Source organism: Capsicum annuum, chromosome 8 (genome assembly GCF_002878395.1).
Source record: "Capsicum annuum cultivar UCD-10X-F1 chromosome 8, UCD10Xv1.1, whole genome shotgun sequence".
In the NCBI taxonomy this organism is placed as follows: domain Eukaryota; kingdom Viridiplantae; phylum Streptophyta; class Magnoliopsida; order Solanales; family Solanaceae; genus Capsicum; species Capsicum annuum.
In genome coordinates this window covers 87,681,843-87,739,387 of record NC_061118.1, presented here as the reverse complement: position 1 = coordinate 87,739,387, position 57,545 = coordinate 87,681,843, and the positions used below count along the sequence as shown (strand labels likewise).

The 57,545-nt window shown below is 35.0% G+C and overlaps 1 pseudogene; it reads right to left on the bottom strand.

Moving 5' to 3' along the window:
• Window positions 1-10,002: 10,002 nt before the first annotated feature.
• Window positions 10,003-50,434, bottom strand: LOC107879090 (annotated as a pseudogene).
• Between the last annotated feature and the right edge of the window lie 7,111 nt (window positions 50,435-57,545).

Here is a 57,545-nt window from a genome sequence, read left to right as displayed (position 1 = left end):
TGATCATCATAATTTTCAGCATCTTATGACCTAAAGAGAGCATAATTCTAGGCAATAGAGATGGATGGGATTTCTTAAGGATTATGAAAGCTCTATCTTATATAATCTAGGCAAGGCAAATGTGAAAATGAATACCATAAGCCAGAAGGCAGTGAGTATGGGTAGCTAGACTTCTATCTTAGTTTCTCAGAGGTCATTAGCATAGGACATCCATTCCTTAGCCAACTTGATAGTGTGACTTGATATTTAATAACCGAGAAGGATTCTTGCTAGTGTTGAGAAGAGGTCTACATTATTTGAATAGATTCGAAATCATCAATTCGAGGATATAAGACTTTGCGTCATTTGAGATTAGGTGTTGAGTCTTGAGTCCTAGAGGGATATCCTATATTCTGAGTGTGTTTTAAGTTTTGATGGTTGCATTTATGTTTTGTAGGTTGGTGACATAATTTATTCGATATTGTGTGAGGCTCACAGCTTCAAATATTCAATTTACCCTAGTACAACAAAGATTTATAGAGATTTGAGGCATAATTATTGGTGGAGTGGCATGAAGAGAGATTTGACGAACTTTATGGCTCATTGACTACATTGTTAGTAGGTTAATTATTGAGCATTAACGATCAGGGTGCTTGATTTAGGGATTTTCCATTCTTGAGTGGAAATAGGAGTGATTACCATAGACTTCAGTAGTTGTTTGCCTCATCCCACCCATTGTATTAAAGGTATTTAGGTCATTATAAATCGGTTGACTAAATTGGCACATTTTATTCCTATTCAAATGTACTTCAGCGCCAAGAGGATAGCCTATATCTATGTTCGTGAGATACTCCACTTGCATAGAGCGTCTATAACTATCATTTTAGATCGAGGCTCAGTTTTCACTTTTACCTTCTAGAGAGATTTTTAGGAGAATTTGGGTACTCAGGTGTATCTTAGCATAGGTTTTCACCCTTTGCCTAATGGGGACTATTTAGGTCTTGAGAAAATACTCTAAGCCTTTGTTATGGATTTTGGAGATTAGTGGGAGCAGTACTTATATTTAGTGGAGTTTGGGTATAATAATAGTTGTCATTCAAGTATTGAGATGACACTATTTGAGAAATTATATGGTAGGCATTGTTATTCTCTGATTGGATGTTTCAAGACCTCTGAGATTAGTCCTTGTGGTACTGACTTATTTCAGGAGTCATTGGATAAGGTCATGGTGATTTAGGATAGGAAGAGGAAAGCTCAAAGTTGGCAGAAGGCTTATACAGATCATAGACTTTGTGCCTTTAGATTTAGAGTTAGAGGCTGGGTATTCCTCATCACCTATGAAGGGTGTGATAAGATTCAGGAGGAAGGGAAAGCTCAGTCCCATATATATTACACCTTTTGAGATCTTTCATACAGTTAGAGAAGTGGCTAATGAGTTAGACTTACCCTCAAATGTTGTTGTTCTTCATCCTATTTTTTATGTTTTTGTGTTGTCGAGGTACATTCCTAATGAGTCTTGTATGCTTTAGTGGGACTCAATTCAGGTAGATAAGAGATTGACATTCATGGAGGAGACGATGTTCATATTATCCATGGATGTCAGGCAGTGGCGCACTAGAGAGATTATAGTGGTTCAGGTTTAGTGAGACACTGCCTAGTAGATAAGGCTACTTAGAAGATTGAGTGCGAGATACGGGCTCAATATCCTCACTTATGTGGGGCTTCAGGTACATCCTAAATCTTTACTTTTAATGATGAAAGTTCTTTTAGTAGTGGATATTGGAATGACCCTCTAGGTCATTTTCTGCATTTCAACATATTTTTTCCATTTAGAGCTTTTATATAGATGCCCCTAGTCATTTATGACATGTTGGAGTTGAAATTTAAGTTACCGATAGTTCGCTTGTTTTTTACAGCTAATTCCCTATTTTGAAGTCTTCATTGTTAAGATTGGATACTGGGAGAGTTCTTCAATAAAAGATCCTTATATGCCAATTCTAACAGTTCCATTAGCTCCAGAACATTTATTTTAGGCTAGGGAGACCTTTTGTTCTTGTCCCAAGGTTTCTAGACTCATTTCGGTCTATCGATCGAAAATTGAGAAAAATAGCACTTGGGTATGGGGCCCATTATTTATCAAAACAACCTCGAATAGAAATTTCAACTGTACAGTTGAGTCTGGAACGTCAAATTATATAAAGAAGCATAGTTTGTCTACATTAATAGAATTCCTGATGAATTTTGAGGGGTCAGCGGAGACATGAAATTTTCCAAGTCCTCAACTAGTGTACCACTCTGCTGGTGCATCTGCTTAAGCAGCGAGCTGATCGCTTAAGCAACCTAGCTTGACCAGCTAAGTGTCACATAAGCAAGGCCCTCTCTGCTTAAGCTAATGCCACTTAAGAAACTATTGGCCGCTTTAGTGATATGTCCAGACATAGGTAGGTACCGCTTAAGTGGTACATGGTCACTTAAGCAGTGACCTCTTTGTGGTTTAGTTTCCACTTAAGAGGCTATTGGATGACACTAAATTCCCCATTTGCCTAATATTTTAACCCATTTACGCATATTTTCAAGAGTTAAAATCCTTAGAGAGTGTGGAAACTATGGAGAAACATTATTATAGTGAACCTATTTTAGCTTTGCTCCTCCTTGGACATTCTGAACCTCAACTTAGGCAAATCACCTAAGTTGAGGGTAGCTATCATAGGTTTGTGTAGTGTAAAGAGGGTATGTAGAAGGATGATATAAGAGAAAATTTTAGTATGGCTGGATGAGGTAGTAAATGAAAACCAAAATTGTGTAAATTATGAAAAAAGAAAGAATAAGAAAGCCACACCCAACTTGAAGTGCTTTAAAATAAAAAGGAAGAAATAAGGGTAAAAAGGAAGTGAAGAATATTTAATAAGTGAGACCCCAATATAAGTTTAATACAAAAGAGGCTTAGTCACTTTAAATGTCCATATGTATCATACCAGACCCAAGCCTACACTACAAGCATAGAAAAGTCCTATAGATATCCTAACATGACTGTCTGAAATCTAAGGTAAAGAAAATAAGGGCAAGCCTATGGTATTTGACATGCATTAAATGGAACTCATTTTGTGAGTGTGAGTGACTCTTGACCATCCCTACATTGACATGTATCATTTAATATGAGTGATAGGGACTTCTTTGTTTGTGAGAGCACATGAGTTATATTTCTAGCTGCTTACTTGTTTGGGTAATGTAACTTGTATATATGCATGGTTGTTTGTTGCTAATGTAATGCTATAGCTTGGTTACTTTGTGTCACATTATTGTTCTTCATTAATACACACAACTAGGTTTTAAAGTAGTAAACTTGAAGAGGATAAGGATTTTGGGCTAAAACTGATGATTATCTGCCATAGGTATCACAGGTTTCTCGTGATTAAGCATCTTCATATTGTTCTATTATGTTTTGTTGCCTAGGGACATACAACGTTCTAAGTTGAGGGTGTTGATGTGCTATGAATTTATAGCATTTTAGACGATTAAAACTATGAGAATATGCATGCACTGAAGGCTATTTTGTTGGATTGATGTATTTTGGGAGTGTTTTGTAGGAAATTAGGTTTCAAATACTAAATTCAAGAAAAAAATGAAAAATAATGTTTTTGGGTACTTATTCAACCAATCTTGGGTATTCGGGATACTTTTTGGCTTAGTTGTAATCAAAACCTATTCTAGAATTGAAGAAGAGCTGAAAAGATGACTCTCGGTACTTACTATGTCAATATGTGGACCGCAAGTAGGAGCTACAGACCGCAAGTAGGCAAAGAAAGTGCCAGAGTAGGAGATCCCGAGAGTTGATAGCCCTTAATTACTTTGGTCATAACTTTTCACCCTGATATCAGATTGAGGAAAAATTGGTATCGTACCATAAGTAGCACATAGGGTGTACATGTAGGAAAAGTAGGTGCAAAATGCCAAAATCTCGAGAGCTAGGCTGCAAGACTTATACTTATGGTCTGTACATATTCCTAGGGTCAGGACCATAGGTAGTACTTGTGCCCTATGTCAAATAGTGGGTACGGAGAGTAGGTATCCATCGATAATGATTGTCCCAGGCTATCTAGAAATCATTTCATAGGGTTTCTATGTATCTCAGTTACACTCCTATAATGTTTATAAGTCCTATTATGTATGGGTAATTAGGTTTTCCTAGTTTAGTTGGGATTTGACTTTTAGAGTTTTTTGTAATCTATAAATACCCTTTTAGGCTTTGTTTGTTTAATTTCACACTTTTATTCAGAAATACACATTCGCATATTGATTGGTTGAGAAGGAGGTCCCATAGGGGCCAAGCTCTCAAACATCTTGTTGTTCTTGATTTGTTATTAAATTTAAGTCTTCGTGATTTCTTCTTTCATTATTATGAGATTGATTTTGTAATTTTGTCTGTGGATTCCATGACTGATGTCACGACTATAAGCGGCTAATTCCCTTAACTAGGGTTGTGGGAACCCCAACTTCTTGCTAGTAAAGACTTCATATTCTGTAGAGGATTATGCCAAGATCTTCCTCCACTATTTCGTCAAATTGCATGGTGTGTTTATCTTTATTATATCTGATTGTGGTATGAAGTTTTTGTCTTATTTTTTGCTTTCTTTTTAGAGAGGTTTGGGGACTAAGGTGAACCTTAGCACTGCATTTCCTCCTCAAATGGATGAATGATTCATACTTTGAAATATATGCTAAGGTCTCGTGTGTTTGATTTTGATGGTAGCTGGGTTGATCATTTGCTTTCATGGAGTTTGCATATAATAATATTTTTCACTCTAGTATTGGAATGGATCCTTTTGAGGTCCTTTATGGGAGGAGGTGTAGGTCCTCTATTGGGTTATTTGAGGTGGTAAGAAAAGGTTATTTCATCCTAACTTGGTTCACTAAGCAATGGAAAAGGTAAAGGTTATTTGGATAGACTTAAGACCACCCAAAGTCATCAAAAGTTTTATACAAATGTAAGGCAAAGAGACTTGGATTTTGATGTGGATGATTTGGTGTTTTTGAAGGTATATCCCATGAAGGGCGTGATGTGGTTTAGAAAGAAGGGGAATCTCTATCCCAGATATGTTGGTCCATTTTGGTTTTTGAGGCAAGTGGGCTATGTTGCTTATGAACTGGATTTTCCTTTTGATTTGGGCTCCATTCATCCGATCTTCTATGTCTTGATGTTGAAAAAGTATTGGGTGATCCTTCTTTGGTTGTTCCTTTGGAGAGTATTGGCGTTTCGGATTCCTTGTCTTATGGGAAAGTCCCGACTAAGATTTTTCATAAGCAAGTACATTGTCTGAGGACTAAGGATGTGGCTTAAGTAAAAGTTATATGGAGGAACCATAAGGTCAAAGAAGCTAATGGGGCAGCTGGAGAGGACATGAAGTCCAAATATCCATTCGTGTTTCCCACTTTGGATTATCATGCTTGAGGTATGTGTAATCCATAGCATCTTTGTTTTCTGTCTTTGTTAAAGGTAAGTGTAGTTGTACTCTGTGTTTAATTGTGCTAATGGACATTTTGACACATCATTCGAGGATTAATGATCCTGGGGGGAGGTAGAGAATGAAACACCCCATACTTTTGTCCTTTAAATTTTCTTAACCTATAAGCATACTGCCCAGACTGCGACTCTCTCTACGAGTATTAAGGTGTCAGCATGGGTCGTAGCACCCTAAATCCAAGTTTTTGTTATGATTATGATTTGCTACTAACTAGTCATAAAGACTCTATACGAGTCTTATAGTCCCATTTGTAGCCAAACTAGTGTGATGCCTAAATGTTCCGTCTTGCCAACGATTTGACCAAACTAGTCATAATGTCTGAGTACGAGTCATATGGTATGACTCGTAGCAAGATGAGTGTGGGTACCTATGAATTCTTTCTAGACTACAACTTGAGGCCACGAGTCGTAAGGTGACCCTATGAGTACTAAGGTTGTCATATTGACTGGGCGGCAATTTTTCAGTATTTTACTATGGGCACTTTGGATATTTATCTTTTTACCTACTTAGACCCCACGCACAGAAAATACCTTGTGGCCATTATTTCTAACTTTTATCAATCATATACACCCTTTCTAAGTCTCTCAAATCCCTAAGATAAGAACAAGCTAGGGTTTCTTAAAGTTGGTGATCTAAGGGATCAAGGGTTGATTTCTCCCTAATTCTCTGTACTTTCAAGCATCTTACTCTTTCCCAAATCTTATTTTTTGAAAATCATGTGTCTTAAGTGGTTTAATTGTATAGATTTGAATGTGGGTTTTGACATGGGTTGAGGGTTTTTGAATGGATGATTCTTGAATCATTTTTCCATGGTTTTCATGCGTTGTTTATGCTTTCAATTGAATGTTATTATACTAATAGGGTGTATGGGTATGGGAATTGGAATGGGGGTTAAGGTAATCCCCCAAATTGATGTTTCAAACTTATAAATTGGTTTTGAATAATTGTATTCCCTCAAATCACTCGTGTAAATGGTTTTGAATTGCGGAATTGTCACTTTGTTTGATTTACTCACATAAACTATTGCATTGCATAAATGATTAAACAATGAACATGGATTTCTAAGGCCTTGTTGGCTACGTTTTGATTTAATGAACAAAGGGGGTAGAGGCATTCACCCAATTTGATTTCTTATACTAAAAGAGGTCGAGGCATTCCTTCAATTTGATTTAATGAATAAAGGAGGTCTAGGTGTTCCTCCAAGTTAATGGATTTGTGATGGCATAATTATTATCTTGCAAGCCAAATGGTATGATGATACCGTGGTGTGACTTAATGTATGATTTCTTGTTAATGAATAGGTTATGTGAAAATTGTTTTTTAATTGGAATTAATGGAGATTATGTAGCTAAGCCGTGAAGGTATGGGTCTTGAATGACTTATACTGGAAAACTCATGTTTGCTGACGTAAGGATTGGTATTGATGTCTATGTGCATGATTCACACTATTGATATATTTTGTATGTAGAATTGATGTGGGCTGCCCTTTAAGCATGGGGAGCTGAACTCATATGGCCCATGGGTGCCTGTTTATGATGGTTGAGTTACATATTCTAGGATAAAGTTTTACTGTCATGCTAAACATTGTTTCCTACCCCAGCATCTAATATATATATATATATATATATATATATATCACTACGCAAATTACACCGATGGTAATGCTTCAAAAAACATTGATATAGATACAAAAAGCATTGCCATAGATCTACCGCAATGTTTGGAAGGCGTTGCAAAGATGAGCGTTGCGATAGATGTATCGCAATGAATTTTGCGATGGTTACAACAACTATTGGAATAGATAATTCTGTTGCAGCGTTCTTTTAAACCTTCTATTGCAATACTTTATATTGGCTATAGCAACGGTTAAGAACCGTTGCAATAGACTATATTGCAATGATAGAAAAGCATTGCAATAACCCTATTGCAACAATTTTTAGAAATCTATTGCAGCAGTTATTGATCTTTTGCAACGGCTTTCACTACCTATGGCAACGGTTTTTGACATCTATTGCAACGGTTTTTGGATCTTTTACAATATTTTTTGCTACCTATTGCAATTATTTTAATTAGCTATTACAATGATTCTTGCCACCTATTGCAACTACTTAAAATACCAATTGACAGTTTAGATGAAATAGTCAATCCTCTCTTGTTAACACACAAGTATATATACACATCACAACAAAATCTTCATTAATAATAATCCAAATTCAAATATGCAACAAACTAGTAGTCAAAACCCAAAAGCAAAATGTGGGCTCTCACAAGAGCGAAGACAAAGTTAGCTTTTGATAAATGATGTCTCTTAAATAAGATAAAGTAAGGAGTTTATAGTATAGTATGTGACCACTACTGCACATGTATAAGCTAATAACCTTCTGCTCCATGACTTTAACAACTTCTTCATGGACTGCACCAGTGTCTAAGCCCTCGTCAATCTGCAAGATGCAGTATGATTTTCCACCAGAAGCTCCATTTTCAGCCATTTCTGAGGCAGCTTTAACTTCTTTTCGAATATTCTTTGTAGCTATATTCATTTTTTCCTTAATAAGTTGATTCTGCTGAAACTATCAGCATGTTACGTTGCTTTCCTAAGCAATGTTATTTATCTTCTATCACAACAGAAACAATACATACATAGAGAATAGAGAGTTTGGCCATGAGATTAGTTTTCATGACAGTGGGAAGTCGTTCCCTTTCCACATCAGCATTCAAAGAAGTTACTTTATGAAATTAAGAGCTAAATGGATTAATTCATCAGATAAGGAACAATAGTAGCAGTAGAAATAAGAATCAGACAAAAATTGAAAGAGACTTGGACCAACTTGAATCGACCAAAGGTTAATAATCAAAAAGATAATTGAATAGATTAGCCAGAAACTATCTAGTTCCACAACATCCCTAAGGTGGAAGATACAGTGTAGGGGAGAAATTATAAGAAATATATGACTGGAATAAAGTATATCTTACTAACAGCTCTACCATATTTTGGTTTATACTTCATTAGTGTATAAAACAAAGAAAACAAGTAGTTCTAAAACTAAGATTGAGTAGTTAATTTAAGACTATTAACTATGTAGCAGGACTCCTGAATGAATAAATCATTAAATAGGGAGCATCATTAGAAGTGTGAACAATACGTCATCAAATTCCATGAAAGCCCAGGGAAGATATAACAAGGGATCAAATTTAAGAGAAAAATGACTGAATAAAAGTTACATGGCTATTAGAAGCTCTAGTACATTTTCCAGTAGTTCAATATTATAAAATAAAAGAGAATAGGAAATGGTCCAATGTCTCATTCCCTCTCCACCAAGAAACAAAAACGGTCAGAATACACGCCTACAGAATATAACAATTAAGGGTAAGAAAGGCTATACAATATGTAAGTATAATTTGGAAGTTAACAAATATGATTATCATCGGTCAACTAAAGTTGTGAATTATGGAACTTTAATGAAATTATGACAAACATCCAGTCTCATGCATCTACTAATATATGTAATACATCAAAATAACAAAAAATTTAAATGCAAAGGATCCTAGATATAAAGTGTCTACTTTTATATGCCCTCTTTAAATAGTTGAGCATATCTATTCTATGTACAGTTTCTCCCTTAATCTGTTTAATTATTTTAGAAACCTGCATGGTTTTTTATTGGAAAATATTATAGTTTATAACCCTCCATGTGGGTATATTATACCACTACATATAGTAGATATGACCCCCTTTACTCTGTATGAAGCCTCTTCTTCACTTCTAACTATGTTAGGATTCTATTTTGAGGTTGTGCTACCATTGTCCATATTAAGTTTGCAACCTCCATTTTGTTGTGCTCTCCTAGTAACACTTTGAAAAACAATTACAATAGCATTTAAATTTATCTCTCTTTCTCTTTCCTTTGACTTTGAAAATTGCAATGACAATACTGGTTTGGGTTTTTGGAGATTTCGAGAAGTTGGTCTCTCTCACATTAACCATATTATATAATTAGTAGAATATCTTCGTGGGTTACTGGGATACTTTCTCTTGCAATAAGGGAATCTATGGATCAAGTGAAGTGGGAATATAGAGAGCAAAGTAGATCACTGCTCTTGGTTAGTGAACTGGGCACCAAAGGTGGTGCCATGATATTGATGCTTATGCATCACCTAACATATCCTAAATTATGATAGGATATTTCTAGAACAGCTGAGACTAGCCATTTAGTTTAGGAGGAAAAAGTTAGAAAAACATGTCAGACTACACGTCGAAAAGATATATAGGTAGGAAATATAAACAGAAAGAACTACTTTTAATAGGGATGAAAACATGGATAATGAAAATGGTAAGAGTGATTAGTTTTCTAAATTAGGGAAATAAATTAATGGGGAATGGAAAGACATTTTTTTCCTTATTTATAGAAGTTACAAATATTAACATTCAAGGTAGATGAAACCCAGACAATACCAGAAAAATCACTAAAGCAAGCAATGAAATTCAAGAAGCCATAGTTTTTCACAAGGAAGAAAAATTATCAACCTGAAACCAAGTAAACTTGAAAATATAATTTGTTGCAGCGACCCCTTTCTTGTGCAATGCATCAGTAGCATCAACATCCATGGTACTAGCACCACCAACATTCTATCAAGTATAGGTTCAGAAACAAAAGCATGTATTTCTTAACTTATAAAGGTAGAATTCCTAAGATAATTTCTTGATTGAGTACCACTACCGATACAACCTGGAAACATGAGTATAATTTAGTACCTCACTTCATAAGTCACTTTTCAGTTGTAACCTATTTACTTACACAATCATTCTACAAAACATTTCCATAACTACTTCTTAGTGTACAAAGAATAGGCAACGTTCATGGAAATGCACATTTTTTGTTTTTAGATACTGGTCACTTGTCGTTACACAATAAATGAGTAATGTTACTCTATATGGTAGTGAAAAGTAAATCCATTATAATTATATTTTTTCTATAATAATCCTTCGTTAAAAAACTCTCAAATCAACATCAACAGCATAGCCAGAGTAATGTTGTCTGAATGAATCACTGAGAATTAAACAAAGCTAACATTAAGATACTACTGTGATGATACCTAACTGAAGCACTATAAAGACATTCAAGATTTCACAGTACAATTTCAAGAAAATTATAAGAGGTGTCTAGTGAGCTAAAGTTGTAAGTATTTGACTAAATAGGTGTTGAGATCTGGATACTTAAACAACAACTACTCCTCAGTCGTAAAGAAATAGGGATCGGTTATATAAACCCCCAGCCCTTAGCTCCACAAAAAGAGGTCGGTTATATGAATCCCCAATACACACAAGCAATAACAATAGCAACAGTTGTTTTGCTATTTTTTATAAAACAATAGGCAATATTATAAAATAAAGGCCACCAGAAGCATACAACATTCCAGAATGACAATTAAGTAAATTATACTAACAAATGTTCCAGTAAAAGAGCACATTTTTAATTATCACGAATGACTAACACAGATCAAACAAATATTCAAATTATTTCTAACAACAAAACATTTGAGACTACTATGAACTACGAAAGACTCAAGCTAGACAAAGTCATTAAGAAACAAACCCGATCAAGCACGATTTCACTGATCATATCCCCTACCACCTCTTTTAACTCAGCAACAACAACTAAATCATCAGCAATTCACTTCTTCCCAGTTGGGGGACTCACTATTGATGCAAGTCTCTAGAGATCCATAATCTCTTTTTGCATTATCTCGGTCAATTACTTCTTAGCCACATCAACAACCACATGATCCATTACATCATTATTTATATACATCTCAAAAGTTATCTCATCTTTACAAGGCACCACCATATTATAGAACCTCAATATTAAATCTTGCTGACTTTTTAGCTACATTGCAGCCAACAAACCCTATCAAAATATCCTCCCACTATCATAAAATTTGAACATATTTAGTCTTTGTTTTAACAATAATGGTGAATCTTTCATTACCCCCATACCCAATAAACTAAAATTCTTATCAAATATCTAATCCCTCATTGCAAATTAATTCTCCCAAGCTAACGCTAAGTTCTCATTCTCCTTCTTCCCAGTAAATTAATTTATTACAAACATAATCAGGAAAGAAAAACAAACTATATCAACAATATAATCCAATATCAATCTCGGTCTTTTAATGTCAAGCTCCAGTTTAGGTTTTAAATCAGGATCTGATTCATTAGAATTGGAAGTCTTAGTGGAAGATTTCCTAATTAAAGTTGAATTAGAGTGCAGAGATTAAGAAATACCTTCTAACTCATCTTTGTCCTATTCCATAAAGGACATTGATGCAGGCTTTGGGTTAAAAGGGGAGATATAACTCTAGTGGCAGGATCAGAAGGAGAAGAAGGAGGTAGACCATAATGAGATTCAATAGGGTCATAGACGAAGAGAGTAGTGGTAGGTAGAAGAGGGGGAGTTTTTGTATGGTAGAGATGGTTCATCGAGGTCAAAAAAGCCATTGATATTAGCGGCATCACAACCCTCCAACTGGTGATACTAGCAGAGATAGGAAAGAGGTGGTGGAGAAGTAAAAAGGGGAAAGGGAAAAAGAGTGTTTCACTATTATAGAAAGAAAAAGTATTTGGATTTGATTTCTCTCTTTATGCTTCTGATAAAACAAATAGTATAAGTGAAATAATCTTCAAAGTGGGAAGGGAAAATAATGATACAATAGCTTTTTTCCCAATGAAGTGTTTCCATCATTGACTTTATGGCAATGGTTCATGTAACCGTTGCTATAATACACCCTATTGCAACGGTTCTCCATCAATAGCAATGGTTATAGCACCAACTAGTTCTAGTACAACAATATTTTTTGCAACAGTTCTAAACGTTGTAATAGACCTTATATAGCATCACTTTTTGAACCATTGCCAAAAGGTCTGTTACAATAGGGGTAATTTCTAGTAGTGATATATATATATATATATATATATATATATGTATGTATGTATGTATGTATGTATGTATGTATGTATGCATGAATGTGAAATGGATAGTAAGTTTGAAATTAAACTTTTGATAGACATTATTTTACCCTTATCCTGAGTTACATGCTAGTGCTCACCCCACTAATCGTATTCAGAAACTGTATCCCCATGTGATATAGGGTTCAAAGACACTTCTACTTTTACTTTGCAGTGATAGGAGATCTCAGAGTAAGTCATTTATGGTGAAGTGGTGAGCTTCCGTTCTCCGAAAGACTTGATCATTCCATTGGTTTTCCTCCCATAAGTTAGAACTAAAGACTTTACATTTACATTACCATTGTCTTTGTTAAGATCGAGACATGTCCCAACTTATATTATTTTTTGACTAGCAGAGGCTTTGTGGATATTACCATGGAGTGGGTATTGATATTGACAATCTTAAATGTCTTTGAACTTATTAATTTCTATATTTTTGGATGTTTGGAATTCAGCCATTGTTACGTGTGTTATATTCTATTTGTCTAGGCTAAGGGGGTGGTCTCTGGTCCTCGACAGGCTGGAGATACCCATCAAGGAAAGGCCCTGATTCGTGTCATGACAAAGTACTTATATTCTTTTTGTCTAGTGGCTTTTGTACCGACACTATCAGGTCAGGGGATGTTAGTATTGTCTTATATATCTTCTGTCTCTTATTATTCTATAATTTATTGTTGTAAGATTTTACTAACATGGTTCAGCCATTTACACCATTTTTCCACAAAATTAGGCCATTGTGGATAGCTTCATAATACAGTTTGGCTTACCTACTAATGGGATAAAGTAGGTTCCAGCATGACTCAAAAAATGGGTTATGGTATAAGTTGTTTTGAAGATGAAATCAATAGGAAATGATGAAAATAGTAGTTTAGGGACTACCCAAGCAGGATTGATGAATAATCCCTTTGAAACCATCTAAATTCGAGTTTCCAAAGTTTAATAGTGGTGAAAATGGGAGTTTTAATGAGTAAAGGGAATAAATTCTACCGAGGTCTTATTTTCTTTTTGCAATCGCGGTCAGTTATGCCGCAATCGTGACTATACTCAAATATTCATGATCACGGGTGATCCATCAAGATCGCGATGAATTACCAAAACAAACCCGAACTGTTAACCCTTTGTGAACGCGGTTCCCCCTCACATTTATGATGGCCAAGACCCTCTATCCTTTGTAATCTCGAGCCCTCCACCACGATATCAGTGGACAGTGAAATATTTCTCCGCGAACACGAAGAATAAATATTAGCTTCAATAGATATGCAATGTTAAAAAGTTTCCGAATGAATCCTCGAGATTCATTCAAGATTCGACAGAAATTAACTAATAATGCTACTAGGCTAATTTCTATGTTCCTGACTTAGTGGATCCATCCATTTTCGAAAAGAGATTGTTTACAACAAATTACCCCCTGAAACTCATTTAAGTTTAATTTTCTTATTTTTGTCTAAATGGCCGAATGCAATTTAAAGGCTTCAGGCCCAAATTAACTATGCTACTAATCCAAACTCGACATTCTAAATCTAATAAAACTAACCAAAGCACCATCCGATGCTTGGATCACAAAATACTTATGGAACTCAAATCAACTTCTTTAAAATGCCTCTAAGGGTCTCAACTCATTCAAATCACTCCTGAATGCGTCGGCAACCGTGTCAATAATTTCCATAGTTCAAAATAGCATATAGCAATTACATGAAAATAAAACATGATCAAAACATAGTAAAAGCTATAAGTCACAACTGCAGTTATTATAATATCACGTATCCTAATTCAATGAAAAAGATGTTTAATTGAGAGTTAGACATTACTTGTCAAAGTAATTTTCTTTTAGTTGACTCTAATTCTTCCTCTTAAAGAATTTGATTTATTTCATTCATTTGTTATCCCAATGTTAGACTTAGACCTAATTACAGGTTGTGATCATCTTTTTTTAATAACTTTTTGCACATATTACGAATATCAGTGAAGTAATGGTATTATGAAATAATTATATGATCTAATCAAAGATGCATTGGCCGATTAAACACTTATGTATAGATTAAGTATTTCGAATAACTAAATCAAATAATAGTAATTTAGAACTTTAAATTTATTTGGTTCCTAATTGTCAACTATCAGGAATTGACCTTGTTGATTGCACTGGAGTGACTTTGCATAAATTTCCAGTTTATAATAATAAATCACTATACAATAAGTTGAGAAACATTAGAGATCAAGGGAGATCAATGAAGTCAAAAAAAGATGAAGTCCAAAATGTAACTATTTCACGATATGCCAGTTTCATTGGTCAATTCCTTTTTCTTGGTACTTATTTCCATCATGCACGAACCTATCCCATCAAAAAAAATATTTATGATAATTGACAAATCTAGTTCATTGCTCTTGGATGAACCAAACCAAAATCTTAATTAGATAAAAGATACATGACATAGATTAAAATCAATGGTTAAATTTAATTAATTAAAATAAAATGCTAATCATGATTTGAATAAGCAATACATCCTTATAAATTTAAGAACTTTCCTATTATCTCTCCGTTTGCCAAATTTCTCAACCTCTACAATTTCATTTCTTTCTTCTTTTCATTTTAAAATAATATTTGGTGTTAAAAAGGGAAAAAGGCACCAAAATTCATGGATGCATTGAAATTTGATCCCAGCAAGGTACTATAATAACATAATTCAACATTATCAATATTGTTATAGAAATAGTTAATCAGCATAATTAAAAAGAATCTAGTTGAAACATAATATTAAAGTGCTTCATCTCTGCTCATGGTTAATTTTACAAAGAAAGTTCCTAAGGATTAAAATAAAAACAAAGACAAAACTAAAATATAGATTATGAAAAAGCTTGATAGTTAGAAAATGGAGAATGACATGGTAAAAGGTAGGAATATAGAGAATTTTTGTTAATACTTTCTCCGTTTCAAAAATACCTAGATTGACTTGGCACAAAGTTTAAGAAAATAAAAAACTTTAAAATCATGTAGTCCTAAATCAAAATTATATCAAATGTACAAAAATTATCTTTAATCTTTTGGTCATAAACATATCACGTGAAAAGTTAAAATTAAAGTACTAAAAAAAAGAGAAAATAAGGCATTCTTTTTGAAATGCATGAAAAAGGAAAGTAAGTCACTTTTTTAAAACAAAGAGAGCATATTTATGCATAAAATTATATATTTAGCTATAATTATGAAAATTATCAATATATTTGGAAGCAAATATGTTTAATATTTATTATCTAAACAATGCTTAGGATTCTATTTTGGATAACTAAACCTCAATCATTGATTTTAACCCATTTCATGTGTCTTTTATCTAACTAAGACTTTGGAAAAAATAAAGGTAATGGAAATGGAGAGCAGTCGAATCCATCACTATAATGACCTTATTTTTTGATGTTTTATGTGAACTATATGATTCTATGTGATTTAATTATTTTACCCCTCCTTATGGTTGCATTGTGGAATTTTTAGGGTGTAGAAATATTTCGCGCAGTTTTCAATTCATTTCATTGCGAATAGAGATTTTTGATGGCTTGAAAATCCTTATAGTTCACTTGAAACAATATTTATTTATCTATACATTAAATGGCATAACAGATAGCGCCAGTAGGTCCAGAACATCGATTTTAGGTTGATAACATGGCTGATTTAGTTTTATGACTTCTATATCTCATTTTAATCATTTATTTAAAAAGGTATAAAATTAGATTTCAGGGATCAACTTTGTGAAAATGATGTTTTTTTAAAAATTTGATATAGCCATTGAGTTCAGAGCGTCTAATTTGATAGCGTAGCATAGTCCATTTGTGTGCTCGAGATTTCAAATTAATTCTATGGATCCATAGAGACTTGAATTATTCAAGTCTCTAGCTGGTGCCCAACTTTTGGTGTGACCACTAAACTAGCCCTTTGGACACTTCAGAGGAGGGTACTTTAGCAGCCCTTTGATGCTAAAGTAGCCTTTTAATGCTAAAGGATCCCTGGTTTCCTAGAAGGTACTGCTAAAGTGGTAACTTGGGAGCTTTAGCACCTCCATTTAAAGTGGCCCAAGATACACTTTAGTGGACTATCACCTAGTGTGGGTACCGGTTAAGCGTACCTAGGTGCTTTGGCACCGACCACTAAAGCGGTTAATGGTCCACTTTAGCAGCACCTGTTATATTTAAATACCTCTTTTTGCTACTCATTCATCACTTTTGAGACTTAGAGCTTGGTGTTCGAGTTTTTGAGCTATTTCTTCCATTTTTAAGCTTGGGAAAGCTGCAAATAACTATTTTAATTAGTTTTCTTTAATTTTTATCTTCTAAACTTCATGAAAACTTCGATTTCTAAAGGTGAATTTGTGAATTTTACCCCAAGAGGCCTGAAATAGTATTTCTCCAATTTAAACCCTATTTTCAAATTGTTTTCTCTTGGATTCTTTTCTATGAGTTCCTTTAATCATGAAAAATATATTTTGACAAAAATTTTGATTTAACCCCCTTTTTTCAAAAATTCATTTCCGAGCTTTATTTTGATTCCTATTTGGAAGTGGTCAATATGGGTATCAACTATTTTTTTGGACATATAAATTCTATTCGTATATTTTAATTTATTTTGGATCTATACGTGAGAAAAAGGCTTGATTCATTAATTTTTGAAATTTGAGGTAGGTTATGACTTATCTTTCTTCATAGTATCTTGGTTAGTTAATAATAATATAAAAACGTGTTATCGGTATGAGATTTTATTTGAAAAATGTGTTAAGTGAATTATGTGCCAGTGTAGGGGCCTATGTGTATAATATTTGATGGTTTTGAAATATTATTTTCTATGTGTCACCGTGTGGGATTTTATATGATACTTTTGGGCTGGTAATGACATATGTATGTTTGGTTACACTCTTTTGGTGTAAAAATCCTAGATTTTGGGATTTATATGGTATCAATGATATTTTCTTGCATGTTTCACCAGATGGTTTTCTAGACTGTATAGGATTATAGATGGTTGGTTGATTTGAGTGGAATTTTGGCATATGTAGTTGGTATAATTGTTGAATTTTTGATACTCTCATTTGTGTTGGTTGTAAGTATTACATCCTCATATCATATTTATTCATGAAATGTTGGTACAACCGTGAAAATATTGCAAATACTGCCTTTTTCTGATAGAAAATTTGACATCTTAAAAACCCACTACCAATTTATATGGTGGAGAGGAGATATAAATATTAGCATTGGATAATAGTTGTATATGGATTGACAAAACCTCCATGGGTCCAACGTCAGGAAGCTTTAGCTTTATAGGTGTATAAAGAGGTTGTGCAATAACCTTATGAATCACATTATTATCATTATTTCTCTTTATAAATTGTGTTTATGCTGTGATTGTATTTTTATATTTGACTTGATATTATCAATCTGTTCTGTCTTTCTATAATTGTATTTGATGTATGTTTATATTTGTCCTTTCCTCTACTTGTATTTGTTATATGTGTATATCAGAAAGTGGAGATGGTGTGGGTTACCATTTAGGAATTCTTTGATTGTAGGTGACATGCTCATAGTTTATATTTATATGCTTTATTTTTTATTTTACTCAGTATGCTTATGATACCTACTGAGTACAAGTGGACCGTACTCATCCCGATCGTGCTTTTTTGGTGTAGATCCAGGTACGATTGTGCCACATGAATAGTGGATTTGGGCGACATTTGTATCCCATTTAAAGTAGCTATTGGTCTACGCATTCGAAGTTGATTTCTACATTTTCTTATCAATTCTATGTTTCACTTGTATTCAGAGGAAAAGTGTTGCTCCTATTTGGACATCTTATTTATTTTTTACCTCGAATTGCACTAGTTAGGCCTTACACTGTGACACCAGGTTTTGGGATTTATTTGGTATCTTTATTATATTTCCCCTTTCACTATATATATATATGGTTTAACTCTATTTTAGGGGTTTTGCCTTGGATTTAGTATTGATTTCTCATTTTATATATCAGTCTAGTTGATAGGCTTATTTTTCAAGGCTTGTTGCGATAAGTGCCGTCGTAATCCTTGCCCTTAGTTTTTGTGGTCATGACAAATTAGAATTAGATCAACCAGGTTTTATTGGTCTCAACGGTGTAAGAACTAGGTGTCTAATAGAGTCTTGCAGATTGGTATATAGATGTGCTTATTTATCTTCAAGAGACTATAAGATAACATTAGGAAAACTTTCCTTATTTTATCCTATATCATGCATATCTTTTATACCTTGTATTCTAAATCAAATTTCACTCTTTTTTACGCAGATGGTGAGGACTAGATGTAGTGAAGCTAAATATTTGGATTCATTATCTGATGTGAGAGCCCGTTTAGGTGATGATTTATTAGTTGTGGTTGATCTCAACATAGAAGATCTGAAAGAGGAATTGCCCCATCTAGAGATAGAACAATGGGACTCTCTACTGAGCCTTGAGATGAGCATGTTAGAGATATGGGTCAAACTTTGGCTCAACCAAGTTCCTCTACCGCTGTCTTGAAGGGGTTACTGGTTTGTTGGCTATCTAGTTTAGAGGGTGCTCTTTTAAGTGCACCTAGTATTTCTCCAGCTCCGAGCGGTATACCTTCATCTATGCTAGAGTCTGCTTAAGATATCTCTTTGATTCTGATTATGGATCCTCCTATTGTATCGATATCTACTTATGGTACTCCACAAACTCCAAGGGTAGTTTCTCCTTCTGTACCTATATCTGAGTATGGTGTTTTAAGATCTGGAGTTCATCCATTTTCTAGTATGCCTCCTAAGATGGGTTCTAAGCCATCCAGATCTTCTATTACTTGTATATGAGTACAACTATTTCTTTTGGCGATAATAAATAGTTTAAGATATTTACTTATTCGGGTTCTCCTAGGTTCAGAGGTGTTATAAGCGAGGATGCCATGAGTTCATGATGGATTATTGGGAGAAGTTGAATAAACTTATTTTGTTCGAGTCGCATGGGGTTGCGTATACTACTTACCAGTTAAGAGATACAACTACATATTGGTAGAGGTTACTTATTTCTTGTCGACTTCTTGGTTCACCAGAGATGACTTGGGATTATTTTACAGAGGCCTTTTTAGACAAATTTGTGCCTTTCAATTTGAGATATCAGATAGAAGATGAGTTTGATTATTTAAAGTAGGGATCCAATACTGTTGTAGAGTTTGAGGCATCATTACATGTATTGTCTAGATATTCTTATGCCAATATTCCCAACGAGTCTAAGAAGATTTAAATTTTTTTAAAGGGGCTAAATATTTCTCTTCAGCTTTCTATGATCTAGATGGTAGTGTATGGAGCATCATTTATTATGGATCATTCTAAGATGACTGAGTCTATTTTTAGAGCATCTCATGGAGGCGACAACAAGGTGCGCCATTTTGGTGAGTTTGGAGGTCACATCTCTCGAGTTAGGAGTGTAGAGGCTTTTGTAGATATCATGGTAGACCAGTATAGGTAGCCTTACAGAGTTCAGGAAGTGGGTCATTTGGTTCAGAAACTTTAGGTGGTCGTCCTAGTTCAACCTTACTTTTTTCCATTGAGCTATGCCCCAGGGTTTGCTATATGTATGATGATATGGGCTATATAGCCAAGGATTGTCCCTGATGTGTTTTCAGAGCTACCCTTATATCAGTTATGAAAGGTAGAGGTTTTACTGGAGGTATGAGAGAAAAAAGTAATGGTACCTGTGGTGATGGTCGTTGGGCTACTCATCTAGTTGGTGAACATTGTTAATGTTATGCTATACCCACGAGGCAAGAGGTAGATGCCTCTGATGTCATCATCACAAGTATCATCCATGTTTAATTTAGATCTTTATCTCTGCTATTTGATCAAGGGTCAACTTTCTCCTATATGTCTACAGATTTTTCTTTGGGTTTTGATTCTTCTTATGAGCCTCTTAATGTTCATATTCATATATCTACCCCTATATGAAACTCTTTAGAGGTTGATTGGGTATACTGATCTTGTGTTATGACTTTTTTTAGGCATGAGACCTGGGTAGATATGATTGTGTTAGATATGGTAGATTTTGATGTCATCTTGGGTATGGGCTAGCCCCTTATCATGTTGTCCTAGATTGTTATCCTAAAACCATGATGTTAGCGTAACCGAGTGTGCCAAAGATAGCTTGGAAGAGTGTGTTTCATTTGGGACCCAAGAAAGTTATATCTTTTCTACAGTCTCATCATTTGGTTGAGAGGGGATATTTGTCCTATTTGGCTCAATTCGTGATACTAGTGTTGCTTCTTCTCCTTTCTTGGATTCAGATCATGTGGTTCGTGAGTTCATGGATACTTTCCCTATGGATTTGCCTGGTATTCCTTTGAATCATGATATTGACTTTGCTATTGATGTTGAGCCGGCACCAAGCCCATTTCCTTTCTTCCTTAAAGGATGGCCCCAGCATAGTTAAATAAATTGATGGTCGATTATAGGTGTTACTGGATAAGGGATTTATCCAACCTAGTATATCAACTTGGGGTGCACATGTCTTATTTCTGAAGAAAAATGAAGGTTCTATGCATATGTGTATTGATTATCGACAGTTGAACAAAATGATAATTTAGAACAAGTATCTTCTTCCTCGTATTGATGATTTATTTCTTCGGCTTCAAGGTTCTTTAGTGTTTTCAAAGATTGATTTAAGGTTCGTGTATCACCAGTTAAGGATTAGAGTTTCAAATATTTTAAAGACAGTTTTTCAAACTTGGTATGGTCATTATGAGTTCTTGTTCATATCTTTTGGGTTGACCAATGTCCCAGCTACATTCATGGTGTTGATGAACTTGGTATTTTAATCGTATCTCGACTCCTTTTTTATTGTATTTATAAATGATGTCTTGGTTTATTCTAAGAGTAAGTCCTATCATGAGGAGCATTTGTGGATTGTACTATAGAGATTGAGAGATGAGAAGTTTTATGCTAAGTTCTATAAGTGTTAGTCTTGGTTAGAGTCTATCTCTTTCTTGGGTTATGTGGTCACCAAGGATGGTATTATGGTCAATCCGACAAAGATTGTAGTAGTTCGTGATTAGGCTACGCATACTTCTCCTATTCAGATTTTGAGTTTTGTTTGTTTAGTAGGTTACTATCGGCGTTTTGTTAAGGGGTTTTCATCTATCGCAACTCCGTTGACCAATTCGACCTAGAAGAGGATTTCCTTTTCAGTGGTTAGATGCTTGAGAGGTGAGATTTCAAAAGCTTAAGGGTTTATTGACTTTAGCTCTTATATTTACTTTGTCCAAGGAGGGCATAGGTTTTACCATCTTTTTTTATACTCTAAGCAATGCCTAGGTTCTATGTTTACGTGGGAGGGTAAGTTAATTGATTAATCTTCTTGTCAGTTAACTCACTATGAAAGGAATTACCCTACCTATGATTTGGAGTTGCACGCAGTTGTTTTTGCTTTGAAGTTGTCAAAGCATTACTTGTATGGAGTCCTTTGTGAGATTTTTTCAAATCATTGTATCCTTTAGTATTTCTTCACCCAACGAGATCTTAATATAAGGCAGAGTCGTTGGCTTGAATTGCTTAAGGACTATGACTTAACTATTCTTTGTCATCCTAGCAAGGATAATCTAGTTGTAGATACCTTGAGCAAGAAGTTGACTAGCATGGGTAACTTGGTGCATCTTTTGGCCCAAGAGGGGTCATTCGCCTTAGAGGTTTAGTCTTTAGCTAACAAGATGGTTAGGTTTGATGTTTGACACCTGAATATTTTTTAGCATTCGTAGAGGCTAGGTCTTCATTGATGGCACAAATTAGAGCTCATCAATTTAATGATGTTAGGTTGAGACTGATTTAGGACAAGGTACTGAGTGGTGAGGCTAGGGAAGCTTTCTTGATCTAGATAGTGTCTTGAGGATTGGTGGCCGAGTTTGTGTGCTGAGAGTGGATGATTAGATTAGATTTATTTTTTATGAGGCTCATTATTCCAGATATTCAATCCATACGAGAGTGACTAAGATGTATCAAGATTTGAGATAACATTACCAGCAGTCTTGTATCAGGAAGGATGTAGTGGATTTTGTAGCTCATTCCCTATGTTTGTAATGCCCAAGAGAACATCCTAGGTGTCACATGGTGCTTACAACTCTAAAGGACCTTAGGCTAACCCATGACTGGTACCTGCTGTGAGCACTAAATATAATACTGGAATATATATGCGGAAGAAATCTGAAAATGCCATAAGGTTCTCAAAATACTGAAATAAAAACTAAGTATAACTGATACTAACATATGAAAACTGGATAATTGACTATGCTAGTCTGAAAGCCTTTGATTATCAGAATATGGAGTTGATAGACAAACCCCCAACTAAATCTGACTAAAATAACTACTGAATTGCTGAAATGCTGAAATATACAAACTCTGTCCTCAAAAAATGAGGACTCACCACAATAACTGTTGCTAATATCCTGAGCGTCTAAGTACCATAAGGAACCTGAGCGTCCCAACCTATGATATGAGACATCATAGTGCAAAAAAGAGTGTGCAATCAGTACGTGGAATGTATTGGTATGCTAAGTGAGATAAGGTTAATATACATGGGTTCATATGCATGAGATGATAACTGACTGAATGAACATCATAAGGTAACTGGATGAGAGTACAAAAAAAACTGTATCTACTGAACATACTGAAAATGCAATGTTGTGTATATAGGTATACATCTTGTATCTGAGATTATACTAAAACTGAGTGTTGAATTCTAATGGCTAAGTAACTGATAAATGGTAGCCATGGTTCTATAGAACTGACTGAGTTATTTACTGAATTCTGAGACTGAAACTATAACTGTGGAAGTGTTCATCTAACTGATATACCCCGATATAGACTGATTTGGGGTCCAAACTATGAACCCAGTTGGAAGGGTGTTAGCACCTTGCCGCGAGATACTAATAATGTTGTGTCAACCCTAATATGGTAGGAAGACTCATGAAATATATAAATAATTGCATGAACCCTAGTCTGGCAGGAGGACGACTTACCCTACGCTGGCTACATAGTTCTATAACATAAGGACTACTACTAAGGGTCAAACCCTCTGCTGGCAGGAATGCCCCCATCCCTGGGTTCGCTCGGTGCTGAATCCTACTCATAACTGAATCAACACTAAACTGATCATTAGACTATACTAGTCTTGACTGAACTAACACTGATCATGTTGACTGACTAAACTTGATAGAGTTCACTGAGTTCTGTTACTAACTGAGTACTCTATTCTTGACCTTTACTGGGACTATTCTATAACTACTGTGCATAAGTAAACAACTAAACTTTGGGTAATAAATACTCCCAATACTCAATAGCATAATAGATAAACTCATATCATAACTTTAACAACACAACCCTAGGTTACCATGCATAATTTACTCATATGGACATTTTATCAAACACTTGGGGAGCATGATTGTTATACATGAGAAATAAACACATAGGGAATCATAACTATAACATGCAACTTACAAATTCAAGGGGTGACCTGAGAGATTTATAATTCAACGCACATGCTAACTTTATTTCATTGAAATCATAAAAGATCTTAACTTGAAACCCATACAACAGCACAAATATGAACATAATTTAATTCATAACATGAGAATCATAATTCAAGTTTTGAAAAGGGTTCTTCAACTTCAAGGGTGGAAAGAAACCCAACGATGAACTCCTAACATACCTTGATTGTTGAATTTGTGGGAATTGTTGATGAATTCTTGAGACTTGGACTTAAATTTGGTGAAATTAGGGCTTTGTTCTTGAGAGTATTTGTGATATAATGAGTGTTTTCCCTTTAGGAGGTTTAATTTTGTGTTATGGCTGAGTATTGTAAGGGAAAAATGACCCAATTACCCCAACAAACCCATAACTTAATACACAAAACTTGCCTAGTAACACAATAGGCGATATGCCGCATCAATAGTATCGATATAATTGCCGATGCGCTGCGTCAATGTTGTCGATGTGATAGCCAACACGACACATTGAGATCGCATTGACTTGCTATTTTGGTTATCTAAACATGACTCAAATGATGTCTAAAAATTTTGAAGCTTACCCAAGATGACCTATTGACAAACTTGATTATTAATCAACTTACAAATCGATAATCTTACGCCAAAAAGATCATAAATAATGCCATTGAACATCAAGGCCAAAAATGAGACTAAGTGTCAAAACTTAGCTAAAATTTTCTAAGTTTGGGACCTCATTTGGCATGCTATAAAAGATTGAAATGACTAGGACTTTGTGGGGTCTTACAATGTTCCTGTAGGTGAAGTCCGAGCATTTACGGCTTGGTGGTCTGCTTTAGAGGTTACACATTCTCGAGTGAAAATGGGAATGGATTACTATGCACTTTATAACTGGGTTACCCATACTTTAAGTGGTTCTGATAGTGTTTGAATCTTTATGGATTCATTGACCAAATCTACCCATTTTATTCTGGTAGAGATTTTCTTCAGTGCTGAGAGGTTGGACCATATCTATATTCGTGAGATAGTTTATCTGCATGGGGTCATAGTGTCTATCATCTCGAATCAAGGTTTAGTGTTCATATCTTACTTTTTGAATACTTTTTAGGATGAGTTGGGTACTCAGGTTGATCTTAACATAACATTTCACCCCCAAATTAATGGTCAGTTGTAGTAGACTATTTAGGTTTTGGAGGATATGCTCCAAACTTGTGTGATTGACTTTGGAGACAATGGGAGCAACATCTCACCTTGGTGGACTTTGCATATAATAATAACTATCATTCAAATATTTAGATGGCTCCCTTCAAAGCTTTTTATGGAAAGCATTATCGCTCTCCAATTAGTTGGTTTAATGCTTTTGAGATCAAACCTCGAGGTATGGACTTACTTTGTGAGTCTTTGGATAGGATGTGGATCATTTAGGATAGACTTTATATGACTCAAAGTAGGCAGAAGTGCTACATGGATCGTAGGCTTCAGGCCTTGAGGTTCAGTGTTGGTGAATATGTCTTCCGTCTTGTGTCGCCTATGAAGGGTGTGTTGAGGTTTGGGAAGAGGGGTAAGCTTAGCCCTAGGTAATTAGACCTTTTTAGATTTTTTGTGCTATTGGTGACGTGACTTATGAGTTGGCTTTACCTCTAGATTTATCAGTTGTTCATCTAGATTTTCATGTTTCCATGCTTTAATGTTACATTGCAAATGAGTCTCATGTTATTTGTTGGGATTCATTCCAGTTAGAAGAGTGGTTGTCTTCCTTTGAGGAGCCTGTGTTCATTTTAGCTAGGGATGTCAGATGGTTTCGTTCTTAGGTTATTCCTGTGATTAAGTCCCAATGTAGGCATCAACCTATAAATGAGTCTACTTGGGACATTAATTCTTATATACGTAGTAGTTATCCCTAGCTTTTTAGCTGATTTAGGTATTTTTATTGCCCTTTGTTTGTGGGCGAATGAGATTCTTAATGGTAGATGATGGAATGACCTAATTTTTTTTGGTGTTTTATGTGAAGTAAGTGATTTTATGTGATTTGATTATCTTACCCTATCTCCTAGTTGCATTGTGGTATTTCTAGAGTGTGGCAATGTTTGGTGCAATTATCAATACATTTAGGTGCAAAATATTTAAAATGGTGGTTTTTGATGGCTTGAAAAGCCTTATAGTTGACTTCGACCAACATTTATTGATATATTTGTCGAATGGCAAAACAAACTGCACCAGTAAGTCTAGAACATTGATTTTAGGTTATAACGTGGTTGGTCTGGTTTTTTGGCATTTATATCTCATTTCGATCTTTGGTTTGGAAAGTTGTGAAATTGGGTTTTAGGGATCAACTTTGTGAAAATGACATCTTTTCAAAATTCTGATATCGCCATTGAGTCTAGAGAATCGAATTTGATAGGGTAGCATAGTCCGTTTGTGTTCTCAAGATTCTGGATGAATTTTGAGGGGTTTGCAGAGACTTAAAATTCTCCACATCTCCTGCTGGTGCACAACTTTTGGTGTGAATGCTAAAGCACCAGAAACAGGAGGACTTTAGCGATCCTTTGGTGTTAAAATGGCCCTGGCTGCCTACCAGGTACTACTAAAGTGGTAATGTGGGAACTTTAGCGCCTAACACTAAAGTAAACCCTGTGCTGCTTTAGTGGACTTTCACAAGGCTTAGGTTCTACTTTAACTCTGACTGCTAAGGCAGCCCATGGCTCGCTTTAGTGGTACCGAATATATTTAAATGCCTCATTTCGCAATTCCTTAACATTTTCACGACTTAGAAATTGGGGTTTGAGTTTTTGAGCTATTTTTTCCATTATTAAGTTTGGGTAATCTCCAAATCCCTATTTCAATTACATTTCTTTGATTTTAATCATGCAAACTTCTCTAAAACTTAGGTTTTTAAAGGTAAAATTTGGGGATTTTGTCATCGGGAGTTCTAAAATAGTATTTCTCCTATTTAAAGCCTATTTACAAACCATTTTCACTTGGGGTTTCTTTTATGAGATCCTTTAATCATGGGAAATATCTTTATGGACAATAAATTTAGTTTTACCATCTTTTTCAAAAACCTATTTCAGGGGTCCATTTTGACACTGATTTAAAAGTTTTAAATATTGGTATCAATGGCTTCATTTTGATGAGTGGATTCTATATTTGTACGATATAGATAATTTCGAGTCCGTACCTAAGGTGAAAGCTTAATGATAAAGTCTTAATCATTTCAGTTTCAGCATTCGTGGTAGGTTATGGCTTAACTTTCTTAAGATTGGGCTTGATAGTTAATAATATTGAAAAATTATTCTATGGGTATGGGGTTGTATTATGGGAAATGTGTTTTATGTACCCATGTGGGGACCTATGTGGATAATAATTGGTGGTTTTGAAAGATTATTTGTTATGTGTGATCATGTGGGGTCTTATATGATATTGTTGACCTGGTAATAATATATGTATGTTTACACTCTTTTGGTAGAAAAATCCTAGATTTTCAGATTTATGTGGTATCAATGACATTTTCTTGTATATTTCACCAGATGGTTTTCTGGACTATATCATGAATGCTTGGTTGATTTGAGTGGATTTTTGGTTCACGTGGTTAGTATATTGGTTGGATTTACAATACTCTCATTTTTGTAGGTTGTGATCTTTACTTCCTCATACCATATTCATTGTTGAAACATTAGTACAATCATGAAAATACTTAAAATATTGGCTTTTTCTAAATGAAAATGTGACATCTTGAAAACCCTCTACGAAAGTATATGCCAGATAGGAGATATAGCTATTGTTATTCGATATTTCTTATATACGGGTTGACAAACCCTCCATAGGTCCTACGTAAGGAAGCTTTAGTGCCATAGTGTATACAGAGTTTGTGCGACAACCTCATGCATCACCTCATCATCTTTATCTTCATTTTTTTCATATATTGTGCTTGTCCTGTGATTGTATTTCTATCTTTGACTTGATATTATACATCTGTTCTGTCTTTCTATACTTGAGTTTGATGTAAATGTATATTTGTTCTTCTTTTCTCGACATGTATTTGTTATATGTATATATTAGAACTATTAGTGGTGAAGGTGTGGCTACTGTTTGGGGACATTTTCTGATTACAGGTGACATGCACATAGTTTGTGTTTATATGCTTTTTTTACATTACTTAGTCGGCCTATGATACCTACTGAGTACAAGTTGATCATACTCATCCCTACCGCACTCGTTGTGTGCAGATCCAAGAACGAGTGCGTCGCACAGATAGTGGATTTAGGTGACATTTGGAGCCTATTCGAGGTAGCAGTTGATCTATGAATCCAGAGTTGACTTCTACCTTCTCTTATCTATACTATGTCTCACTTGTATTCAGAGATAGATTTTTGCTGATGTTTGGATATCGTATACTCATCCCTAGGTTTTGGGATTTTGTTTGTATGGTTATTATATTTTTACTTTTACTATATACATATATGTGTGGTTTTACTCTGTTATAAAGGTTTTGCATTGGTTTTGGCGTTGATTTATCATTTTATATCAGTTTGGGTGATAGACTTACTTGTCAAGTCTTTTTACAACAAGTGCAATCATAACCCTGCATTTTCAGGATCGTGAAAAAGTTATATCAGAGCATCCAGGTTTTTATTGCTCTCAATAGTGTAACAATGAGGTGTCTAATTGATTCTTGTGGATCAGTACATAGATTTCTATTTCTATCTTTGAGAGGCTATAAGATATCTTTAGGAAAACTTTCCTTATTTTTTCATTTATGATACGGTTCGTAGTCTAAGTCATGTTTCACTCTTTTCTACGTATGGTGAGGATTAGATCTAGTAAAACTAGATATTCAGATCCCTTATCTAAGAAAAGAGCCTAGTCTAGAGGATGTGTTTCCAGTTGTGGTCGGGATCGACGTGGAGGACAGGCACGAGGATATGCCTCATCTATAACTCTCCCCTAAGCCTCTAGATAAGCATGTTGGAGATGTGGGTCCAACAATAGCCCCACTGAGTTCTTCTACTCCAGTCTTTAAGGGGTTGTTGGTTCATTTGCTGGCCCATTTTAAGTGCACCTAGTGTTTCTCCAGCTCATCCAACCAAATTTACTATGCCTCCTATTATTATGAGTACATCTATGTCTTCTGAGGATCAGTAGAGTTTTAAGAGATTTACTTATTTGGGTCTTCCTAGGTTCAATAGTGCTATAGGTGAGGATGCCTTTGAATTCTTAATGGATTATTGAGAAAAGTGGCATAACCTTAGTTCTCTTGAGTAGCATTGGGTTGCTTATACTACTTAGCAATTGAGAGATGCAACCAAAGATTAGTGGAGGTCACTTATTTCTTGCCGACCTCTTGGTTTACAAGAGATGACTTAAGATTAGTTTATATAGGCCTTTTTAGAGAGATTTATTCCTTTCATTTTGAGAGATTAGCAAAGAGACGAGTTTGATAGTTTTAAGTACGACTCCATGACTGTTACGGTGTATGAGGCACAATTCCATTCCTTGTTTAGATATTCTTATGCTAGTATTTCCACCAAGCCGGGGAAGATTCAAAAGTTCGTGAAGGGTTGGATATTTCTCTTCAGCTTGCTATAACTCAGATGGTAATGTACGGAGCATTGTTTCAGAGTATTGTTAATCATGCTTATAAGACTGAGTCATTTCTTTGAGCATATTAGGGAGGTGCCAGGAAAGTGTGCCATCTGGGTAAGTTTAGAGGTTATATCTCTCGATGTAGAGATTCTAGAGGCTTTTGCAGGTATCATGGTAGACCTGTGTAGGCATCCTTGCATAGTTTAGGTAGTGGGTTTCTTGGTTCGGAAGTTTCATCTGATCGTCCTAGTTCAGTTGTATCTCCTTCAATTTTGCAGGGCCGCAGGGCTCTATGTGTGTGATGAGATTATCCATGTGACCAAGGACTATCCCAACATGTTTTCAGAGCTACCCTTATATCAGCAGCGAGAGGTAGAGGTTCTACTAGAGGTGCGAGAGGTAGAGGCAGTGGTACCAGTGGTGGTGTCGCGGGGCTACTCAACCTGGTGATTGACGTGGTCAATGTTATGCTATACCCGCTAGGTCTGAGGTAGATGCCTCAGATGCTAAGATCACAAGTATTATCGCTCTAAATAAATTGCTTAAAATCACTCCAAAGATGTCATATGATAGAGCAAGTGGTCTCAAAATTTTGTAGCCGCATAAATTGCTTAAAAATAATTCCACAAGTATTAAATGGTAAAAAAAATCATCACTTTTAACTTTTCACTTAAATTTCAACCCACCTTAACTGTTTTGGTAACTTTTCCTATGCGTATATAAATTTTCATATATTAAACACACCCCAAGTTTGAACTAAAAGTTTTTTACCATCTTATATAATTGTTAAATTTCATATTTATTTGATGACTATACTTTATAAATGTGGATTCCAACAACGTTGAAAATTTTATGGTAGGATGTCACTCTCAAAATGAGATTTAATTAGAACCAACATTAAATCACAAATCAAAATGAAGGAAAATTTTTACGGATGCATTTATCAAAGATTTTTAGGATAAAACCCTTTGATTTTCATGAAAATGGAAATCAAACGGTTATGTTTGGAAATTTTGAGAGAATTATGAGGGAGAGAGGAATAGTTCTAGCGAGTGAGAGAGTTTGTAGAGTGATATCATCGAATAAGATGATTTTACTGGGTTTATTTTTTGAATATCCTCTTCTTTCGTTTGAGCTTTAAATATCAATGGTTTCCATATAAATTAAAGTACCACCAGATAAGTCCAGCTAGATCACGAGTGAACACATATAAGCTAGATATGGAATAATAGGGTTGGTTTTAAATTCATTTACTAAAGTCTAAGGGTGTTTTTAGTATTAGGCATAGTTTGTAGACTAAAGATATAATTTTTACCAAGTGTGGGAGTGTTTTATAAACTTATTTAATTATTCTTATTTTTATCTTTATTTTTTTTACTCTTTTCTTATTTTCTTACCTCTTAACTTTTAATTAATTTGAAAAATATGATCTATTTTCATTAAAAAAATATTTATAATTTTTTAAATGTGTACTTAATTTTTACAGTTTTATTTTATTCATTTTAATTTAAGGTCCTTCACTCTTTTAGGTATCTGTTCGAAATTACTTATTTTAAATACAAGGAATTTGAAATTACATTAGAAATCAAATCAAAAGGAAAGACAAAGAAAATAAAAAGTATAAATAAAAGAAATAGAGAAAAAAAAGAAAAGAATGAAAGAAGTTAAAAATGAAAAATAAAGAAAAAAATATTGTATTTGAGAAATTTAAACACAAGGCAAACAAAAATAAAAAGTTATGTATATTTGAAAAACTTTGAAACACAATGAAAAGATTTTTTTAAAAAAAGACACATTAAAACATATTTTATATACAAGGAAAAGAAAAAGAGAAAAATTTATTTTAAGAAAATAAAAAAGGATATTTATACACTTGGCAGAGTATGTATATCACTACAACTAACTGAATTGGGTTGTGGCTCCACATAGCATATAAGGTGCAAGAAATACAAAAAAAATATTGTAATGACCATCTAGGTTATTTTCTCCATTTTTGTATTATTGATTTTTGTACCTTGCCGCAACAACTACAGATCATGTATGACTTGTTGGAACTATAGATTTGATTAGCCTGCAACAACTGCTACAAATCATGTGTGACTTAATGGAACTGTCAATTTAAATTTTCTGGAAGTTCATTTGAGTTTTAAGCCAGTTTTCCAATTTGGACTTTTGAAGTTATCAAAGTTATCTCAAACCAAAATTTCTAGAAAATGGATTCAGATGAGAATTATGACAGTGTTGTTAGCTCTGGAATGGGGATTTTAGGCTTGGAAGACCCTTGGTCATGGTCTCGTGGCTTCTAAACTCGTTTTAGGCTATTTATTGAAAAACTGTAAAAATGGCTCATTGTATATGTGTAATACCCCACAAAATCCTAGACAAGTTACCAACTAGTCGTTACGTGTTAAAAGGTCCCCAAACCAATTGTTCCACAATAAGTAAAAGTGTCATGAGCACTTTGATACCCTCAATACTTCAAACATTTTGTTTTTTCCTTCTTGTGTTTGAAGCATTTATTTTTGACTTGAAATATTTCTATGAATGTTAAAAGGGTTATTCGAGAGAGTTTTGGAATTTTTGGAGGAGGTTCAGGGTGATTTTGAATCACGGAGGCAGTGTGCCTCCACGATTTTAACGTATCAAGGAGGCAATCCCTCCATGATACGTAACATGACATGGAGTCAAGCCCTTTGTGATAGACAGTGTGACACATGGGTTGGCCTCCGCAATAATCTTCGTGCCATGCTTCACTTTAAATAGTTGTGCAGTAACTTATGACTTAAGGGCTTTTTGTTTTTTTTTCTTCCCTTTAAACAACTAGTTCACGACCTATAACCCCAAATAAGCGTAATTTTTCTTTTTTCATAATTAGTTATCAATATTCATCCCTCTTCCACTTTCAAGAGAAATAAAGCTAGGGTTTCTTCCACAAATTCATCTCCCAAGTCCCAAAGTCCAAGTTCCCTTTAGGAAGCTGATAATCAAGGTGGGTGGGGTTTGAGCAAGGATAACCTTTCATCCTTGTTTCGAAAAACTTAATTTTAAAGTTAAATCGATGTTATTTAAATTAGGATTCATGCCTAAATTTCCATGTTCTTGAATTTATGATATCAGAATGTGATTTAAAGTCCGATTTACACAAGAAACTATCTTTATTTATGTTTTTACTTAAATGATTGTTATTATGACATGATTTTCATTATCTTGACTTGAAGTTTGATCAAGTGATGAGCGAGTCAAAAATTAAGTCTTGAGCATGGCGTTTTGATAGAAAGTTTCTATGACATGATCCATAAATTTCAAGAACTAAGCATACATTGTCGAGTACAAGAAGTTTAAGCTTATAAGCTCATTTTACAAGTATTGAAACTTGATTAAACCTTAGTTTTTATCTTATGATCTCAGTTAACATTCAATATCCACAATTTCAACCCATGGGTATGATTTAAGTAAAGAGAAGCATTATTGGCTTTTAGTTTATAGACCTTTATGCTATTATAAGGTGGATTTTCTAAGTATGAGCATATAACTACATGTTTTGGGAGTAGTATTTAGCACCGAGAGAGGAATGTGGTTTAGCGCTTTCTATTCTCTAGAAACTACCTACCCAATAGGTTTAAGGGCCTCTCAGGAGAGTTTTCCCTCATTTTATCAATATGAATGAAGTTTAGTGATAACTCTAAGTTATGGATCTAATATGATTGGAAGGGTAGAATAACTCTCCTCAACGTGGGTAAGATGTTGGACTCCATGGTATCTCACATGGTTTATGTCGGTTATAAGAATCTCCCACCAAAATAAAGATTTTAGAAACTAAGTGTAATGCCTCACTAAGATTATCAGATTATGCTTTGTTATTCATGTTTTATGATGTTTCAGCTTTCAGTTTTATTCATGAACAGGGGGAGACCTTTTACACTTATCATGCATGATTTGAAAGTATTATCAATTTAAGTTTTACTTATTTCATTCACTCCTACATACTCAGCACATTCCAGAAGTACTGAACCACGTATATGTATATGTGCTACATTATTTCATATTGTAGGTTCTGGTGTTCATCCTTAGCAGCATAATTAATCGTGGGCACCATTTCTTATATTCAGATAGTTGGTGAGTCCTCAGAGTTCGAGGGATAAATTTATGATGATTCCAGATGTTAAAAGCAGTTATTCTAGTTACTTAGCTTTTATTTTGGGTCAACTGGGGTCGGTTGACAGCGCCCAAGCGCACACGCAAGTGTACGTTGTCTTATCAAGTAGTAAAGTGGCTTCAAGGAAGCCCAAGTATCGATCTCACAGAGACTTGCGTTCGCCGCCAATCTAGTCTAACTAATTGAGAAAAAATATACAACAAGAGTTTTGAATAATTGTAAACTAAATTTAAAATAAACAATGCGTAAAATAAAAGTCTTGGGATAATCAATGGAGAAAATTCCAAGGTTAAAGAACTTCGAACAATCATACTATATTATTGAAATTAATTCGTTAATTTGTGTATCTTAGTTGTTGATTCGTAGGGTTAATTGCATAATCATGGTTTCCCAACCTATAATATTTTACCTAATATAAATATTACAACTACATTTGAATCAAGTAAGGCATCTAAGTAAATCCCTGTCCTAGACGCTAAGTTTAATTCTTTATTTTATAAGAGAATAAAAATCTAAACTTTATTTATTCCCATGTTCTATCTCCCTATTTCCTCTTCCGAGATCAAAAAGTCGACAATATATGTATTTTATGGGTGATCAATCCATTAAATAATTAAAACAAGAATAAACAAACAACCAATAATAATAACCGAATTAATCGAAATTAATCCAAAAAAATAATAATCATGTTCTTGGCATTAACCCCGGAAAGAGGGTTTAACCTTGAATGGAAATATTCATCATCCAATCCCTTGGAAATATGATACAAACCATAAAAAAAACTAAATTAAAGAATAATAAAACCTAAAAAGAAGTTGTGGTAGTCTCCAATGATGTTCCAAGTTGATATAGGGTTTCCAAGAGGTCCCAAGATGTTTAAAACGTTTTTTAGGACGTTATATTTATAGTAGACAAGTTATAAACCAAGTTAGATTAGGTTTACATGTTGTTTTCCTTCAGCTTGCCAAAATTTTCCCGATTTTGGTGCTCCACGCGTCCCGCCATAGTTCCAGGTCATAATTGTCAAAAAATCTGTCAAATTCCAGTAGCTAGTCGCGATTTCAATGCATCACGGGGCCTACTTAAACCCTATTATAACCTACACGCATCTATGGGTCACAAACTTGGGACTCTTATGAATCCAGTGATGTTTTGAAATTGTCCATTGGCTACCTTTACAGTCAACACGTGCCCCATACTTTTCAGGGGTCCAAATTGCATTTAGCTTGCATCTGGTACTTCCGTGGTCATTTCTGAGCCTTTTTTAGTTTTTTACACTTGATTTGAAGCTTGTATATCATTTATATATCATAATAATCCATCCACCAAGCCTCCCATAGCATTAAACATAACAATTTAGAGCTCAAAACAACACAACATCCTCAACGATGAACTAGAAACTCGAGCTAAGCATAGGCTAATTTCACATTGAGCTTTAACTTATTGTTTTGACTCTTTTCTTGATCCAATTAACCCTTGAACATTATAACTAAGTTTGTTTTACATATAAATACATAATAAAAACCTTAAGAACTCATTAAAACACATTTGAAACCAACACAAGAGACTAGACAAACACCTAGCTCAAGCTAGTTACACTAGTTTTCTCGGTTAATTTCTAAATGCTCAAATTGAATCAAAACTCATGTGAAACCACCATTAAACATCATAAACACATACTTGGGCACATAAATGCTCAGTTATATCATTATCAACATATATAGCAAAAAACTTATCCTCAATACAAGGATAAAAAGGCTAGAACAGTAACGCTAGAATGCATAAATTCACCCAACATCATCTGTCCTAGTGGCTCTTTATTCATTAAATTAGAGGCTTGTCAAGATTGGTCAGACTAAGTTTCATTTTGATTCCCACTGATTTTAAAATTATTAATTTACATAGTTTTAGTTGGGATTATTCTTTTGATTGCATTCTATTTTAAAATTTTCTTCAGTATCCATTCATGATTTAAGTTTACTTTTATGAGAGTACAGAGATGAGTTGATATCATGGGTTATCTTGGACTATTCATATTGCCAAGCACTGTGTGATGTCAAGGGGCTTACCTTCAGGGAGTTACAAACTTGGTATCAGAGCCTAAGGTTCAAAAGGGTCCTACGGAGTCTGACAATTCACGTTGTGTAGAGTTTTGATCAAAAGTGTGAAGTGCGTCGTACTTATGAGCAAGAGGTTATAGGACATATTAGGAACTATCCCATATTTCATAATCTCTATCATTTCTTGAGGTTATTTTTATCTGCTCTAATTCATGATTTCACATGATAGAGAATGCCTCCTCACAAATCTGACGCACGCAGAAATGTGGATCAGCTAGCCCCACCACCTACTGTAGACCCTCAGAATGAAAATATCTCCCATGCTAAATTTCGGGCTGCATTCCAAGTGTTAGCTCAAGTTGTGAATGGAAATGTTAAGGGACAACAGCCAGCAGCAGTCCCAATTTAGCAGAATGGCAACTCAGCTACAACCATAATTAGGAACTTTATACATATGAACCCACCTGAGTTCTTTGGTTAAATGGTGAATGAGGATCCTCAATTCTTCATCGATGAAGTGAAAAAGATTACTTAAATTATTCTTGTTATTGAGGAGGAAAGTATGGAACAGGATTCTTATCAACTAAAGGATGTTTCTTATGATTGGGTTACCATATGGAAGGATGGTAGAGGTGAAAATGCAGTTCCTATGAGTTGGGAGGTATTTTTAAATGCATTTTTGGACAGGTTCTTTCCTTATGAGATGAGGGAGGCCAAGGTAGATGAGTTCATGAACCTAAGGCAGGGCTCTATATCAGTGAAGGAATATTTTGTTAAGTTTAACCAACTAGCTAAGTACGCCCCGAAGCTATTGCTAGATTCCAGAGCTCGAAGAGTAAGTTTGTAACTTGTGTGTCTAATTTGGTGGTTAAAGAGTTTAGGACTATCATGTTGATTAGGAATATTGATATTGCTCATTTGATAGCCCATGCTCAGCAGATTGAGGCAAAAAAGTTAGTGGAATGGGAGTAGAGGAATAAGAGGAACAGGACTGGATGGTTTGAGTTTAGTCAGAAGAAGTTAGGAGAGTGAAGTCTTTTTGAGTTTCAGGGCCACTCATCTTCACCTGCCGTCATGACCTGATTTTCGAGTCATGATGGCACCTACCACACCCCACTAGTATATAATCCGATAGCGTAACTCAGAGCTAATGCATGGGTTACCTTGGTAGAAATGTCCAACATAGACCCTATAATAGAACACAATATAAACAATGCCATTCCCCAACTAAAGATAATCGATATTCAAATACCAATCCCATAACCTGGTAATATTACTACAAAAGCGTCTAAACTTAAAAATAGAAATTTTACAACTCCAAATCTTAAAATGTCTTAAAAAATATCATACATTTGTCTCGAAAACAAAAAACAAATAAAGATAGAAGGGGAAAAGGGCAACTCAAACCTCAAGAGCTCACCCTATCTCCGAATGGTCAACGCAGTATGAACCTGAGTCAACGAAGGCAACTAGAACCAGGTCTGCACCAAAAAGGTACAGAAGTGTAATATGAGTACCAAAACAGGGATACTCAATAGGTATCATGGGCTGACTGAGCTAAATTATAATATAAAGACGCTATAAGGCAAGACAATAACTTAAAGTCAAGGTATAGGATTGAACCCGAATCTTCTTCGATACCACAAAATAAAATAACTAAACTACTAGGGAAATAGCATAACGTACCATATCAATTACATACCATTTCATCCTACAAATAAGTAGTCATTTGGAAGCGTAAATAAACATATATAAGATAACAACCATGAAGTTACCAAAATCAACACCAACCTTCATTAGAGTAATAAGCACAAGAACTTACCACGACATCCCATACTGCCGGGAAGTACACGCAAAAGAGGGAAGTACACGTAAAAGAACACAATAAGTAACTCATCACGGCATCCCATACTACCAGAGAGTACACCAAAAGAATCAAACCACAATACATCAAATTAATACTACACAATAATTAACCGAAACCGTGGGTAACACAACCCCGCCATGGCTCATTTTCGAGCTCCATAATCTTCATCATTACCGCAAATTAATCAAAACGAAACCAACATCAACATAACATAGTTATATAGCTACTTATTCTCTAACGCATTAGTAAAATCCATGATTAGTCTAAACTAATTAACCTTTGTTTCCATAAGCCACTAGATAACAAGTCTTATAGTTACTAGCCATCACTTAAGGGAAAGGCTACAAATTACCAATGCTATTATTCATTCACCCATTACAAGGCCATTATATAGTTAGAATTCTAATTATATAAACCCTCAACTAAGCCACCACGACATCACATACTCGAAAACAACTTAACTATCCATTGAACAATACCAAGTCTATTATTATTGAGCATGTTACAACCTTAAGATATAATTTCCATATTTTAACCAAGTAACATCCACCAACTATTTCCCTAGGATTCTAGCCTACAAATCATAATCATTTATTAGAAATAACTAGTTATCACATAATCCACTTTTCTAGGCAAATTTCCATAACTTAACCATTAATTCAAGTCAAGTAGATTTACTAGGTGAGACTTTGGTTCAACACAGGATCACACATACCAATTAGCCTTAACCCACTGATAGGAAAAAATTACCTCTAGTTACAAATTAGATTCAACAAGTGCCACACCTCTTATTTAGTGAAAAGGGAAAGGAATGAATAAGAATCTGCCAAGGACAACATCATGTCCCACGTACATAAGTGGTTAGGCGCCACACGGCCTAACCTCACAATGTATTCAAGCATTTAAGTAAATTTGCCCCACACGGTATCATTACATCCTTACCTCTTCCGGATTTATCGGGCATCATCATAACATCAACATATCCTACGAATTCACTGGGAACCATCATAACATCAACATATCCTCCGAATTTCACAAGGAATCATCATAATATCAACATATCCTCCGAATTCTCCAACCATCATCATAACATCAACATATCCTTCTGATTTCATCGGTCATCATCATGATATCAACATATACTCTAAATTTTATCGGGCATCATCATAATATCAACATATCCTTCGGATTCACCGGGCATCATCATAACACCATTACCTCTTGTGGTTCACCGGATATCATTACAACAGCAACATATTCCCTGAAATCACCGGGCGTCATCATACCCATAGACAACACCCAAGACAACAACATACATACACATACATAGCCAAATCAATAAATATATACAAATCCACAATAGTAGAGTAATAGGGATGTACGATGACATATATCATTCTACTTTTCTATTAAGCATCACCACACAATATGAGAATAAGAATGAGCATGATCATTCATATGATATACACATTCTTCCTCTTTTTAAGGCTATCAATATCAGGAATAAGAGATAATTAATCAACTATACACATTATTCAACCATCGACTATATACATAATTTGACCACCGAGTTTAACCATTATAATCTTAACGACATAACTTAGATATTCATCAAGTATCTAGGCTTCTAAGGAATTTCGTAGTTCAAGCTTAAGGTGGGTCAAGTCCCACTCCTAAATCCCAAAGATGACAAATTTGATTTCACAAAACTAGTGTCTACTAGGATTTTGGGCTAAGTTATCTAAATCACATCATAAGGGCCTATCTATCCTTACTAAGCCTATAGGGGAAATCTTCTTCTAGTATTCCACCTAAGACAACCCAACATAAAGGTTATTTCCTAACTTATAAATAGATAGGTCAACATACTCTTAAGGCTCGTGAGCAACATCATTCTTATCTATTAGAGCAACTAGAGTATTCTTATACTATTCATGATACTACAAGTAGGCTATCCAAGGTTCTAGGCTAAGGGTAAAGCATCACACCTTCCATGTTCAATAACTTATAAGAATCCACTAATCCCCAATATCACCATTCAACTATTCATTATCTAAGCCCTGCTCAATCTCACAAGATATCAACAATTATACTACAATCAAGCTCAATCTAACTACAAGTAAGCTAAACCTACTTTGAGTTCAAGCAACTCACGAACCAACAAGATTTTACTTTTCTTTCCTCGAAGCTTCTTCTTAGCCAAGCTATCAGCAATATAATCTAAGCATTAAAACAAGAAAAACAATGCCCATTATGGCACCATTATGACATGGGTCCAAAATGACATCAAACCCCAGAGTAGGTTCCATCTTCGGAAAATGAGTTTCCAAGACTAACCCATTACTCACATATCATTAGGGAGTTATAACCCTCAATAAACTTGAGTAAATTTATTAAATTTTGGGCTATAGCTGAGCCTCAAGGATTTAGTTGTTTTGGGTTTGGAAATCTACATCTTAACACCAACTAGATGAATTCTTACCTTAGATTTGTAGCAAGATTCGATTACACAAGTTGTTTAAGCTCCAAATCGATCCACAAGACCTAGAATATTTCACACTCTATTAGGGTTTTAGAGTTTAAGAAGGAGGTATAAATGGGCAAAATTTTTGGAATAGGTTCCACCCAGCCTTGGGTAGTGTGGTCGCGCACTTCGCCTAGCTGCAGTCGCACCCTAGCCTCCGTAGTCGCGGCATCTCAGTCTATGCAAGGCATAACTAAAGCTTGGAACTTGGTTCTGAGCTTTGTCCAATGCCTCGAGATACATCCGAGGCCCATTTCAAACAAATAAGATTTGTAATCACTTAGTTTTCTATGTTTCAAATGCACTGGCGAAGTCCGATTTTACAATTAAGGTCGATTTCTAAGGTTTGCGCATAGTGGTCTATTAGGACCAATAGAGACTTCAAATTGAGAAAGTGGTTCAAGGAACCAAATGAACCGCTAGGTAACTGATCTATAGGTTCCAGCAAGTCACTAATGACTTGGAAGGCTATGGAGAAGCTCTACCAGCGAAATAATAAAGAATACGGACAATGACCTAAAGGGTCATTACAACATCCACTACGAAGGAACTTTCTTCCCCGAAAGTTAAAAACAAGAGAATACCTGAAGCCTCAAACAGGTAAGGATACTGGGCCCGCATCTCACTCTCGATTTCCCAAGTTGCCTCCTCTACTAGGCGATGCCTCTACTGATCCTTGACTACTAGAATCTTCCTAGTACGCAGTCGCCTCACCTTCCTAGACAAAACAAGCATGAGCTCCTACACAAAGGTCTACTGATCATCCAACTGGACCAAGTCCCATCTAAGCATCTGTTAAGGATAAGGAATATACTTCTAAAACATGGAGTCATGGAAAATTGAATGAACAACGGTAAAGTCTGGAGGTAAACCCAACTCATAAGACACATCGCCAACTACTCAGAGAATCTCAAAAGGACCAATATAGAGAGGGATAAGCTTAATCTTCTTCCCAAATCTCATCATACCTTTCATAGGTAAAATACAAAGGAACACACAATCACCAACTCCAAATCTTAAGGCATGGAGTCTATGATTGGAATAGGCTTTTTGCCTACTCTAGGCTACTCTCTGCCTATCTTGAATAACCCTACTCGATACAATGAGTTCTGAAGAAAATCTGTACCACATGGTATAACCTAAAAAGTCTCAAATCATCCTATAAGAGAACAACACCTCCTACCATACAAAGCCTTATAAGGCGCCATCTCAATACTCAAATGATAAGTCTTGTTATAGATAAACTATGTCATTGCTAAGTGTTGATCCCACTGACCTCCAAAATCCATAACGCAGGCTCGAAGCATATGCTCAAGCACCTAAATAGTCCACTCGGACTGATCCATCTGTGGATGAAAAGCTATACTCAAATCCATTTGAGTACCCAAATCCTCCTAAAATGCCCTCCAAAACCTCAAAGTAAACACAAAACCACCATCTGATATGACAGACACGAGGACCCCCTGCAACCAAACTATCTTCCAAACATAAATTTAGGATAATCTCTCAGAATCGAAGGTCATCTAAATAGGAATGAAATAGGCTGACTTTGTTAGACAATCCTAAACAACCCAAATACCATCATGACCACTGAAAGTATGAGGAAAGACACTAATGAAGTCCATGGTGATCTTTTCCTATTTCCACTCAAAAATGGGCAGTCTTTGAGTCAATTCACCTGGACACTGATGCTCACATCCTTCTTAATACCGTCCCAACAGTATAACTGCCTCAAATCACTATATATCTTGGTTGTACCATGTTGAATAGAATATCTAGAACTGTAAGCCTGTTGCAGAATCGACTAAATTAAGTCATCAAGTTGGGGAAAACAAATACAACCTTAAAATATCATGATACCCTCAGACCATGGTGTATCTCTTAGGCTCACCACTCACTACCCGATCATGGAGAAGGGACAACTTACTACCCTCGAATTGATGATCACGAATCTGCTCAAACAAGGAGGACCTCGCCTCCACACAAACCAAAATCATCACAGGATCAAAAATATCCAGCCAAACCATCAAATTGGCTAAGGATTGGATGTCCCGTGCCAAGGGACGCTAAGAAATTGAAATACAGGCAAAACTACCCATACTCATTGCCTTGCGACTCAAGAGATCTGCTACAATATTGCCTTACTTGGATGATATAAGGTAGAAATAGTCCTTTAGTAACTTCATCCACCTGTGCTAGCGAGCATTAAGCTCTCACTGGGTTATAAGATGCTAAATCCTACGATGATCGGTGAAAATCTCACAACACACACCATAAAAGTAACGCTTTCAAATCTTGAGCGCAAAAACTACCGCTGCCAACTCTAAATTATAAGTGGGGTAGTTGCGCTCATACATCTTAAGGTAACTAGAAGCATAGGCAATGACACGACCCTACTGCATCAAAATACAACCAAGACCAACACCAAAAGCATAAAAAAACAGTGAATCACTCTTTCTCAACTAAAAGAGATAACACCGAGGCTCAAGTGAGATAATTCTTGAGCTTTTCAAAGCTCAACTCACACTCCTCAGACTATAGGAAGGGAACGTCCTTCTAGTTTAATCTATTCATAGGGGCTAATAAGGTGCCGAAAATATCAACAAAGCATATATAATAACCATCCATCCCAATAAAACAATGAACCTCAGTCGGAGACATAGGCCTAGCCCAATCACAAGTCAACAAAATCTTAGGTGGGTCTACCATAATACTCATCTTAAATACTACGTGTCCAAGAAAAAGCACTAACTCAAGCCAAAACTCACACTTAGAGAACTTGGAAAATAGTACATGCTCTCACAAAACCTGGAGCACAACTCTCAAATATTGCACATGCTCCTCACTAGTCCTCGAATACATAAGAATATCATCAATGAACACAATAACAAAAGAATCTAGATAAGGTCTGAACACACGGTTCATCAAGTCCATTAACACAGTTGGGGCATTAGTCAGTCCAAAAGACATCACCAAAAACTCATAGTGACCATAACGGGTCCTAAAGGCTATTTTTGGGATATCCTCAACCCGAATCCTCAACTGATGATAACTGGACCTTAAATATATCTTAGAAAATATATCTGCACCCTGACGTTGGTTAAACAAATCATCAATACAAGGAATACAACAACGATTGTTCACCATCACCTAGTTAAGTTTCCTATAATCGATACACATCAGCATCAAACTATCTTTCTTCTTTAAACAAAATAGTGGCTCCCCACAGGGAGACACTCGGTCTGATGAACCTCTTGGAAAAAGATCCTAGAGCTGAAAGTTTAGCTCCTTAAGCTCTACGAGAGCCATATGATAAGGTACCACAGAAATAGGTTGGGTGCTAGGCTCAAGTACAATAGCAAACTCAATATCAAGATCAGGAGAGATACTAGGCATATGGTTAGGAAACTCACATACAATAGGAACATAGTCAAGTGTTGAACTCTCCACATGGGTATCACATACATAGGTGAGATAAGACTCACAACCCCTCTATATAAGGCATCTGGAACAAACATAAGAAATAATCCCTATTGGATCATAGTTAATCGCTTTCTTTTACATGATTGGGGGTATACCAGGCATGGCTAAGGTAGCGGTCTTGGCAAAAAAATCCATGACCGCATGGTAGTGGGATAACCAGTCCATGCCCAGAATCACATCAAAATCCAATATATCCAGAATAATAAGTATCAACATCACTAACAGTCATAACACAAGATCTAAATACCTGATCCACTACTAAAAAATCATCTACGAGAGTAGATACACACAATGACAGATAATAAATCACTAGACAACTCCAACTGTGGTGCATAATAAGTAGATTTATAAGAATAAGTAGATCCAAGATCAAATAAAGCAAGAGTTGACTTGCAGTATACCAAAATTGCACCTATGACTATAGCACCTGAAGCCTCAGCCTTGGCCTAGTAGCTACTGCATACAACTAACCACACTTGCCACCTATCTGGGCACCTGAATGACCACCTGCCCTGCCTACCTGATTACCACCTCGAGCACCCTGGTAACCACCTCTACAACCTTGCAAACCACCTCTACCTAAGGGATGAACTGCCTTTATGGGATTAGCTTCCTAGGATGAAATAACCATAGACCCATGACTAGGGCACTCACTAGAAAAATGACAAGCAAGTCTACAAGTAAAACAAGACTCATGAGATGAACTAGAAGTTACAAATCTGGTTGATCCAGCGTATTCACCACGCCTAGCATGGCCCATAAATGAACCCATCACATATAGATCACCGCCCTTACTAGGGTGCCCACTAGAAATAAGTTAATCCCCATCAGCTGTCTGAAGAGCTGCCTGTACTGGTCGACTGATCTGACCCCAAGGTTTAAAAGAGGGACGTGGATGATATCCAACATAAGGAGTACCACCTCAAAATCAGGAACTACTATGGCTCCCACCAAATCTTCCCTGATACTTGGGACTCTTATCCCGACCCTCATGCTACATGTCCTCTATCACTCTAGCATGATCAGCAACCTTAGCAAAGGTCTTACCCACAATAATAAAACTCTGAGTAGCCATTCGAATAGGAAGACTCAATTCTCTCACAAAGCAATAAATTGTCCCATACTCAGTATCTAAGATAGAAGTCTCATATTGAGTTAACTCATAAAAACAATCCTTATACTTGGCGACTGTCATAAAAACCTGCTCCAAACTAGATAACTAATCTCTCAGATGATCTCTAAGGCTACTCAGCATAAACTTCTCCAAGAATATCTTAAATAATTGAGCCTAAGAGAGAGAAGAAGATCCAACTATTCTAGAACTCATAAAACCCTACCACTAGTGTCTACTAGACAAGTCCAATTAGAATATAGTATAGTCCACACCACGAGTCTCCATAAGACCTAACCCACAAAGTCTATCCTCACAAGCAGTCAGAAACTCAAATGCATCCTTTCCAGGAGCACCAACAAATCTAAGTGGAGCCAACCTCAAGAATCTACCAACGACTTTTGTTCATCAGCAGACATAGCAGGCTGGGTCATAACTGGCTGAACAATCGTCGGCTGAAGAACAGCCAGAATAGAAGGAACCTCAACTCTAGGAGTTGCAGTTGTCAGCTGCACTTCAGTTCCAATTGGCTACAAACTATCAACAATACCCAACATCTGAACCAAAGCATCCCTAAGCAAAGAAGAGGGGATGAATCCCAATGGAACCTAGGCTGGTCCCTAGCCTACCACTAGCTGAGGTGGAGGAATCTCTGGCTGGATGCAAGAATAGGATCTTGGAGAGGTACACCTTGATCCCTGACTGGGGATACATCACGAATATGGGTCATGGGACTCTCCTTAAGTATCACTGAAGCACGTGTCCTGGGCATCTGCAAAAGAGTAAAGCTAACAGAATATCCTTCTAACCAACATATACTCTTAGCATGATATAAGTGAAAAAATTAAAGAACTCTTAAGATTTTCCTATAGCCTCTCGAAGATAGGAAACAATCAATGTTCTAATCTGCAAGGCTCTATTAGACACTTACTCTTGTATCGATAATATCGGCAAAACCTAGGCTCTGATAACAATTTGTCATGACCTAATTTTTGATTCATGATGGCACCTACCACATCTCACTGGTAGATAAGTCGATAACATAACCCGAAGCTAATGTAATGGGTCACCTTGGTAGAAATGTCAAACATGGACCCTATAATAGAACAAAATATAAATAATGACATTCCAAAACCAAAGACAACTGATATTCAAATTCCAATCACATGACCTGGTAATATTAGTATAAGAGCGTATAGACTTAACAATAGAATTTTTACAACTCCAAATCTAAAAATGTCTTAGATAATCTCATACATTTGTCTTAGAAACAAAAGACAAATAAATATAGAAGAGCAAAAGGGAAACTCAAACTCCAAGAGCTCACCCTGTCTTTAAATAGTCAATGCGACATGAACCCAACTCAATGGCGGCAACTAGAACTTTGCTCAGCACCCAAAAGGTACAGAAGTGTAGTATAAGTATAAAAACATGGGTACTCAGTAGACATCATCTCCCAACTAAGCTAAATAATAATATAAAGGCAATGAAAGGCAAGACAATAACTTAAAGTTAAGATATAGGATCGAACCGAATCTTCTTCGATACCACCAAATAAAATACATAAACTACTAGGAAAATAGCATAACATATCATATCCATTACATAACATATTCATTCTACAAATAAGTTATCATTTATAAGCGTAAAGCCACATATATAGAATAACAACCATGAATTTACAAAAATTAACACCAACCTTCATTAGAATAATAAGCACAAGAACATACCACGATGTTCCATAATGTAGGGAAGTACACACAAAAGAACACACCAAATAACACATCATGGAATTCCATACAATCGGAGAGTACATCAATAGAATTAAACTGCAATACATCAAGTCAATACTAAACCACAATTAACCAAAACAGCAGGTAACACAACCCCATCATGGCTCATTTTTGAGGTCTACAATCATCATCATTACCATAATTTAATCATAATTAAACCAACATCAACATAACATAGTTATATAGCTACTAATTTTTCTAACTCATTAGTAAACTTCAAGATTAGTCTAAACTAGTTAACCTCCATTTACATAAGCCACTAGATTACGAGTCTTATACTTACTAGCTATCACTTAAGGGAAAGGCTACAAACTACCAATGCTATTATTTCTTCACCCATTAAAAGGACATTATCGATTTAGCATTCTCATTATATAAACCCTCAATTAAGCCACCACGATATCACATACTAAATGACAACTTAACTATCCATCGAACAATATCAAGTCTATTATTATTAATCATGTTACAAACCTAAGATCTAGTTTTCATATTTTAACTAAGTAACATCCACCAACTAGTTCCCTAGAGAGATGATAGAGGACAGAATCAAGACTGGACAGATTGTGAGTTTTACCGCATTAAAGGCCACTACCCAAGCAATTCAAGGTGGCTCTGGAACTTTTGGAGGTAAAAAGAAGAAAGAGGATGTGGTGACTGTTCTAGCCTACAAGTCATAAACATTTATTAGAAATAACTAGTTATCACATAATCGACTTTTCTAGATGAATTTCTATAATATAACCATTAATTCAAGTCAAGTAGATTTACTAGGTGAACCTTTCGTTTAACACAAGATTACACATACCAATTAGCCTTATCCCGATGATAGGAAAAAATTACCTCTAGTTACTAATTAGAGTCAACAAGTGCCACACCTCTTATTTAGTGAAAAGGGAAAAAGAATGAACAACAATAGGCCAAGGAAACCATCATGTCCCATGTACCTACATGGTTAGGCCCCATATGGCCTAACCTCACGATGTATTCAAGCATTTAAGTAAATTTTCCCCACACATCATCATAATATCTTTACCTCATCCAAATTTATCAGGCATCATCCTAACATCAACATATCCTACGGATTCACTGGGAACCATCATAACATCAACATATCCTTCGAATTTCACAAGGAATCATTATAATATCAACATATCCTCTGAATTCACCAAGCATCATCATAACATCAACACATCCACCTGATTTCATCAGTCATTATCATGATATCAACATATTCTCCGAATTTTACTAGGCATCATCATAATATCAATATATCCTCCAGATTTAGTGGGCATCATCATAACACCATTACCTCTTTTGGATTCATCGGGTATCATTACAACATCATCATATTCTCTGAAATTGCCAAGGATCATCATACTATTACACATCACTCAAGACAACAACATATATACACATACACAGCCAAATCAATAATTATATACAAATCCACAATAGTAGTATAATATGGATGTATGATAATATGTATCATCCTACTTTGCTATTAAGCATCACCACACAATATGAGAATAAGCATAAGCATTTATATAATATACACATTCTTCCTCTTTTTAAAGCTATCCATAACAGGATCAAGAGATAATTAATCAAGTATACACATTATCCAACCATGGACTATATGGATAATTTGACCACCGAGTTTAACCATTATAATCTCAATGAAATAACTAAGACATTTATCAAGTATCTAGATTATACTAACAAATATTCCAATAAAAGAGCACATTTTTAATTAGCACGAATGACTAACACTGATCAAACAAATATTCATATTATTTCTAACAACAAAATATTTGAGACTACTATGAACTATGAAAGATAACCTGATCAAGTACGTTTTCACTGATCATATCCCCTACTACCTCTTTTGACTCAGTAACAACAGCTAACTCATCAATAATTCACTTTTTCCCACTTGGTGGACTCATCACTGATGCAAGTCTCTAGAGATTTATTATCTTTTTTTGCATTGCCTCAGATAATTTCTTCTTAGCCTAATCAACAACCACATGATCCATTACATCATCATTTATATACATCTCAAACGTTATCTCATCTTTAAAAGGAACCACTAAATTATAGAACCTCAATATTAAATCTTGCTAACTTTTTAGCTACATTGTAGCCAACAAACCCTGATAAAATCTCCTCCTACTAGCATAAAATTTGAACATATTTAGTCTTTCTTTTAAAAATAATGGAAAATCTTCCATTTCCCTAATACCTAATAAACTTAAATTCTCATCAAATATCTAATCCCTCATTGCAAATTGATTTGCTAAGCTAACACTAAGTTCTCGCTCTCCTTCTTCCCAGTAAATTAATTTATTACAAACATAATCAAGAAAGAAAAACAAACTATCTCAATAGTATAATCCGATATCAATCTCAGTCTTTGTCAAGCTCCAATTCAGGTTTTAAATTGGCATTTGATTCATTAGAAGTGGAAGTCTTAGTGGGAGATTTTGTAATTAAAGTTGAATTAGAGGGCAGAGATTAAGAAATACCTTCTAACTCATCTTTTTTCTATTCCATAAAGGATATCGACGTAGGCTTTAGGTCAAATAGTGATATGTAACTCTAGTGGCAGGATTAGAAGGAGAAGAATGAGGTAGACCATGATGAGATTCAATAAGGTCGTAGACGGAGAAAGTAGTGATAGTTGGGAAAGAGGGAGGTGTTATGCAGTAGAGATGGGTTCATCGAGGTCAACAAAGTCATTGATATTATTGGCATCGAAACCCTTCAACTGGCGGTATTGGCAGAGATAGGAGAGAGGTGGTGGGGAAGTAAAGAAGGGAAAGGGAAAAGGAGTGTTTCGCTACTATAAAAAGAAAAAGTGTTTGGATTTGATTTCTCTCTTTAATCTTCTGGTAAAACAAATAGTATAAGAGAAATAATCTTCAAAGTGGGGAGGAAAAATAAAATTGATCCAATAGTTTTTTTTCTAATGAAGTGTTTCCATAGGTGACTCTATGGCAATAGTTCATGTAACCATTGCTATAAAATACCCTATTGAAATGGTTATCCATCAATAAAAATGGTTATAGAACCAACTAGTTCTACTACAATAATTTTTTTGCAACGGTTCTAACCATTACAATAGAATTTCTATAGCATCAATTTTGGAACCATTACCAAAAGCTCCGTTGGAATAGGGGTAATTTCTACTAGTGATATATGTATATGTATATGTATGTATGTATGTAAGCATGAATGTGAACATGTATAGTGAGTTTGAAATTAAAATTTTGATAGACATTATTTTATCCTTATCCTGAGTAACATGTTAGTGCTTACCCCACTAACCGTATTTGGTCATTTGTGGTGAAGTGGTGAGCTTCTATTCTTCGAAAGACTTGATCATTCCATCGGTTTTCCTTGTATAAGATAGAACTGAAGACTTCACATTTACATTATCATTGTCTTTATTAAGATCGAGGTATGTCCCAACTTATATTATTTTCGAACTAGCAGAGGCTTTATGGATATTACCATGGATTGGGTATTGATATTGACATTCTTAAATGTCTTTGAACTTATTACTTTCTATCTTTCTGTATATTTAGAATTCGTCCATTGTTAGGTGTGTTATATTCTATTTGGCTCAGCTAAGGGAGTGGTCTCTTGTCCTCGACAAATAGGAGATACCCACACGACAAGGCCCTGGTTTGTGTCATGACAAAGTACTCATATTATTTTTGTTTAGTTGCTTTTGTACCGATACTACTAGGTCAGGTGATGTTAGTATTATCTTATTTATCTTCTATCTCTTATTATTCTGTGATTTATTGTTGTAAGATTTTACTTACATAGTTCTGGCATTTACGCCATTTTTTCATGACATTAGTCCATTATAGTTAGCTTTGTAATACAGTTTGGCTTACCTACTAGTGGGATAAAGTAGGTGCCAGCATGACTCAAAAAATGGGTTGTGAGATAAGTTGTTTTGAAGATAAAATCAATAGAAAATGATGAAAATAGTAGTTTAGGGACTACCCAAGCAGGATTGATGAATACTCCCTTTGAAACCATCTAAATTCGAGTTTCCAAAGTCTAATAGTGGTGAAAATGGCCAAGACCCTCTATCCTTTAAAATCCTGAGCCCTCCACCACGATATCAATGGATAGTGAAATGCTTCTCCGTGAACACGAAGAATAAACATTAGCTTCAACAAAAATGCAAGGTTAAGAAGTCTCCAAATGGATCCTCGAGATTCGTTCAGGATCCGACAGACATAAACTAATAATGCTTCTAGGCTTATTTCTATGTTCCTGGCTTAATAGATCCATCCATTTTCAAAAAGAGATTTTTTACAACAAATTACCCCCCCCCCCCCTTCCAAAACTCATTTAAGCTTAATTTTCTAATTTTTATCTAAAAGGTCGAATGCAATTTAAAGGCTTCAGGCCTAAATTAACTATAATACTAATCCAAACTTGACATTCTAAATCTAATCGGACTAACCAAAGCACCATCTGATGCTTGGATCACAATATACTGATGGAACTCAAATCAACTTCTTTAAAAAGCCTCTAAGGGTCTCAACTCATTCAAATCACTCTTGACCACATCGACAGTCGTGTCAACAATTTCCACCGTTCAAAATAGCATATTGCAATTACATGAAATAAAAATATGGTCAAAACATAGTAAAAGCTATAATTCACAACTGCAATTGTTATAATATCACGTATGTTAATTCAACGAAAAGGATGTTTACTTGAGAGTTAAAAGTTACTTGTCAAAGTAATTTGCTTTTAGTTGACTCTAATTCTTCCTCTTAAAGAATTTGATTTATTTCATCCATTTGTTATCCCAACATTAGACTTAGACCTAAATACAGGTTATGATCATCTTTTTTTAATAACTTTTTGCACATATTACGAATATCAGTAATTATATGATCTAATCAAAGATGCGCCTGCCGATTAAATACTTTATGTATAGATTAAGTATTTTGAATAACTAAATCAAACAATAGTAATTTAGTACATTAAATTTATTTAGTTCCTAATTGTCAACAATCAGGAATTGACCGTGTTGATTGCACTAGAGAGACTTTGCACGAATTTTCAGTTTATAATAATAAATCACTATACAATAAGTTGAGAAATATTAGAGATGAAGGAAGATCAACGAAGTCAAAAAAGGTGAAGTCCGAAATGTAAATGTTTCACGATATTCCTATTTCATTGGTCAATCCCTTTTTCTTGGTACTTCTTTCCGTCATGCACGAACCTATCTCGTCCAAAAAAATATTTATGATAATTTACAAATCTCATTCATTGCTCTTGGATGAACCAAACCAAAATCTTAATTAGATAAAAGATACATTACATAGATTAAAATCAATGGTTAAAATTTAATTAATTAAAATAAAATGCTAATCATGATTTTAATAAGTAATACATCCTTATAAATTTAAGAATTTTCCTATTATCTCTCCGTTTGCCAAATTTCTCAACCTCTGTAATTTCATTTCTTTCTCCTTTTCATTTTAAAATAATATTTGGTGTTAAAAAGGGAAAAAAACACCAAAATTCGTGGCTGCATTGAAATTTTATCCCAGCAAGGTATTATAATAACATAATTCAACATTACCAATATTTTTATAGAAATAGTCAATCAGCATAATTAAAAAGAATCTAGTTATAACAAAATGTTCAAGTGCCTTCATCTCTGCTCATGGTTAATTTTACTGAGAAAGTTCCTAATGATTAAAATAAAAACAAAGACAAAAGCTAAAAGATAGATTATAAAAAAGCTTGATAGTTAGAAAATGGAAAATGACATATGGAAAAAGGTAGGAATATAGAGAATTTTTGTTAATACTTTCTCCGTTCCAAAAAATACCTAGATTGACTTGGCATAAAGTTTAATAAAATAAAAAACTTTAAAATCCTGTAGTCCAAAATCAAAATTATGTCAAATGTACAAAAATTATCTTTAATCTCGTTGTCTTAAACATATCGAGTGAAAAATTGAAATTAAAGTACTATAAAAAAAAAGAGAAAATGAGGCATTCTTTTTTAAATGCATGAAAAAGGAAAGTAAGTCATTTTTATAAAACAAAGAGAAAGTAAGTCATTTTCTTTAAATCAAAGAGAGCATATTTATGCATAAAATTAGATATTTAGCTATAATTATGGAAATTACCAATATATTTGAAAGCAAATATATAAAATATTTATTATCTAAACAATGCTTAGGATTCTATGAATAACTAAACCTTAATCACTGATTTTAACCCATTTCATGTGTCTTTTATCTAACTAAGAATTTGGAACAGATGAAGGTAATGGAAGTGGAGAGTAGTCGAATCCATCACTGTAATGACCTTATTTTTTGGTGTTTTGTGTGAACTATGTGATTTTATGTAATTTAATTATTTTACCCCTCCCTGTGATTGCATTGTGGTATTTTTGGGGTGTAGAAATGTTTGGCGCAGTTTTCAATTCATTTTGCTGCGAATGGAGATTTTTTATGGCTTGAAAAGCCTTATAGTTCACTTCAAAGAATATTTATTTATCTGTCTATTGAATGGCATAACGGATAGCACCAGTAGGTCCAGAACATCGATTTTAGGTTGATAACGTAGTTGATTTGGTTTTATGACTTTTATATCTCATTTTGATCATTTATTTAAAAAGTTATAAAATTAGATTTGCGGGATCAACTTTGTGAAAATGACGTTTTTTATTAAATCTAATATCGCCATTGAGTCTGGAGCATCTAATTTGATAGCGTAGCATAGTCCATTTGGGTGCTCAAGATTTTAAATTAATTTTGAGGGATCCACAGAGACTTGAAATTATTCAAGTCTCAATCTGGTGCCCAACTTTTGGTGTGACCGCTAAACTGGCCCCTTGGGCACTTCAGAGGGGGGCACTTTAGTAGCCCTTTGACGCTAAAGTAGCCTTTTAGTGCTAAAGCATCCCTGGTTTCCTAGAAGGTACTGCTAAAGTGGTAACTTGGGAGCTTTAGCACCTACAATGAAAGCGGCCCAAGATACGCTTTAGTGGACTGTCACCTAGTGTGGGTACCGATTAACCGCACCTAGGAGCGTTGGCACCGACCTTTAAAGCGGCTAATGGTCCACTTTAGTGGCACCTGGTATATTTAAATACCTCTTTTCACTATTCATTCATCATTTTTTAGACTTGGAGCCTGGTGTTCGAGTTTTTGAGCTATTTCTTCCATTTTTAATCTTGGGAAAGCTCCAAATAACTATTTCAATTAGTTTTCTTTGATTTTTATCTTCAAAACTTCGTGAAAACTTCAATTTCTAAAGGTTAAATTTGGGGATTTTACCCCAAGAGGACTAAAATAGAATTTCTCCAATTTCAAATTGTTTTTTCTTGGATTTTTTTCTATGAGTTCCTTTAATCATGAAAAATATATTTTTGATAAAAAATTTGATTCAACCCCCTTTTTTCGAAAATTCATTTTCGGGCTCCATTTTTATTCCTATTTGGAAATGGTCAATATGGGTATCAATTACTTTTTTTGGACATATAAATTATATTCGTATATTTTAATTTATTTCGGATCCGTACGTGAGGTGAAAGCTTGGCGATAAAGGCTTGATTCATTTATTTTTTATATTCGAGGTAGGTTATGACTTATCTTTCTTCATACTATCTTGGTTAGTTAATAATAATGTAAAAACATGCTATGGGTATGAGATTTTATCTGAAAAATGTGTTAGGTGAATTATGTGCCAGTGTAAGGGCCTATGTGGATAATATTTGATGGTATTAGTATGGTGGAGAGGAGATATGAATATTAGTATTGGATATTAGTTGTATATGGATTGACAAAACCTTCATGGGTCCTACATAGGGAAGCTTTATCTTTATAGGTGTATACGGAGGTTATGCGATAACCTCGTGAATCACATCATCGTTTCTCTTTGTAAATTGTGTTTATGCTGTGATTGTATTTCTGTATTTGACTTGATATTATCTATTTGTTCTGTCTTTCTATAATTGTATTTGATGTATGTCTATATTTGTCCTTCTTTCCTCTACTTGTATTTGTTATATGTGTATATTAGAACTGTTAGCGGAGACGGTGTGGGCTACCATTAAGGAATTCTTTGATTGTAGGTGAAATGCCCATAGTTTATATTTATATGCTTTATTTTCTACTTTATTCAGTATGCCTATGATACCTACTGAGTAAAAGTGGACTGTACTCATCTCTACTGCGCCTTTTTGGTGTAGATCCAGGTACGATTGTGCCACATGAATAGTGGATTTGGGCAACATTTGTATCCCATTTGAAGTAGTTGTTGATCTATGCATCTGGAGTTGACTTCTACCTTCTCTTATCAAGTCTATGTTTCACTTGTATTCAGAGACAATGTTTTGCTCCTGTTTGGACATCTTATGTATTTTTGACCTCGAGTAGCACTAGTTAGGCCTTACACTGTGACACCAAGTTTTGGGATTTATTTGGTATCATTATTATATTTCCGCTTTCACTATATATATATATGGGTTTGACTCCATTTTAGGGGTTTTTCCTTAGCTTTGGTATTAATTTCTTATTTTATATCAGTCTGGGTGATAGGATTACTTTTCAAGGCTTGTCGCGATTAGTGCCATCGTGATCCTTGCCCTTAGTTTTTGTGGTCATGACAAATTGGTATTACATCAACCAGGGTTTCATTGGTCTCAATAGTGTAAGAACTAGGTGTCTAATAGAGTCTTAAAGATTGGTATGTAGATGTGTTTATCTATCTACGAGAGTGTAACGACCCAAAATCATCTCTCGAGATGTCACATGATACTTAAGGATACAAGTAGCCCCAAGCTAACCCTTAGAGTCGGTTTCTACCAATAACACTTAATTCATGATGAAATAGAATCAACACTCGCATAGTCATGTCACATGAAAGGAAATACGGGAAAGATTCTCGGTCCACATGACCACAATATAGAGAAACCTCAACAAAACCACAATACCGAACCTTCAACATATTACAAGTATGATACTAGTCTGACAAAACCTCTACGAATCAAAAACTAGAGAGCCATTGGGACAGGTCCCCAACTGACTCGAAATGAACTGAAGATAAAACATAGACTCTCAAATACAAAAAATATCTAAAGATCGATCCTCGAACCATGAGAACTCACCATTGTAGAAAATGTAGGCAAGGTACTCGAAGAATCATGGATGAGGCTGGGACTGAGCACCTGAACCTACATTATAAGACAATATAGCACATAGACATATATGTAAATCAGTACTTTGGAATGTACTGAGTATGCAGGGGTGAATGCATATGTATAAAAATAATACCGATCTTCTTCAATCAAATCATGTATGCAAAATGAGATGACTCACATGGCTTGAACAAGTATAAAATATAAAGCTCATAAATTATGTAGAATGAGGCATGCAACACAAATCTCGTGAGTCATCTCTCTTTAACCTTAAAAATCAGAAATCTTCACTTAATCTCAATACCCAAAGGCTAAGGGACTTTGAACAATACTTTCAACTCATGCATATGTCTCATAGAGAGTAAAGCCTCTTCAATGGTCGACATTTCATAATTATTTAGAACTCATATACTTGGAATTCAGAATCATTTAACTTGGAAACATATTTGAAGGCATTTCATTCACCTTAGGAAAATATCTCATTTCAAGCTTTAGGAAAATCATTCTATCTCAAATGGAAAAGTATTCTAGCTCAAGGAAATAACTTATCTCAAAGCTTTATGAAAAGTACCATATCAAGGGAAGATAATTTCATTTAGGGAAATAACCCACCTCAAGGAAGCACTTTAATTAGGGAACAACTTTTCAATTCCACCATTTAGGAAAATAACTCATATGAAGGGACAATAAGTATAAAATTTCAAAGTTTAAAAGGAAAGGAGAGGTTCTCACAATCGACATAAACCATGCGAGCTACATGGAGTTCAATATTTTTTCCACCTAAGAAGGAGACCCACGTTTGGGAGGAGCCTCATACTCTTGCCAGGGAGTATAACCTAGGTCTAGTAATGACTAAATGAAACTCGACCTCAGGCCCAATCATAATCATCATAAACTCAGCCTCAGGCCCAACCTACGGTGGCACGTAGTTTTGGGGTAAGAAACTATAGTGACTTACCTGCTCAGTGCTAAGTACTACTCCCTTTAGATTATCTGCGCTCATCTCATAAAAATCCACTTTTAGAATAATCTCATGGTTCACCACAAACCCAATAATCAAATCGATAATCTCATATGATGAAGTGGTTTTCAAAGCATTCGGACCATTAGGTCAATTCATTTCTCTATCATCTCAAAATACTCAAAATATGGGTGCTTATAGCACAAGAGTTCATAATTTCACAAGCCTCAAATAGGGCTTACTAACCCATAGTTCAATCTCAAGTTAAAGCTTATCAAAAGCATAATATATAAAGCATATAGATTCTTAAATCATGTAGAAATCTGGGAATTTCAGCAATATATCTCAAAATCTCAATTTAGTCATATACTTCACCACCTCAAACATTGCAAATATTAGCTTATCAAGGAGTAAAATCATGGGGTTTATACCCAGCTGTAAACACTCAAGAAAATATGTAGAAATCATGCCATTTAACTCTCAATTTATGGTAAATATCAAGGTAATGCATTCTATAATAATAGGTGAAAACCCCCAATTAAAATTCATGTAAAAAACCCCATAGATTTCAGTAAAATCAAGACATAAATAAGCTTTTTGGGCACAAGGGTGAAAGGGTTACCCTTGTTCAAAACCCCACATACCTTGAATTAGAAGCTTTGGATGAACTCTTACTTTTGGAACTCTATTCGTACTCTTGAATGAGGGTTCTTGAGGCCCTTGACTTGGGAACCTTGAATCTTCACTCAATTTAGAAAATCCATGGTGGATTCTTGAGATTCTTGGAAGAGGTTTTGGATACTTAGG